The 65,075-nt window shown below is 33.9% G+C and overlaps 9 protein-coding genes and 1 long non-coding RNA gene across 12 annotated transcripts; 3 read left to right on the top strand and 7 right to left on the bottom strand.

Moving 5' to 3' along the window:
* Nucleotides 1–4,334: 4,334 nt before the first annotated feature.
* LOC117692613 (uncharacterized protein MAL13P1.336-like) lies at nt 4,335–5,656 on the bottom strand. Its single transcript, XM_034481120.2, has 4 exons — nt 5,596–5,656; nt 5,233–5,302; nt 4,538–5,128; nt 4,335–4,454 (listed from the first exon to the last, which is right to left on the bottom strand). The coding sequence occupies exons 2-4, from the start codon at nt 5,300–5,302 to the stop codon at nt 4,438–4,440; spliced, it is 678 nt and encodes a 225-aa protein (XP_034337011.2). The 5' UTR covers nt 5,596–5,656; the 3' UTR covers nt 4,335–4,437.
* A 2,677-nt stretch (nt 5,657–8,333) lies between these two features.
* LOC105335588 (uncharacterized protein MAL13P1.336) lies at nt 8,334–9,749 on the bottom strand. The gene is made up of 4 exons (XM_020070342.3): nt 9,622–9,749; nt 9,266–9,335; nt 8,569–9,162; nt 8,334–8,485 (listed from the first exon to the last, which is right to left on the bottom strand). The coding sequence occupies exons 2-4, from the start codon at nt 9,333–9,335 to the stop codon at nt 8,469–8,471; spliced, it is 681 nt and encodes a 226-aa protein (XP_019925901.3). The 5' UTR covers nt 9,622–9,749; the 3' UTR covers nt 8,334–8,468.
* A 1,688-nt stretch (nt 9,750–11,437) lies between these two features.
* LOC105335606 (collagen alpha-5(IV) chain) lies at nt 11,438–15,372 on the top strand. Its single transcript, XM_011439581.4, has 5 exons — nt 11,438–11,501; nt 12,302–12,371; nt 12,616–15,015; nt 15,140–15,154; nt 15,262–15,372. Exons 2-5 carry the CDS (start codon nt 12,302–12,304, stop codon nt 15,267–15,269), a joined length of 2,493 nt encoding a protein of 830 aa, XP_011437883.3. The 5' UTR covers nt 11,438–11,501; the 3' UTR covers nt 15,270–15,372.
* A 930-nt stretch (nt 15,373–16,302) lies between these two features.
* Nucleotides 16,303–18,924, bottom strand: LOC105335585 (uncharacterized). The gene is made up of 4 exons (XM_066078815.1): nt 18,558–18,924; nt 18,326–18,392; nt 16,979–17,593; nt 16,303–16,539 (listed from the first exon to the last, which is right to left on the bottom strand). Exons 2-4 carry the CDS (start codon nt 18,384–18,386, stop codon nt 16,532–16,534), a joined length of 684 nt encoding a protein of 227 aa, XP_065934887.1. The 5' UTR covers nt 18,387–18,392; nt 18,558–18,924; the 3' UTR covers nt 16,303–16,531.
* A 3,259-nt stretch (nt 18,925–22,183) lies between these two features.
* On the bottom strand, nt 22,184–26,512 carry LOC117680326 (hydroxyproline dehydrogenase-like). Its single transcript, XM_011439538.4, has 9 exons — nt 26,123–26,512; nt 24,703–24,893; nt 24,158–24,287; nt 23,981–24,067; nt 23,791–23,871; nt 23,517–23,663; nt 23,145–23,422; nt 22,653–22,744; nt 22,184–22,533 (listed from the first exon to the last, which is right to left on the bottom strand). Exons 1-9 carry the CDS (start codon nt 26,387–26,389, stop codon nt 22,364–22,366), a joined length of 1,443 nt encoding a protein of 480 aa, XP_011437840.3. The 5' UTR covers nt 26,390–26,512; the 3' UTR covers nt 22,184–22,363.
* Nucleotides 26,513–27,182: 670 nt separating this feature from the next.
* On the bottom strand, nt 27,183–33,549 carry LOC105335584 (hydroxyproline dehydrogenase). 2 transcript variants are annotated; one of them, XM_011439539.4, is made up of 9 exons: nt 33,021–33,536; nt 31,874–32,064; nt 29,245–29,374; nt 29,063–29,149; nt 28,855–28,935; nt 28,606–28,752; nt 28,238–28,515; nt 27,708–27,802; nt 27,183–27,566 (listed from the first exon to the last, which is right to left on the bottom strand). In XM_011439539.4, exons 1-9 carry the CDS (start codon nt 33,285–33,287, stop codon nt 27,382–27,384), a joined length of 1,461 nt encoding a protein of 486 aa, XP_011437841.3. In that variant the 5' UTR covers nt 33,288–33,536; the 3' UTR covers nt 27,183–27,381. The 2 variants fall into 2 exon arrangements, 1 of the variants encoding a protein (XP_011437841.3); XR_004603930.2 differs by lacking the exon at nt 27,183–27,566 and adding an exon at nt 28,011–28,146 and having other exon boundaries at nt 27,722–27,802; nt 33,021–33,549.
* A 5,833-nt stretch (nt 33,550–39,382) lies between these two features.
* Nucleotides 39,383–41,966, top strand: LOC105335582 (BTB/POZ domain-containing protein KCTD7). Its single transcript, XM_011439537.4, has 2 exons — nt 39,383–39,528; nt 39,814–41,966. Exons 1-2 carry the CDS (start codon nt 39,493–39,495, stop codon nt 40,600–40,602), a joined length of 825 nt encoding a protein of 274 aa, XP_011437839.2. The 5' UTR covers nt 39,383–39,492; the 3' UTR covers nt 40,603–41,966.
* Nucleotides 41,959–46,724, bottom strand: LOC105335581 (NIF3-like protein 1). Of its 2 annotated transcripts, none has more exons than XM_066078813.1 (7): nt 46,569–46,724; nt 46,179–46,342; nt 45,545–45,791; nt 44,961–45,111; nt 44,014–44,134; nt 43,211–43,331; nt 41,959–42,282 (listed from the first exon to the last, which is right to left on the bottom strand). In XM_066078813.1, exons 1-7 carry the CDS (start codon nt 46,639–46,641, stop codon nt 42,005–42,007), a joined length of 1,155 nt encoding a protein of 384 aa, XP_065934885.1. In that variant the 5' UTR covers nt 46,642–46,724; the 3' UTR covers nt 41,959–42,004. The 2 variants fall into 2 exon arrangements, with proteins under 2 accessions (XP_065934885.1, XP_065934886.1); XM_066078814.1 differs by having other exon boundaries at nt 46,179–46,316; nt 46,569–46,701.
* A 164-nt stretch (nt 46,725–46,888) lies between these two features.
* LOC105335580 (NAD-dependent protein lipoamidase sirtuin-4, mitochondrial) lies at nt 46,889–50,860 on the top strand. Its single transcript, XM_011439535.4, has 3 exons — nt 46,889–47,575; nt 48,034–48,177; nt 50,571–50,860. Exons 1-3 carry the CDS (start codon nt 46,946–46,948, stop codon nt 50,727–50,729), a joined length of 933 nt encoding a protein of 310 aa, XP_011437837.3. The 5' UTR covers nt 46,889–46,945; the 3' UTR covers nt 50,730–50,860.
* Nucleotides 50,861–54,414: 3,554 nt separating this feature from the next.
* On the bottom strand, nt 54,415–57,327 carry LOC136273346 (uncharacterized). Its single transcript, XR_010711534.1, has 2 exons — nt 57,216–57,327; nt 54,415–54,709 (listed from the first exon to the last, which is right to left on the bottom strand). It is a non-coding gene; the product is annotated as an uncharacterized lncRNA (long non-coding RNA).
* Between the last annotated feature and the right edge of the window lie 7,748 nt (nt 57,328–65,075).

Below are 65,075 nucleotides of genomic sequence, written 5' to 3'. Positions count from 1 at the left end.
AAACGAAATATATGAAGTTACATTGTTTGAAAAATTATATTTTTATGAATTTTAGGAGTACATTACGACAGACACATAGGCGATCTAAGCCTAAAACATCAATACATATGCATGTATACGTCATTTTGACATTTAACGAGTAACAAATATTCCAAGACTATCTGAATTTTATCTTTACTCGTAACCTTCTTTTGTTTTTTAATTTATTTCTATTTAACGGTTTTTTTTTCTTTTCCTTTTTCTATAAAAAAGAGGTCGACAAAGAACTCTAAATGTATTTTGTATCGTAATCCAATTCATTTTAACTTAAAGAGAATGAGATTAAAGTGATTGTCACACCACAACAAAGTGCTATTGCAGTGCATATAATTTGATATGAATTATTAATTTTTTTAAAAGTTCCTTTGAATAAGATGACGCATAAAATTGTTTTCAGAACAAATTGAACTGACAAAAATCTATGAGTATTTCAAAGTGTAACGGTTGATTGTGGCCCTTCAACATACTTGTGTCGATGAGAGTCAGGGGGAAATTTAGCATAAAACTGTTGGCCAACAATAACGTTAATCAGCTGTCAAAAACAATTTACATGGTCAAAACTAAGCCCATGAAAATAAGCCAATATTAATTTTATCAAGTCTGTATAGACAAATAAAACTTAAAGATTCGGAGTGAATTGATGTCGAAACTATATACATGTAGCTTCTATATATTCATAGCTTAGACTCTTTGCTTTTTTGTTTGATCGAAGATATTAAAAAATACTGTATACCAACATTTTTTGCGAAAACATTTTCCCGCAATTTATTGGAGGTAATCTGGTTTGCAGCCTATTGTTTTTCGACCATATGTAATCTCAAAAATAAAATACCCAAAACTTTTATGTCTGGTTTGCGGTGCGATATATTAGCAACGACGAGTTTTCACGAACCTTGTGAAAATTTCGTGTGCGCGCATTGATTAAGCTGGTCGCCGGTACTTTTACTTGCCTTGAATATTTTTTTTACCTTAAAAAGACCGATTCCCGGAAAAAATTCGGTGAAAGTTTATAACTTTTAAGAGAATTTGGTATATTTGAACATCTTTGAAATAATCTGATGTTAAAATTTAGATCAATTATTGCCCGCGTCTATCTTATTGTGTAAAACATTAACATGATATTTTAAACCAGACATAGTGGTTACAGAACTCTTTTTATGAGTGTGTAACATTTGTATGGTTGCTATGATAAGTTGTATTAATGGTAGAGGTTTTTAGTAAATAAGATTTTATCTCGGTTTTTACATTCGTTTCCAACACCCGCCGTTTGCAGATGGATGATGTTGTTATACAGAGACCGACATGATCTTTTTAAGCAAGCTCTATAATCGAAAACCTCTTGTAAAGTTTCACGAAAATATATCGTCTGCTTATTTGTAAGGGGTATCTCAAAATACAAGTGAATGAATTCTATGGCGAACCGTACGCGCATAATTTACTCGCACACATGTAACAATTTGTTGTGTAACCCGTTTCCAAGTGTGTTGCTAACGCTGAGGGTAAAAGAACGGATAATCAACTGCGTCTAAACCAATCAGATTTCAGTATTTAATATAAAAGTATAATAAAGTAAATTATCATTTTCCGCACTTTAAAGCAAATTAAACGAATACAACAAGACCGATTTTCCTCAAATTATAATATTTGATTAGTAATATTATTGTCTACTTTATATGTAAAATAAAACCTAAACTATACCGTCTAGTTCTAGTGGGGTCATCTGTAATAAGAAAAAATTCACAGAATGTTGTTGTATATTTGGAGTATTACAAATAAAGATTGGTACCATGAATTCATTTTAAAAAAAATAACCCTGATGATAGCGTTCTTCTGTGTATGCATGGTAGTTCATAGGCATACTTTTAAGTAATTTATTAAAACATACTCCTACAAAGCATTATTTTATCATCACTTCATAAAAGTACATTTGCAAAGCACACCTACTGAAGCATGAATCAAAAATAAATCATAAAAGGTATAAATGCACGGCATTTTACTAGAATGCACAAAACATGCAAAATGAAAACTAAAGCCCCTGTAACGAAGAATAATGACCCCTGTAGAATAATGACCGGGGGTCATTTTTCGATGTAGAATAATGACCCCCCCCCCCCCCCTTGCTGTAGAATAATTGGATTTTTCTTAAGAAAAACGACCTAGTGGTCATTTTTCTTCGTGTTAAACGTGAAGAAAAATGTCCCCCGTAAATAAATGACCCCCGCTGTAAACAAGAATAGAAATTGGTTACCCAGTATCCCGACAAGGTATCTGACTTTGAAATTACTGGAATTTTCACTCTGTTCAGTTGAGTTTTAGTTTTTCATATCCGTAGCAAACACACATACAAACACACTTACATTGCCACAAATTGATTGTTAACAGTTACGTTTCTTCTCTTGTCGACATTTGGCGGTAAATAACGCTGCACTTGTGTAGAAATCTGTTGAACTATACTCGACTCTTTACCATGAATAATTCTTAACAACACATTATATAGCTTTATTATTTAAAGACGATTTTTCGTTTACAAAATGTATGCACAGCTTGCTTAACTTTATATATTTATATATCTTTACCATGAAGAATTCTTAACAACACATTATATAGCTTTATTATTTAAAGACGATTTTTCGTTTACAAAATGTATGCACAGCTTGCTTAACTTTATATATTGCGATTTTACAATTGCATCGGCAACAAATTGCCAGTTCTGCACGTGTGTGTTTAGAAATCTACTGTTGCAAAGCCATTCCGTTATTAAAAAAGAAAACAAATGAAAAACAAATTTATATACATTGAGGAATTAAATTGTGTGATAATTAACGAACAACAATCATGAAAGAATAATTGTTGTAATAATATAATGTAATACATATACATCGATATTCTAAACATTTGTTGTAATGTTGTATTTGTGATCATGAATAGACTTTTTTAGAGCAAATGTATGAAAAGTGCCTGACTATAGTAAGTCTAAAATAGATAATAAACACTGATCGAATATAATAAGTGATTATTTCTAAAAGCGTTGATAAGGGGTTAAGGGCTTAAATTGAAGGTTTATATCCCCCTTGATTTTGATCACACGAACTTTGAAACACACGCGTTAAGTTGAGGACGTTTCTTAATATATATAACAAGGGTCTGAGGGCCTAGGGTCTGAGGGCCTCTATCATATCTAAATGTGTCCATTTAGCTCACTAGCTATTTTTAAAACTCTTTACAACGATATTGTGGTGAATGGTGGGCCGTTATCTCCCTTTTCTTTATAGTGTACATCAAACAAATTACAGGGCAGTGCAGGAGACCTATAGGGCTATTATTTCCTGGTCCCAAATTTGGGCTGTACGGGTACCAACGGGTAATTCCGAAGGGTTTATATCTCTCTTGATCTTGTTCACACGATCTTTAGTGCCTCCGAAGTTATCAATGTTTCTACAAACTAGTAAGGTATGAATCATTTTTATATTAATTAAAGTATTCCGATGAAAAAGTAAAATTTATTGCTGTTCGTTTTTCCTTATTGAATGGCTGCTGTAAGTGGTTGCTAACTTCAGCATGGTTATAATGCCTAACCATGGAGTAAACTCTTCATTGGTTTCATCATTTATTCTGGGTGATGCACTTGCATACCCAGTGGTTTGTAGTAGGGGGAAATCGTCAATGTAAGTATGATTCATGAACAATATCGAGCCTACTCTTTCATAGCCAATAAACAGAATTTTGTTTTATAGTGTCTTGTATCTCAAAATAATTTAAATGTGTTGTCACTCGTTACAATGAGATATATACATGTAAATGTAACTCGTTAAGATGACAACCATACCCCTATACAATACGTCAGTATCTTATTATAACGAAGGATATACCCCTTCTTTCACTTTAAGTTTATTTGAATATGAATTATAATTTTTGTTACTTTCTGTAAACTGCAGTAAAAAGTACAATATTGTAAAGACTATTTCACAAATAATAAAAAATTATCCTGAAAAACTTTAATCTATAAGGGGGTCATCATTCTACAGAGGTCACTTTTCTTCATGTAGAGTGTGCTCATTTTTATGAAAACGACACTTACTCTTCAGGCAAAAGGGTCATTTTGCTACGTACAATAATGACCGGGGGTAATTTTTCTGCGTAGAATAATGACCGGGGGGTCATTATTCTACGACGAAAATAACCCCTGTCATTATTCTACGTTCCATTGGCCTCCTTAAAATTCTGGGTTTTATTCGTAATCAATGCATGCTTTTGATAACTATTAAAAATGAGAAATACAAAATACAATAGACAATGTGTTTTAGCAATGTATTTTATTATTCATGAAGAATGAAAATAAGGAGTATAACAGAGCTCCTCGGGGTCTTTTGTTCAACGGTACAAAATATCTGCAGGTGTTTATCCCACATAGGAGGCTGTAAAATAACTCAACAAGTTAACATCTGAATTTAATTGCGTAAACAATTTCAATGTTGAAATCATATAAACGTCTACTTACATTTCATATTCATGCCAGCGTTGTTATTGGTTCCCATGTTGTTTGGCATCATTGCATTTCCCATAGCTCCATTGTTTCCTCCATTCATCATCATCATGTTTACGGCGTTCATCATATTTGCCATGTTGGCATTTGTGGCCCCATTGTTGTTGTTGCCCATATTAGCTGGCATCATAGCGTTCATTGCTCCTTTGTTGTTGCCAATATTAGCTGGCATCATGTTAATGGCGTTCATCATATTTGCCATATTGGCTCCATTGTTGTTGTTGCCCATATTAGCTGGCATCATGTTCATGGCGTTCATCATATTTGGCATATTGGCTCCATTGTTGTTGCCCATATTAGCTGCCATCATCATGTTTACAGCATTATTCATGTTAGCTGGCATCGTGTTCATGTTGTTGCCCATGTTAACGGTGTTCATCATATTGGCTACATTGGCATTCATGTTGTTGCCCATATTTGCTGGCATCATCATGTTGTTGGCCATGTTAGCTGCCATATTCATATAAGCGGGCATTGCATTCATAGCTCCGTTGTTCATTCCCATATTCGCTGGCATATTCATGTTATTGCCATTGTTAGCACTTCCTACAACAAAGGACATTAATTTGAACAATAAAAAAGGGCATATGTCGAACAATTTTACTATTTTGAGTTATCTATATATATGTATAATTTGCTTTTTTTTTTACCTCCGCCATAAGTTGGGGCGGCGCTTGCTACAGCAATAAGACTGGTAACGGCAATCAAGAAGAAATCCATCTGAAACAACATCGTTGAAGATAATGGATAAAATCTACTATAACACTGTTAATTATTTGCCTAAGTTGTGGATTATCGTAACTCTTTTTTCTTTTTCTTTCTTTATTTTTTGTACATGTACTGTATTTGATTGTAAATTAAGAAACCTTTTGAGCATAGCTAGAATGTTGTAAGAAATTGTTCATAGAACATCCTTTAAAATTTGATCAATTTTACCAAACAAAATATTTCTAATGATAACATTATGAAAATTAAGTAAATCATAAAACGTTCATAGCTATAAGCATACTTACAGTGATCAAAGGAGATGACACACTTGGCAACAAAGAACACTGGAGGTATGAGGAGTGAAGATCTGCAAAGATTTATAAGTCGAACATGCTTTATATATAGTTTGAAAAGTTTGTATTTTTTCCGGTGGCGAAATCTGCTGGGTGTTCAAGTTGTTTGATGTTTTACAATCAGATCATGTACGAATGTACGTTAAGTCTCCGGTGTTCTATTTTTACAGCAGAAAAGCGCTGCTTTTGGTGTGGCATACAAAACCTCTGTAACTCCTTGACACAATTTGACGAGGGTTTGACACAAAGATAAAAGTTCATCTTACTAGTACTTTATCAAAATTTAAAAGTTTTCATATAAGATGTGATTTTGAAACACTAGAGATATTCATAGACACCGCATAGATTATTATTGCATAGCTTTAGAAAAACATGTCGGGGATTATTTGACCGTATGTTCAAGGTAATCATGTAAATGCAAATTGCATTACCAATGTAATATAACTTTTATATATCAATGTTAATAAATTTACAATCGAAAAAGGTTTGAAAAATTGAATCAGATTTAACGGTCAAAACAACAATTCCAAACATTACATGTAAAAAAAAGAAGTGTTAATCAAATAGTACCTATAAGTATAACTTTTATGACTTATTCACATGTTTAGCTCAATATACGGTAGATACCATTCGTGTAATAAATGTTTGATATTACACTGTGTATCAAGACCCAATGTGACGTCATAATTACACATTACGCAGGTTAAGGCGGATGATTGAAGTAAAATGAAAAAGTAAACAAAAAGAATAATTCAGTTGAAAAGTACCGTGTTGTAAAAGTAAAGCTTTTAATGTATATTTTTCATGAATTGTGAATGAAATATGTTCGAAGATGAAATGTTTGTTAATTTTCAAAGAACTTTTTTTCCGTGCTTGTTGTAATAATTTTTTACAGAAAAGATTGAAGTACGACAAAAGGCGACATATTTGCATTTAAAATCTAATATTTTTTGGATTGTTTGTACACCATGTTTTGACTTTTTCAGGAATTAGATTATACGATTGTTTAAAGATTTCATCAATTTTCACAGCTTTTACCAAATATATAATCTCCACTGGCTCTAGGATAACATATTTTAAAATTGACATTCACATCCTACCTGTTTCATAAATAAATATAGCACATCACATTTACCCAAGATTGGCTAATTAAGTGGTTTCAGATAGTTATTTCGAGACAAGACAGTACACGTACAACTACGGTCGAAAGCCCATGGCTCTACGTCATCTGAGTGACTGGTTTTATAAGGACAAGTCCTTGCATATATTTCCTATATGTAACCATTCAACACGTACATTTGTGTATTTCTTCTTGTAAAATTTTATAAATTATACCAAAATGATAAAACAAGAACTCGCATGATACAGTAATTGCGTTCTTCTGAGGAGACCGATTTGGGTTTATTGCGTAAAATCTACAACAGCATTACTCTTTCTTTTCAAACATATATAATTTACACCAACTTTAGTTTTTTGCGAAGTTTCAAGAAAATCAACCTCTTGCTCTTTTTAGGGGCCATCTAAAAATATGGTTACATTCACTACAATGATATTTAATAGTGCCTGTTTGGGAGGGCAACTCTTACCCTCCCAAACAGGCACTTTTATTTTATTATACTAAATGTCTTTTTTCTAAAGAAAACTTAACTGCTTTTATAAAGGAATGACGTGAATTCTATGGCAAACCGTACGCGCATAAATTACTCGCACACATGCAACAATTCGTTGTCTTACCCGTTTCCAAGTGTATTGCTAACGCTGAGGGTAATAGAACAATCGCAACTTCTCGGGCCTTTCCGGCAGGCTCAGAAAAACACCTCGAATGTATTACCTAAGCGTCCATGACAACCCCCCTTTTTATAAAACTTGATATAAATACAACACTTCTTACGATCTGTTTAGATGTGAGCTATACTTTATAAAAGTAAACGATATACCCTAAAATTTATCACAGAAGCGACAAATAAGACTGTCTAGCCGATACTTATTTTAATGGGAAGCGACTCCATTTTGTATAAAATTCAAACATCCGGTGATGTTAATACATTCGAGGTGTTTTTTCGAGCCTGCCGGAAAGGCCCGAGAAGTTGCAATTGGGTAATAGAACGGATAATCAACTGCGTCTAAACCAATCAGATTTCAGTATTTAACATGAAAGTATAATAAAGTTAATTGACATTTTCCGCACTTCGAAGCAGATTAAACGAATACAACAAGACCGATTTTCCTCAAATTGTAATATTTGATTAGTAATATTATTGTCTACTTTATATGTAAAATAAAACCTAAACTATACCGTCTAGTTCTAGTGGGGTCATCTATAATAAGAAAAAAATGCACAGAATTTTGCTGTATATTTGGATTGTTACAAATACAGATTGCATGGTACCATGAATACTGTACATTAAAAAATAACCCTGATGATAGCGTTATTTTGTGTATAGTAGTTCATAGGCATACTTTTAAGTAATTTGTTAAAACATACTCCTACAAAGCATCATTTTATCATCACTTCATAAAAGTACAATTGCAAAGCACACCTACTGAAGCATGAATCAAAATAAATCATAAAAGGTATAAATACACGGCATTTTACTAGAATGCACAAAACATGCAAAATGAAAACAAAAGTCTGCCTCCTTAAAATTCTGGGTTTTATTCGTAATCAATGCATGCTTTTGATAGCAATTATAAATGAGAAATACAAAATACAATAGACAATGTGTTTTAGCAATGTATTTTATTATTCATGAAAAATGAAAATAAGGCGTATAACAGAGCTCCTCTGGGTCTTTTGTTCAACGGTACAAAATATCTGCAGGTGTTTACCCCACATAGGAGGCTGTAAAATAAATCAACAAGTTATCATCTTAATTTTATTGCGTAAACAATTTCAATGTTGAAATCATATAAACGTCTACTTACATTTCATATTCATACCAGCGTTGTTATTAGGTCCCATGTTGTTTGGCATCATTGCATTTCCCATAGCTCCATTGTTTCCTCCATTCATCATCATCATGTTTACGGCGTTCATCATATTTGCCATGTTGGCATTTGTGGCTCCATTGTTATTGTTGCCCATATTAGCTGGCATCATAGCGTTCATTGCTCCTTTGTTGTTACCCATATTAGCTTGCATCATGTTCACGGCGTTCATCATATTTGCCATATTGGCTCCATTGTTGTTGTTGCCCATATTAGCTGGCATCATGTTCATGGCGTTCATCATATTTGCCATATTGGCTCCATTGTTGTTGTTACCCATATTAGCTGCCATCATCATGTTTACAGCATTATTCATGTTAGCTGGCATCGTGTTCATGTTGTTGCCCATGTTAACGGCGTTCATCATATTGGCTACATTGGCATTCATGCTGTTGCCCATATTTGCTGGCATCATCATGTTGTTAGCCATGTTAGTTGCCATATTCATATTAGCGGGCATTGCATTCATAGCTCCGTTGTTCATTCCCAAATTCGCTGGCATATTCATGTTATTGCCATTGTTAGCATTTCCTACAACAAAGGGCATTAATTTGAACAATAAAAAAAGGCATATATCGAACATTTTACTATTTTGAGTTATTTAAATATATGTATAATTTGCTTTTTATTTTACCTCCGCCATAAGTTGGGGCGGCGCTAGCTACAGCAATAAGACTGGTAACGGCAATCAAGAAGAAACCCATCTGAAACAACAACGTTGAAGATAATGGATAAAATCTATTATAACACTGTTAATTAATTGCCTAAGTTGTGGATTATCGTAACTCTTATTCTTTCTTTATTTTTTTGTACATGTACGGTATTTGATTATAAATCAAGAAACCTTTTGAGCATAGCTAGAATGTTGTAAGAAATTGTTCATAGAACATCCTTTAAAATTTGATTAATTTTACCAAACAAAATATTCTTATGATAACATTATGAAAATTAAGTAAATCATAAAACGTTCATAGCTATAAGCATACTTACAGTGATCAAAGGAGATGACACGCTTGGCAACAAAGAACACTGGAGGTATGAGGAGTGAAGATCTGCAAAGATTTATAAGTCGAACATGCTTTATATAGAGTTTGAAAAGTTTGTATTTTTTCCGGTGGCGAAATCTGCTGGGTGTTCAAGTTGTTTGATGTTTTACAATCAGATCATGTACGAATGTACGTTAAGTCTCCGGTGTTCTATTTTTACAGCAGAAAAGCGCTGCTTTTGGTGTGACATACAAAACCTCTGTAACTCCTTGACACAATTTGACGAGGGTTTGACACAAAGATAAAAGTTCATCTTACTAGTACTTTATCAAAATTTGAAAGTTTTCATATAAGATGTGATTTTGAAACACTAGAGATATTCATAGACACCGCATAGATTATTATTGCATAGCTTTAGAAAAAACATGTCGGGGATTATTTGACCGTATGCTCAAGGTAATCATGTAAATGCAAATGGCATTACCAATGTAATATAACTTTTATATATCAATGTTAATAAATTTACAATCGAATAAAATTTGAAAAATTGAATCAGATTTAACGGTCAAAACAACAATTCCAAACATTACATGTAGGAAAAAAAGAATTGTTAATCAAAAAGTACCTATAAGTATAACTTATATGACTTATTCATATGTTTAGCTCAATATACGGTATATACCATTCGTGTAATAAATGTTTGATATTACACTGTGTATCAAGACCAAATGTGACGTCATAATTACACATTACGCAGGTTAAGGCTGATGATTGACGTAGAATGAAAAAGTAAAAAAAAAGTACCGTGTTGTAAAAGTAAAGCTTTTAATGTATATTTTTCATGAATTGTGAATGAAATATGTTCGAAGATGAAATGTTTGTTAACTTTCAAAGAACTTTTTTTTCTGTGCTTGTTGTTATAATTTTTTACAGAAAAGATTGAAGTACAACAAAAGGCGAGGTAAAACGTGATAAAAAGAATATCTCATGATTTGCGATGGTATATGATTTTTATCCAACTCGTTAAAAATACTAGGTGTATACCCTAGCAGATCATGAGAAATCCTATATATTTATATTAGGCATTCAATATTGAATGGTTCATAAATGTATATTAATCCGGGTTTTTTTTTAACTTAATTTGCATATAACGCTGTGTACAAGACGCGCATGTCAATATCAGCGCTTTATTTCAAAATGATGAAAAGCGGCGTTTTATGATTTATGTGTGGAATCAATACTTAATTTCCCTGAATAAAAGTGCAATTCCTAGCCCCTTGTATCATAAAATTAGTCAATTCATCTCATTAATACTTAAAACAAAATCTCTTTAGAATACTGTAGGATTTTTTTTTAAAAAAAGGACTATACAATGTATAAAATTTGCACAGCAAGGTGTAAGTCATTCTTCAAACATCAAATTTCTGTACTGATAAAAAATGGTAAATATGTCTGAGTAATTTCAATACTCTTACTCTAAACGTTTGTTTTTAAATCGTCATAGGACAAACGCCTCCCATTAATTATCTAAGTTTGTTGTTTGTTTGAGTTGTACACGTATAAACCGATTCGCAAAGGACACAGTGCACTGCCAACATTTCCCTCTTTTTTCATCTTTTCCAAATAGGAGCTCAAAATTATCAGATTTTCGTGATAATCCTACCACAGAACACATGTTGGTCTCCCCCATTTTATGGCTGAATTGTGTAAGATTTTTAAGTCTCCGTGTTGCAGCTCGTGTTGGAAGTTGTAAATCAGTGCCCAAACCCTTGCGGCGCGAGAGCTGGCGGAAATAGAATATTGGAGGTATAAAAACAAAAATCTTACACAAGTTGGGGTCTTCTTATCGAAAAGATTTCAATAGACCACTACCACAAATTTAAGGTAAGGCAATAATACATAGAAGTAATTCTTTTTATACCACCTATATGTATGCCTTTATAAAGCAGAATGGGGCATACAACTTATATAACAATAAATCTTACCTGAATTTTGATTAACAAATAATTGTTTATCGGTTATTGATTTTTTTCATAGTACTGATTATTAAGAATATCTATATTGCAAAGTGCAAAAATAAACAAAAAAAATGATTTGTCTTTAATTTTTTAAGTTGTTGTTTGTTTTCATTATTATGCCTATTCCTGATCCATCATTTCCCCCAGCATCATATATGGTTAAACATATTAAATAATATATATAGCTTGAATAGTCAGAGCTGTTCATATTTAAGCTCAGTAAAATCTTGGATTGTAAAACTTAATACGCACCCAGTCTTAAAGACACACGAGAGGTTCCTTATTTTAGATAAATTTTCATGCATATCAAAATATGTAAAATATATCGTATGAAATTAAATATCATTACGGAATTACGCAGTGGAAATCCTCCAATTGTGGAGATAGAAAAAAATTGTACAATAATGAAATATACGTCTCGTGTGTCCTTGATATTAGTTTTACATATTATATCCTACACATTTTGAGACTGTTCAACTTACTGAGTTTGAAATATTTTATTATCGTCAACTAGTTATGAACTGAATGAATTAGGATAGACAACAGATGAACCAAATAAAACAAATGAATTGCCATTTTAAAGAAAATGAATAAATGTTCCACTTTCAATCCATACAAATAGGTAGAGAGAGTTATAAAGTGATTTTTGGTATTTACTCTTTACAGATGGTGTCGCATACCATGTCTTTCATTGTCATTCTACTCGCTGTTTCCGGTGCCCAGGCTGGAGTGTATGGTACTTAGCTTTTGTTTGTCTTTAGTTCTTATCATGTGTATGTAAATAAACCAGAGTATCAGTTATATAAAAAAAGTATATGCTTAAAATGATGATCAAATCTCATATGTATATATTTTTATATATTTTTTCGAATATAAAGGATCAGGTGAAACACTGTATACTTTTGATACTTTTTGAAGAAATTCTAAAAATTCTCAAAAATTTATTATCAAATGAATTAAACTTTATTTCATTGTCACAGGACGCAGGAGAAGCAACAATATGCCTGGCGGTATGCCTGGTAGTGGTATGCCAGGCAATGGAATGCCCAACATGGGTATGTCTGGAAATGGAATGCCTAACATGGGTATGTCTGGAAATGGAATGCCAAATATGGGTATGCCTGCTAATGGAATGCCTAATATGGGTATGTCTGGTAGCGGAATGACTAATATGGGTATGTCTGGTATTGGTATGTCTAATATGGGTATGTCCAGTAATGGAATGCCTAATATGGGTATGCCCGGTAATATGATGAACAGACCAGGTAATATGCCTGCACCAGAACCATCTTCACCAGCAATGCCAGGAATTATGCAAGGTATAATTAATGCAATGTCATCTGGTATGAACCAGGGTTCCATGATGCCAGCCCCTGAACCAGGAATGATGCCCGGATCAATGATGCCAGGTTCCTCACCAAATGGAATGATGCCCGGAAAAATGATGAACTCTCAGTCTCCAAATGGTATGAATCAGGGACCCATGATGCCATATCCCGAACCAGCCCCAGAAATGATGCCCAGATCAATGATGCCAGGTTCCTCAACAAATGGAATGATGCCCGGAAACATGATGAACTCACAGTCTCCAAATGGTATGAATCAGGGACCCATGATGCCAGCCCCTGAACCAGGAATGATGCCCGGATCAATGATGCCAGGTTCCTCACCAAATGGAATGATGCCCGGAAACATGATGAACTCGCAGTCTCCAAATGGTATGAATCAGGGACCCATGATGCCAGCCCCTGAACCAGGAATGATGCCTGGATCAATGATGCCAGGTTCCTCACCAAATGGAATGATGCCTGGAAACATGATGAACTCACAATCTTCAAATGGAATGAATCAGGGACCCATGATGCCAGCCCCTGAACCAGGAATGATGCCCGGATCAATGATGCCAGGTTCCTCACCAAATGGAATGATGCCTGGAAACATGATGAACTCACAATCTTCAAATGGAATGAATCAGGGACCCATGATGCCAGCCCCTGAACCAGGAATGATGCCCGGATCAATGATGCCAGGTTCCTCACCAAATGGAATGATGCCCGGAAACATGATGAACTCACAGTCTCCAAATGGTATTAACCAGGGACCCATGATGCCAGCCCCTGAACCAGGAATGATGCCCGGATCAATGATGCCAGGTTCCTCACCAAATGGAATGATGCCCGGAAACATGATGAACTCGCAGTCTCCAAATGGTATGAATCAGGGACCCATGATGCCAGCCCCTGAACCAGGAATGATGCCCGGATCAATGATGCCAGGTTCCTCACCAAATGGAATGATGACTGGAAACATGATGCCAGCCCCTGAGCCAGCTCAAGGAATGATGCCAAACGCAATGAACTCGGCAACGTCAAGTATGATGCCCGGATCAATGATGCAAGGCCCTTCAAATGGAATGATGCCCGGTGCAATGATGAATAACCCACCCGGTATGAACCAGGGTCAAATGATGCCAGCTCCTGAACCAGCTTCTGGTATGATGCCAGGTTCCTCGTCAAATGGAATGATGCCAGGCTCAATGATGAACGGTCAATCCTCTGGAATGAATCAGGGTCCTATGATGTCAGCCCCTGAACCTGCCTCTGGTATGATGTCAGGAGCAATGATGCCAGGGGGTATGATGGCAGGTGGTATGCAAGGACAAATGATGGCTGGGGGAGAAATGATGCCAATGGGAAACGGTGGTCAAATGGGACAAGGCATGGGTGCAGGTGGTATGGGTGCAGGAGGCGAGGCAGCAATGCCAGCACCACCCCAACCAGCAGAGCCAGCGCAGCCCGCTGAAGTTGAAGGAGGAGAGTTTGAAGGTGGCGCTGCTGGTGGAGGCGCTAATGCTGGCTCTAAAATGATGATTATGGTAGGCGGAGCCAATGGAGGTGGTACACTGGTGTCATCTGGCGGTGCTGGTGCCGGTGATATGATGGTCATGACACCTGGTATGGGAAGTGGAATGGGAGGAAACATGGGAATGAATGGAATGGGAGGAATCCCAATGTCACCTATAAATATGGGTATGATGATGGCTGCTGCCTCAATGATGAATGGAATGAACTCGGGAATGAAAGGATCAATGATGGCAGGACCAAACATGATGATGCCACCCATGATGATGGGAGGTCCTCAAATTATGATTCCTTCTCCAAAAATGGTCCCAATGCAAATGATGCCTGCAATGACTAATATGCCTAACGCAATGGGAAGCATGATGACACCTGGAATGAACGGTATGATGGGAAATGCAATGATACCTGCTATGGGAAATTCTATGGGACCAGGAATGATGGGAAATAAAATGGGACCAGGAATGATGGGAAATATATTGGGACCAGGATATCCATCAGGAATGGTCAATAATGGAAAAGGTAAAGAAAATTTTAATATTTATAAATTTTCACTTTTAAAATATAAACAGGAGCTCCTTAATCATTAACGGACAAATGTCTTATTGGTGATATTGTCCTGATACAATTTGTACTTTTTTATCAGGTTCCATGATGAGACGTAAGTTCTTTTTCTTTTCCTTTTATATCATTTAAAATGTAATCATTATTTCATCAACTTTAGAAAATTGCAATTGTCTTCTAATATTTTCTTTTGAATTTTTGTAGTATGGTAGAAAGAGCTGCTCTTGCTTATCCAAGAAGACAATGAAAACTGTATTTTGTTATTTTCGATTTAAAATATTATGTATACAATACCAAATACTGTTTTACTTATTGCGTTTCTGGTTCATATTATAAAGTTTCATTTTATGAAGTATCAAAAACACTAAGGTGTTTTTCTACGCTTAAGTAGCGTGTGCTAGTAAACAAAGTGCTGAAAATATGACAGCATTTCAGAAACTTATATTCTTACAACCATTATTTGATGTAAAAAGGAGCCGACACCCTTCAGTATTTATTCTGAGGTTGTCATGCGGAAAACGCATGATTAAAAATGCCTATAACATAATAAAAGGCCTTATATATTAATTTTTTAAAGAAATTTAAGATTAGCACAAGAAATGACAATGTTAGTTGATAAATTTTACCTCTTTCATTTGCAATTATAGGCCAAATTCATGTTTTGCTATTAATAAAGTAAATGCACTTTTCGTTATTAAAATATATTCTTATTCCTGTTGTTAAGGAATGAATTCGATGTTCTGATCTGAAATTCAGCTTTTTGGTTTCCTTCTAAAAATAAAATAATAGGCAATAATAATAATAAATTGATACGAATTTAAAAATTACATATTTACTCATAGTTTATACTGACCATTGTCTGTGAAAAAAATAAGATTAAGTAAAATATCTTTCGGAAATAAAAATATTCGGAAAAATCATTTCATGAAAGCTTCTTCACACTTATTTTTGTCCGTCAAATAACCCTAACTGTTTTCTTTAAAATGCTTTTGGGCATCTTTTATATCAGTCTGCAAATTATGAACATAAATATACATAATAAACAAATATAGATTGCATGGAATTATGATATGCAAGAAATAAAAAGGATTTTGGTGATATTTTCTCAGAAAACTAGTGTTCTTATTATAATAATGTAATAGTGAATCGCTGTACAAATCAAATGAAATAAAAAAAAACAGGCTGCGTACACAAATGAATATTTATTTAATTATTTCAAGATGTAAATATATATACAATCACGGAGATAGTCTTTCTTCTTTTTGATTCCCATCATCCCCTTCAAATGAAAATTTTAAAATCATACCTGTCCTTTAAATAGGAAATCTTTGCGATCAGGACAATGCATTTGTGCAAAATTTGATTAAGATCTGTTTCAATAATAATTGAATTCATTTTTCATTGCTTAATTTTCCCCAAAAGATTTTAGACAATAAGAAATGTTGAGAGTTTTACCTGCAGGATTTTCGTCGTCTTAATATCCTAAAAAAAAGATAAAAACCTGAATTTTTGATTTCTTTCAATAGAACAGTCGTATCAGGTGATTAATTCTGATTGATGAAATAAAAATGAGACTAAAATTGATGATTTCATTTCTTTCTTTTTTTCTATCATTTACAAATCTAACAAAAATATTAATAAAACATTAATAGCTAACAAATTGTAATATAACACACCATGCCTTTTTTTAAGATGACAATCTCATACAACGTTCCTTTTTAGGAGTTTTTTTTTGTTTTATTAATAATGCTTTTTTTTAGATTTTGAAATGTATATTCCTGGTTTAGACATTTTTTAGTCACATGGTCATGGCCCTCGAAATGGTGACTACAGACAAATGATGGTTTTAAGGCTTAAAAAACTAAACAGCTAAATATCCACAAAAATATATTAGTTTTATACAAACTTGTAGAGAACTTACGCCTTGGACTAATATTAATGTAACTATTTGAGGGTCCTTGAGATTCTGTGGGGATAAAGTTGGATCCTGAACCTATAGCTGGCATCATATTGGTACCCGTCATCATATTGGCACCAGACGGTATGTTAGCATTCATCATTGATGGCACTATGTATCCCAAATTTTCTATCGAAGGCAATGTTTTAGTTGGTGACTGCATATTGGGTCTTCTTGGTTGATTCATGTTGGCTTTCAGTTTTGACATTACTTCAGTGGCCGACGATAAGGCATTTATCATGTCTGCTTTTGCAGTGTTGTCGGCCATCACGTCAGCCATATTTGGCTCGTTACTCATCATGTTCATCATCATGGCCACCATATCTGACATGTTAACATTAGACGCTTCCTGTGCCATATTGTTCGAACCTGGAGAAGCTATAATTCTATTCTTGTTTGGCATCATGGCGTTCGCTGAAACTATCACTGGGCTAGCTCTGTTTCTTCTAGCATCAAGGATGGTTGGGTCCCTCATAAAGCGGTTCTGGTTCTGAGTTGACTGGTCCGGACTGCCAATTGGTGGCCCAGAATTCATCACGGTCTCTCCATTCAATGCTTTAACCACAGTTGTCGGTCTTTCTTGGTTAAAAAAAAAGTTAAACAATTCACCGTAATGACATTAAACTAATTAAACATTTCTTGAAATTGAAATGATGAGATGTAACGTTAAGTTTTTAGATAACTTGAAACCCTTGATTCAACATATTTTATATGTAGTGTTCTGATTTTTTTTCCTGAACTAATCAAAACTCATTTTACTGTTTGAAATTGAATAAAGTTTCTGTCCCAAGATATTCATGCGGCACATTTGAACGATTTTTTCATAGAAACATACATACCTGTGAAAGAATGCAATTGAAATATCGATGAAAGGGAAAATATTAAAGATATCTGAATTGGCACATTATCTTTTTTTCACTCGGAAAAATTCACAGGAACGAAAAAAAATTCTCACGGAAATTTATAATGGGAAATGTTTACATCTCTTCTCCACTTCAATCGGTCAATCGGAATACCTCGTACAATTAATTTTTCAAAGTTTTCATATGGGTACTTTCATCTCGCTTGTAATGAAAATCCCCGTAGACTTTTTATTTTAAACCGTGTATTAAAACCTAAGGAGTGTTTCAAATGTAAAATCTTGGGGTTTTTTTTCATACTATTGAATGGATATAATTTCAACCCAGAGGTATCAATATTAAAGTATAGAATAATTTAAGAAAATGTCCAGCGTAAATATTTTGACAGACTATAGAAACAATGAGGAAACCCAAAGGATGCTGCTGAACTCAAAAATGAACTTCTACTTACGAAGAACAAATCCATGAGCTCCAACAAAAAGCAGAAAAGTGAATATACCAAAGTAGTGCATGGTCAACTAAAATAAAACATATGAGTCATATTACTACAAGCTTAACATTGCAAAAGGTGGCAAACTTGAAAAACATCTTATAATACATATTGAGATTTAAAATAAAGTAATGTAAACCAATTCCTTTGAGGAATACTTCACTGATAATAGAGGCTACTGCATTTTACTCACTCTCTTTCTGTTCTCTGTGGTTGAAGAGAAAGGAAAAACACCAGCAGGGGACGGAGTAAGGTTTTATCGTATGTCTCTCAATTTTTATACGATTGCACTTCCGATGCTCTTTCCGGTTTTAGTTGAAACCTGGCATGTTCAGGCATTGTTCAGACAACGTTTACAAAAATCAAAAGTTGTAATGTGCAAGATATGCATGTCTCGTCTGAGTGACGAATCGACGGTAACCGTCATGACCCCTGCTTCAGGTGTAATGGAGAAAGGGAACGAGTGGCCACATGAAAGTGACAGCTACGCGTGTTTTCTTCTCTTTGGGACAGGTGTGTGTCAATTTGTCTGAAAATGTTATCATCAATTCTTCGAAACAATCTATGAACCGTGAATAATTCAAAGTGCCAATGTGTTAGTTGGTAAGGATAGTTACTTTCATAAATATTTTTAGGTTGATATAAATAGAAATTAAATCCTTTATATGTATATAAAAATTATTAAATAAGAAAAGTGCATCTGATTTGGTTTTATTTTTTTTTCATGATATTCCCAAACTGTGTTTTTTTTTCACGAAAAGAATATTTTTTAATTTGTCGAACAACATTTTTATTAGAACATGTTATATGATATATCACGGGGCTGAAGTTTAAGGTTTGTTAAAGATTTTTTCTGAAACTACGGACATTCAACTAATCATTTTTTACTCTTTAACACTGCTTGTAACATCGTAAAAGTGCTTGATTAAGATGGTTTTGTTTGCAAAATTCATAATGTATAATGTATTCTTTATCATGTAGATTTCAAATGTCTGAAACATGAATTGTTCATCATGGTTAATAAAAGCACTTGGTAAAACATTTACAGAAATAAAATTAAATATCCACTGTTGTTCGATGAGGATTTTAGTTTCTCAAACATATACTAGTAGGGACAATGCTTCCTAATTTAGAAATATTTTTTTCTTGGACTAAATAACACAAAATAAGCACAAAGCAAGGGACAACATTAAAGATATAAATTGGTTTAAATAAATCAGATGTTTCTTTTTAAAATCGATTTTTAAAAACTTAAAGACAAGGATATATTAGCAATATATCGGATTCTTTTGAAAATTGCAAGTTTTGCATTGGATGTAAACTGCGTTTGTAATTGGCAAAGTGTCAATATTTCCTTTGTAAATGTCAGTCAAATGACTTACCAATTTATATTCATTGTAATAAAAATAATAGATATTGCATCTTTTTAACGATCGGCACATGGCTCATGTACTCAAGGTGCCGATTTAAAAAATAACATGTGCATTTTGTGTATTTTTACAACTACCTTCTGTGTTTCACAACACATTTAAAGATGCAATATCATGGTGATAAAGGTGATAACGGCGATAAAGATCTAAAGAAACATGAATCAATGACTGAAAAAAGCCCTAGGTAATCTACTAGAAGCCGTGAAACTGAACATATTTAAAGAATATATAATCTTTTATTGAGTATAAGGAGGTGGTCTCCTGATAATATTCAAAGAATGGTTTCTTATTTTGTACATTTATGTAATTTTCAACAATTATGCGATTAAAAGTTAAATAGTTACTGATAAAACATGTTGGACAATACATTAAAAATCGATTTGTAGTGTTATCATTGACAAATACACTAGAAAATGTAAAAATTCTATTATAACAAAACATTCCCTTACTAGTATTCCATATTATTTTTGTAAACAGAGACGGGTTAGTTCTCAAGTAGAAATTTGAAATATACTTTATTGCTGAACAATTTTCAAACATTAATTTCTTGCTATGTGCATATTAAATCCCAGCATGTCAATTCACAAATAATAAAGGATGACATATTTAGCAAGGTACATGTATCTTATTTAGATTAAATTGCAGATCTGCCTCGGTTTTAGTTTCTTTTGTGTTCTGGTTTCCTTTTTTTTTTAGTTTTCAAGCTGAATATCATTATGTAATGTGTATCTATGCTTATTTTTGTAGACACATAATGTACCTGCTGTTTTTAAAATAATATTTCATTGAAAAATTTTACCTGTCTCAAGGTTAAGATTAAAAAGTGAAAATATCAATTCATGGCCCATTTAGCTCTTGTTGTATTGCGCATATATATATAAAAGCGAATGATTTTAAAATATGAAATTTTAATCAAATTAATTTGAATTAAAAATTGTTTAAGCAATAAACGCTCTAAAGTGTCGAATGCATTTTGTCAATTTTTTTTTTGTACGTTATTAGTGTTCATAATGTGAACTGAGATCGACATTTAATCTTCTTATTGTCAGTTTATAAATACTTTTCTTAATTTTTAGCTTTTTTGTCAAAACTTTGAAGACTTTGTGTTCAATGCAAACATCTTCCTAAGTATTTCTTACAAATCAGAATTGCCATCTCGGCGTAAAAAAAAATACCACTCTTTTTTGTGAAATGATATTGATTTCATTCCTCGCAACGCAAGTTAAAATTAACTATGCTATTAATAAAGCATAATTAAAAAAAAAAAAAAAAAAAAAACTATGCTTTTTAAATTCGTCGTTCGTGGTAGAAAAACAATGTTTTGCGAATTAGAGCTTGAAAAAAGTTTTGTTTTGAACATATTTTATTGATTAAACAAAAAGATCAGAAACAAGTTCTAACAACTTACAAGTTCCTCTCATTAAATATAACAATAGTTGTCATGCATATGAATATAGAACAAAAGAAATTATAATACAGATATACACAAAGAAATATTGTTTAAATCTCAAAGATTCGTCTAGAAACTTTTGTACAGAAGCAAAAAAAGCTTTTGTTGATATGTAAAGGTAGGTTGTTGTTGCCATATAAAAGTAAATTAGTATCAATATTGACTAAATCTAACATAAACATGTTGTTTCTCGCTCTAGAATATATTTTACAAGAAAAAAAGAAATGATACACATCTTCTGTTTGACCACATATTTATAATATTACGTTTACAAAGATCATAGGTTAATACACAGTTATGTCTCAGCTTTGTATGAATAATGTTGGTACAGCGTTTGCCTAAAGAAAAATAAATAGGGGGTTTCGTAACTTTAGGCATATGTTTGCAAAACAAATTGATTGAGGTGGCTGTTCTGGCTTCTATATTTAGTAAATTCCATTGATTGACAGTATTGGGTACAAATGATTTTTTAAGTAAATCTAAACTGCACTTAGGAACATTAATAATGATCCTTGTTTCGTGTGTTGTATCGCGATATATTTTCCCGCTTGTTAGGAATAATATCAAATAAATAATCCGGCAGACTCCCCATGTTAAATTTGAACATAGTTTTCATCTTAGCTAAAAAAGTCGCATGTCGTGTCACCATGCAGTCGTTTTACAAAGTTTAAACACAAATAGCCGTGAGTTAACACAGAAAATAAGGTGCATTATTGTCTTAATTATTTTATTCACAACATTAATAGAGTACCAGTGTTTAACATATTTTTAGATAACCATAAACCGTTAAAAAAAAAAAGTACAAATATTTTTGTATATTGAATAATTGTAAATACAATAACAATACAATAAAATAACCAAATAAATCTTTTTTAAAAATGTATAAATGCGTTACAAATAATCACAAAATGGTGTTGTGAATACAAAACATCTCATATGGATTTTTAAAATACATGTATATAATTATATATTTCGGTCAAAATCAAATATACATAATTTGATAAATTACCTAGATGCAGGTAACACATTGAAAATTGTCATTCTTTTTCAGAATATTCCCACTTATTATTATTATTGATTTTTTTTTGCCTTGTGTGTTGACTTTTATCGCTTTGTTAATTAGTTGAATGAGAACAAACGACGACCGAGGGCCGCGCGGATGATTTTACGTTCTCGTCTGACTCCGCCCAGTATGGAACTATTTTCATTAAGTCTTCGAGAAAGGTATGGAAGAGCCTCATCAATAGTGCCATAGGGAATGGATTTGTACGTCATGTAGCCCGCTTGGCCTATAATACATCATATTGTAAAATTAAAATTATTCAGAAAAGGATAAATTCAAAAATTGAAAAACTACTAAGTATATAAAATGTGATGCCTTAGAATTAAAGATTTTATTAATATTTACCCAAAGACAAGGAAATGAAGTCGGACATTCCATATGATTGTGCAAAGATAACTCTCTGGTCTGAACTTCTTGGTATTCCCAATTCAGCCATCCTTAAATTGCAATAAGCCAAAAACCATGATTTGAATATATTTTTTTATATTTGGAGATTTACATGATTTATTTCATGCTAAAAAATGATAAAGGTTGTTTGATCAACTGTCAACATCACAAACGCTTTCAACAATTCACTTCAAGTTACATGACAGAACTAATAGGAAATATAAAGAAACTTTAATAAAATCGTTTTCATTCTGCTTTGCCGTTCTTTATAATACTAAATATCCATTGCGTGCTCACGTCACCTTCTCTGTTGGTTTACTAAACGAACACTCTACAGGCCGAATGATGTCTCTATACGTCTATGAAAAGGAAAAGTTAAGTTAACAGAGTATATTGTTAACAAGATGATTATCTAACTATTCCTGTGAAGGCAAAATACTTAGTACTCACTTGTTCGTCCCTCTTTTGACCGTGTCCTCGTTGTGAGATGCAATAGTTACGCAGAATTTCCCAGGATGCTTTGCGACTTTCTCCATCATGATGTCCATTGAACGGTTGTAGTTTTTGGTCGTTTTCTCGAAAGTTTCACAGACGGGGTCTGGGTATCCTTTCTCACTGGCTAAAGCTCTTTCTTTGTAGATGTAGGCCCCACGCACGAGTTTTGCACCAAACGTAACGCCATGCGTCTGCGCAAGCTCGATGTCTTTCAGGAGAATGTTTGGAGTTTCCTGGGGGAGGGAAACAAAAGAGAAATGTTTTTCTCGTGTCCTGGAATGCATTGAAATTAAATTAAGTGAAAATAAGAATGAAAACAAACCTGACCTTGAGATAATTTTGATAAGTATTTGTCACGAGAGGCTCTGAACCATTACAGTGAAGCATCATGGCCAGGGCTAATAAGTTAAGACAAGGATTCAGATAAGTGTACTCGGCATCCACCAGAATCATCAGCTTTCTCTCCATGGCAACCTGTTAATGATATTCATTGTTTTGTTCTGAATATACTAACGATACTAGAATAGGGCAAAATATGCAAAATGTATTGCCCGTATAATACCCTAGTTTCCACTTGTTTCGTGTTCATATTACATCTTACCTTACAAATTTGTTTTATTCTGTTTAAAGCTTTGTTGAGCTGTGCAATTTCTATCGTTGAGAGATTACCCAATTTCGTCACCTTTTATGGAAAAAAATGTTTATAAAAGATTATACCCTCGCAAATAAAAATTGTTGATCCTTTTGAGAGATTAAAATTTGGGGGTAGTTTATTGTTAGTATTAGTTTACCTCTTTGGATGTTTCCATCGAGTTTGCTATTTTCTCCACAACTTCTGGTTCAGAACTTGGAAATGGAATTTCAGCAGACACAGATTTCTATGAAATTTTTTTTAAAGATTTATAAAGCCGTATTAAAATAATAGTTGTTAATATCAGCAGAATTTTGAACATAATTTGAATACAAACACATAAGGCAAGAGGGAAAAGTCCAGACGGTTTGATTTGCATCATGGGGTTCTGGCTTCCGAGTGCGGCTGTCATTTCCATGCAATCTTTCATGATTTTAAGGTTTCTATCAAAAAGCTGGTCAGCGTCACTGTAAAACAAAACAGTTGTTACTCAATCATGACACGTTTAAATGAATTTATAAATATTGGGATAATGTCGATGTAGTTAAGAATATTATGGAACCTCGTAGGCCTCGTAGTTTAAGATAGCGTCCACGCAAAAACACCAAACTGAAGTAGTTCAAAGCATAGAATTGTTCTTCCTGATGTATAACTTTCTTTCGCACAATAAAAACATATTTGTGCGCTGCTGATCCTTTTAGAAACCAACCTACACATGAAGTTTGTGTAGCTACTATATTAAGTTTACATCTTGGGCAAATTACAAACCTTAGACGGGGTAAATTTTAACCTTGTAAGAGTACCATGATATCAATTACCAAGTTATTCTACTCTCTCTCTCTCTCTCTCTCTCTCTCTCTCTCTCTCTCTCTCTCTCCTTACGGTCCGTCATCTTTGACGTCTTCTTCCAAGGTCACCATGACGAGGGGTCTCACCCCTACGGTTTGCAGACGACTGACTGTTTCTTGGAATGACGTGAAGTCGTCTCCCCCTACGAACTGTTTGTAGACCGTGGGGCGCATCATGGCGTTGAAAACCGACCTCCCCATCAATCGGCGAGTCCATGACAAAATCTGGAGAATTTTGAAAGGAATAGCTAATAATAACACTGTATATGTACTATAAGTATGAATGTATCAGTTCAATGAAGGAAATCGTGCTGACACAATGTTTGTTGATTTCATGTAACTCATTCCCCTCTTTGTGAATTTACAATATTTTTCCATCGGTTTATATGAATCACAATATTATCTAATTTATTATACCAAAAAATCCATGAAAATCCCCATGATTTGTTAAATTTGATAATCCACGAAAATTAAACCCCTCGAAAAGTAACATTTATGATTCCACAGTATACGTTTTCCTTCTGAAAGAACTGAGTAAGACTATGCAATTCGAGACTGTGTTCAAAAACTATATGATTCTTTTAAACTTTGACTTAGATATTACTTTTATAGTCACTACATGTCTTCAACTAATAGTTCAAACAATATATATTTGGTTTCTTCAAATAATCAATTTCCATGCCAAAAAGTTAGCAAAAAATTCAGAAAAATTATTATCATTTCTGTTTGGGGCCCTTTATTTCCCAAAAATGCATGTGATATGGGTCACATATAGAAAGAACATTTTAGGTCCCTATTTTTATATCCAAGTGGTTTTTGGGTGATTGACATTACTGGTATTTCAGGTTCCAACCTCCTAAGTGAAGAGAAGCAGTCAGTTGTTGTAGAGTAAACATTTATTTTAGCTCAAGATTATGTTACACGTACAGAACCTAAATACAGTGTCAGTTTTAGTTTCAGGGTCGTTCAACTATATTTTGACTCTGACAGTTTTGATGCAAATAGAATTGCTTTATATTAAGACCTGAAGTAAGTTTATAATTTGTCAATAATTAATTTAAAAAGCGTCTGCAATAGAGTTATCCAACGACGGTTATTCACCTTAAAATTGTTTGTTGTGGTGTATGTATGTCGCGTTGATTCAGATGTACATTTTCAAATACTAAATAGATATCATATGTACTATGCTTACACCAATTTTTCGAAATTTTAATATATAAAGCAGCCCGGAAATAATTCTTCTTTTTTCGGAAGGGGGTGGGTGTGTGGGGTATACATGTACATGTAGGCTTACTATTTTGTGATTTCAAAATGACAAAATATTCCAGAATTACTTTGACAATATGATTATCATTTAATCAAATTAGATTGTTTACATTTCGAAATTTGATAAGCAAAACATGTACATTGTACCTTTCCTTCAACGGATTTTGTTTAAAATCTAAAATACTTACCTTGTAATTATGTTTTACAAATGTTTCTACCGAGCAAGCATTTAGAATCAGAGAGGATCTCAAAAGCTCCAAAGTTGTTTTCGATTGGCAAGCTTTTTCTGCATCATCAAAATTGATGGTTTCGTTCTGAGTGAAACGATGCCCAGGAATCGCGAAACTGTGTCTTCCACCACTGGCTATAGTGTTTTGCTGTCGGTAAAATGGTAAATTCCATGTTCTTTGTTGCAATCCATCCAAGAGTTTCTGATACGAAACTCCGCGCTGCATCTCTTGTTTTGGTTTTTTTCAGCAGTTATTTTATTCCGTCTGTCATATTGAAATTTGTTTAAATAGGTTCAGTAATTTAAGGAATGAAAAACGATATAGGAGGCATACAATACAATTTCATGTTGACAAAGGAACGCTTCAGTAGATATTTGTAACGCTCGGTATACATTCTTGGCTGGCAACTGAAATATATCAAAACAACGTACATGTATTCATTTCAAAACTGATTATTGTTGGATGTCTACACGCTTGCATTAAATATTTTAAAAAAAAAAAAAAGGTCTGGTTGGTTTATACCTTTTCCAAATCAATTCACTAGAGCAACCAGCTTCAATTACTGTATGCTGGGAAATATTAGCCTCCATTTTATTTTCATCTCTCCCGCCCTCGTTGTCTTTGGGCGAATTTAGACTAAGAAAATTCCAATGTCTCAAATTGTCACTCTTAAAACACAACTGTGTCTAGGCGAATTCAAGAGAAGTTTAAACTCTTTGCAAGTGTAGAATGGCGAAAATTACGCAGGGCAAAAATAACCCTGTATACAGTATAGGACCATCAGTTGTCCGTTTATTATCCTGTACGTTAACTAACATGTGGTACACGAACATTTAACACATAGACGTGTTTTTGATGTGAAAAAGAGAAGAAAAAAAATAAAGTAAATTATTGTAATCATTTTATTTACAATTTTGACTTAATAGAATGTACAATTTTTATTATGACCATCAACCGTATAAAACATATAATTACAGTATATTTTTGTTTAATATTTGTAAATACAATTATATCAATTTTAACATTTCAACAATAAAATAAATAGAAGCCATGGTATTATTCATAATAAATGAGGAAAAGTATCAAATAATAATTATCATAGAATTGTTGTTATTCATATGGAAAAAAAGTAAGATTTTTACGAAAAACAACACAACAACATTTTGATCAATAAAAATGAATATAAAAATATAAAAAAGGAAACGTATGAATATCGGTCATCGCTTCATTAAGTTGGTGGGTGAAAACAAACGACGACCGAGGGCCGCGCGGATGATTTCGCGTTCTCTTCTGACTCCGCCCAGTATGGAACTATTTTCATTCAGTCTTCGAGAAAGGTATGGAAGAGCCTCATCAATAGTGCCATAGGGAATGGATTTGTACGTCATGTAGCCTGCCTGGCCTGAAATAAATTGTATTGTAAAATTATTAGACGCCAGGAAAGTCCTACTTTCCAACAAAATAAGAATTTGGTTGGAATTTTGAAAAACTACAAGAAATATATCTACGTCTGGAGATTACAGAATTCTTTAATATTTTATACCTAAAGACATCGAAATGAAGTCGGACATTCCATACAATTGTGCAAAGAACACTTTCTGGTCTAAACTTCTTCCTGATATGCCCAGTTCAGCCATCCTGAAATGCCAATTACAGAAAACCAATACCGTAATATCATGAACTTATTCTTTATTATTAAAGCTGCATGTTCACAAGATTCGTCTATTTCAAACTAAAATATATAGGTGTTCGATCAATTGCCTCTTAAACAACAAAACAAACTATATACGATTAAAACAGTTTACTTCAATCTATATAGGAAGACTTGTTAGAAAATTCAAAAAACCTAATTAGTTTCCATTGAGGTCATCTTAATAAAATGTTAAGGAGATATTAAAATGAGTTCCTCTCCTTGCACACGTCACCTTCTCTGCTGGGTTACTATACGAACACTCTACAGGCCAAATGATGTCTTTATATGTCTATGAAAAGGAAAGGTCAAGTTAACAGAATATAGTGTTAACAAGATGATTATTTTACTATTCCTGTGACGGCCAAATACTAAGTACTCACTTGTTCGTCCCTCTTTTGACCGTGTCCTCGTTGTGAGATGCAATAGTTACGCAGAATTTCCCAGGATGCTCTACGACTTTCTCCATCATGATGTCCATTGAACGGTTGTAGTTTTCGGTCGTTTTCTCGAAAGTTTCACAAACGGGATCTGGGTATCCTTTCTCCTTGGCTAAAGCTCTCTCTTTGTAGATGTAGGCCCCACGCACGAGCTTTGCACCAAACGTAACGCCATGTGTCCTTGCAAGCTCGATGTCCTTCAAGAGAATGTTTGGGGTTTCCTGGCGGAAAAAAAGATAAAAAAAAAAATGCCGTGTCATGGAAAGCAATCAAATGAAATCTATTCGAATATGCAATATGACGATTCTAACCTTAAGATAATTTTGGTAAGTGTAGGCTACGAGTGGTTCGGAGCGATTACTGTGAAGCATCATAGCCAGGGTTAACAAGTTCAGACAAGGATTCAAATAAGTGTACTCGGCATCTACCATAATCATTAGCTTTCTCTTCATGGCAACCTGAAACAATATTATTAGTATAAAATTACATACAATTCATCAAAAATACTAGAATGTCGCAAAATACATGTACGCTCGTATGCAAAATACATTCTAGCTTACCTCACAAATTTGATTTATTCTGTTTAAAGCTTTGTTAAGTTCTCCAATTTCCGTCGTTGAAAGTTTTCCCAATTCCGTTACCTATTCATTTGTAAAAAGTATTTTATTCAAAATATTATTTTACTTTGTCAAAAAACATATAGTTGTTATGGTAACGAAAGATAAAAGTCTCACAAATTGATTGTTGTTAAAAGAACGCCCGTCTTACCTCTTTGGATGTTTCTATCGAATTTGCTATTTTCTCCACCATTTCCGGTTGAGAACTTGGAAATGGAACTTCAGTGGAAATAGATTTCTATTAACAAATTTATTATATGATTTATATAAAGTCGTAAAATAGTGGTTTATATCAGGAGAATTTTGGATATACAATGTAATTTCAATACAAACACATAAGGCAAGAGGGAAAAGTCCAGACGGTTTGATTTGCATCATCGGGTTCTGGCTTCCGAGTGATGCTGTCATTTCCATGCAGTCTATCATGGTTTTAAGGTTTCTATCAAAAAGCTCGTCAGCGTCACTGTAAAATAATTGATACACAAAGGTTATTATACAATAATCTCAGTAATACGAAAAGAAAGTGCAGCTTATCTTAGTGATGAAATATAAAATATTAAATGAACTATATCGTCAATTTTTAATTATGAAATAATATTTCTTGGCAAATAAAAATCTACAAAATGTTACCATGGTAACTGAAAATCATTTTTAAAACATGATTTTTCGTATTTTTAAAAACAAAATAGATGTTATTATTAAACCAAACTCATAAATTTATAGCTGTATTTTAAATATACTAGTAAATTTGAAAATTTGACACATGTCTGTTGCTATGGTAATGCAGTTAAGAATAAGAAAAAATTGTGAAAATCATAGTTTTTCTTTTAAGCAAAACTCCTTGTTTTAAAGGTCATATGAAACGATATCCTGACCATATTGAGTTATATACGGGAATGAGTTCATAAGTGCCTATTTAATAAGACTGACATTGTTTTTTGGATATTTCATGCAAAATGTGAGCGCCACAGTCGATCAAAATTACTTAATCGGGAAAAGGAACATTGACTTACGCGGCTTACCTCCCTTGCTTATGACGTCAGTAAGACCCAATCGCCTTATAAAGCTATGTTGTGAATACAAATATCCATGTCATTTTGCAGCATTTTAAAAGAAAAAAAATACTATTTTATATAAAAACTTGTATAATTATACAATAATCAACCACGTCAGTATTTTTTCTCTCAAGAAATGAAATCGTGTGCGTTTTTATTTACATGTAATAGCGTGTACGTACATAATGATATTCAGTTTCGAGACTGCAGGGAGAATAAATGATTTTCTTCATAGATCCACATGCAAGTATAATATAATTTTAATATAAGCATATTTATATGTTTTATTTTGATCTTTTTAATGAAATTGACAAATTCAAAAATAAATCTGATCGTTTTTTCCCATTTGCACGTTCATGCAATTCATTAAGATTTTTTTTCTAAACAACTTGTAGGCCTCATTGTGCCTCATTCGCTTCACGATTATATTGTTTGTTTCACTTTCAAATTCACAAATATGTTACCATTTAATTATTATTAGTCTAAGAGAAATTTCTTCAAATGTTTTGTTTTTGAAACGTACGCGTGTACTTGAATGTGCGGTGTTTTGATTTTAAAACGTGTATGTGCGGTGTTTACTCACCGATCCCTTTTATCTCACTTTCTTTCGCAATGTTTTCTTTCGTTTTTTTTATCATTATTGATGCTTGTTCTTAATAAAATCTGTTGATTATCTTCACATTCGTTCACAAATATTTTTATCAAACAACCGATTTATTTTACCGATACATTTCTAAATCCTTAAATGCCATATTTCCGCGATCTAATTTAATAAAACGTTAATACACATGTACACAAAGTATTAACTAAAGATATTGCTACATATATATATCAATAAGTCAGAAATTTATATTATTTCGAAATAAAATTTAAGAATAATTTTGCGGCATTTTATAGCAACTCTTAAATACAAACTATGTACACAATGCCTCAAACATTGTCATTGGCCTGCCTTATACTTTTTTATGTGACAAAATAAATCAAACAATTTAAATGCTTTAATTCCCTTTAAATGTAGCTCCATCATCATACGTACCGAAGAAGAAAATGATGTTTCTATTTCAAAAGGATAAGGATAATTCATTAATCATCTGTTAATGATGGAGCATTTTTTCGTTAAATTTCCACTCCAGTACGGGATCTTCATCATGATTTTACTTTTGTGAGAAGCTGATATTAGATTTATTCATTAACGACCAATTAAAACTAAGTCATCTGTAGGCTACTACGAAATCAAATGATCTCATTTGAAAAGAAAGACACGTTCATATATGCAAAAATTACTAAAATTTAATCGATAAAATACTGTAAAATTACACTAGTTTTAATGCATTGTTTACATCGGTGGGTCTTTGTGACGTCATAAATCCACAAAATCAAGAACGATAAGCGGGCAAGAATTTTTTCAGGTGCTCAGTTTTCACGGTTATTTCTCAGTCATGCAAAGGCAAAAAAATCTTCCATCATGTATTTTAACATTTGTTTATACCGAGCTTTATATTCATGAAAGAAAATCATAGTGTTAAAAATCGTTTCATATGACCTTTAAACAAAACTTAGAACCATTCTTTGTTGTTATCTGTAGGATAAATGCCAAACTGTTATATCAAATATATCTAAACTTTACTCAACATCTTGAAACTGCCGTTGCTAAGGAAATATGGGGTCTTGAAGAAAATCGGAGACTATGCGTGGTCACAGAATGTTGATATTTACAAAGAATTTAAGTGTGTATAGTAGCCTATATGGGTGCTGAAAATATACGTACAGCCCAGGTAAGTTGTTGCAAAGCTAGAATGGGGTATCTTGTGATGTAACAATCTCATAAACCGGTATACATGTATGATCTCCTTCATCCATCCGTGACCTCTCTCTCTCTCTCTCTCTCTCTCTCTCTCTCTGCTTACGGTCCGTCATCTTTGACGTCTTCTTCCAAGGTCACCATGACGAGGGGTCTCACCCCTGCGGTTTGCAGACGACTGACTGTTACTTGGAATGACGGAAAGTCGTCTCCCCCTACGAACTGTTTGTAGACCGTGGGGCGCATCATGGCGTTGAAAACGGACCTCCCCATCAATCTGCGAGTCCATGACAAAATCTGGAGAATTTTGAAAGGATGATATGAAAGCATTACGGTTTATATACCATTGGTGTGCTTTCTTACAGTATCAAGTCATTTTTTTCATGCCAAAAAAATTGTATAAGATTGGTGCAATCATCTATGGATTGTATGATAACCAAAGAAAATATCATTTTTACAGTTTAAAACGGGCATTGAATACTATCTAGCGAAAAAGACGTGTAGTGAACATAAGCATGAGATTTAGTTACATATAAAGTACGCAAGGTTGGTAATGCTACGCTTGTGTATAACTCTTCTCATCGGACTTGGGCATCTTTTCCAATGTAAACATTACTGTGGTGTCGCTTGATTTGTCATCAATGTCTCTTCCCCAGTTAAAGCATTTTTTTTCCAGAAAGTGGGGTGAAAACTAAATAGGTTAGAACTTGGTATAATGCTTTCAAGCATTTTAAATAATCAGCCCATCTGTAAATCATGAGATGTAAAAGCATAATTACTCTGAATTTACATAAAGAAAGTAGAACTGTATTAATGATTGAAAGTTAATTTAAACCGCTTTCGCAACAGCGTTCGCAATATTTATAAACGTGACAACGCTTGAACTTCTGGCGATTGTTCACCTTAAGGCGAATAACCGCCATAGGATGGGTTAGAGAAGTTGTATCCTATATAGTACGTACATTATAAATGTCATGCGACAACTTGAGATGTACATTTATTACAATAGATGGTCTAAAATGATAACAATTACTACATCTAATCAAGATTTTGGAAATTATATATCTAAAGCAGCACATATATTTTCTATTCTTGTTGGGGGGGGGGGGGGTTAATAATTGCATTTACAAGAAATTACAAGGTATCTTAAAATTACTTTGACATTGAAATTTTATAGATAACTTTTCAAAGTTTGACGAGCAAATATATGCAGCCTTTCAACCGAATTTTTAAAGAAAATCTAAAATACTTACCTGGTAATTATGTTTCGCGAACGTTTCCACCGAGCAAGCATTCAGAATCAGAGAGGATCTCAGGAGATCCCAAGTGGTTTTCGATTGGCAAGCTTTTTCTGCATCATCAAAATTAATGCTTCCGTTCGGAGTGAAACGATGCCCAGGAATGGCAAAACTGTCTCTTTCGGCACTGGCTATAGTGTTTTGCTGTCGTTGTAATTTTAAATTCCAGGTTCTTTGTTGCAGTCTATCCAAGTGTTTCTGAAACGAAACTCCACGGTGCATCTCTTGTTTTGATTTTTTTTCAGCAGTTATTTCCTCTGCTTGTCATATTGAAATCGGTTTAAAGCGACCCAAGCAGTAATTTAAGGAATGAAAAACGAAATACGAGTCTTTACAATCGTATGTTGACAAAGGAACGCTTCAGTAGATATTTGTAACGCGCGGTATACATCCTTTGCCAGCAACTGAAATAGATGAAAACAAGATAGGTACATTCATGTATCCATATCGCAAATGGGTTATTCGTACATATGATCACGAAAGCATTAAATAGATTTTTTAAAAGTTCTATTAAGTTTACGCCTTCTTAATTTCGATTTACTAGAGCAACCATGCAGATTAACTTATGCGACGCATCTGGTGTCTTTAATTATCCTGTACGGTAACTTGGTGCAACGGTACACGTATAAATCGACATTTTCTATTCGATTTCCTATATCAAGTTTATATAGATTCTTTTCTATAGCAAAATGCACGGTGATTATTTATCTTACATTATGGGAGAACTTTTTATTCGGTCTAATTCAGTAATTACTGAATTAGAATAAGTGTTCAACATGAACATGTGCTCAAAATTCTGAGTAACTATTATTTTCCATCCTAAATACATTAAATGAAAATTCTGAGTAACTTAAGATGAATATATTCTTTTCCATCCTAGATACATTAAATAAACTGTCTGTACCGTATTCGCTTGGTAGCAAATACTGTTTTTGAAACGTGTTTTGTAGAGAATTGCTAGAGGAGATCAGTGTACGTCTACCATACAAATTGCGAAGCCCGAGGAAGAATGGTTAATTTGATGGTTGTTTTGGTGGTTCATTCAAACTATAAAATACTTGTTTTGTGTTTTATGCGATTTATATGAAAGGAGCGAACATTGCAAAACAAAACAAGAGGCCCATGGGCCACATCGCTCACCTGAACAGCAGTTCCTTGTAAAATTACATTTCGTAGCATATGCTTTTTCTATTTTAAACATTGAACCCCTTTCTGGGGACCCAGTAATGGTCCGAGGTTTTTGGTTGGCTTGAACAACATAAATAGTAACATAGGAATGAAAATGTGTAGCACTGCGGTGGGACCGCACGTACACAACCTGAAAAACTGAACGTAGAAGAGTTCCACTTCATGAGGAATAACTCTCAGACTGTACAGAACATTAGAGTTTACACAATTTGAGGATCCTTGCATAGTAATCTCACAAACTGTAGCATTATAGTTCTCGAGAAGAACTTTTTAAAAACATTTTCAATATATCTTTCTATGTTAAACTTTGAACCCCTTTTGGGGCCACAGTATTAGTCCAGTGCTAAAGTTTTAATTATTTGGAATCTACATTATTTAAGGATGCTTGCATAGTTATCTCACAAGCTGAAGCATTATAGTTCCCTAGAAAAAGATTTTTCAACATTTTCCCTCTATATTTCTATGCTAAACTTTGAACACCTCTTGGGGCCCCAGTATTAGATTGAGGTCACGGCTTTTATAATTTCGAATCTACACTATTTGAGGGTGCTTACGTAGTTATCTGACAAATTGATGCATTGTAGTTCTCGAAAAGAAGATTTTTAAACATTTTCCATATATACCGGTACTTCTACATTTAACTTTAAACCCATCTTGGGTCCCTAGTATTAGTCCAGGTGTCACTATTTCAAAACTGTCGAACCTTCATTATCCAAGGTTGTATGCATGATAGTAATCTCACAAATTGAAGCATTGTAGTTCTCGAGAAGAAGATTTTTTAACCTGTTACCTTTATATTTCTATAATAAACTTTGACCCCATCTTGGGGCCCCATTATTGGTCCGGGGGTCACGATTTTACGAATTAGGAATCTACATAAGCGAAGGATGCATGCATAGATATTCCACTAACTAAAACATTGTAGTTCTTGAGAAGAAAATTTTTAAACTTTTCCTTTGTTTTTTAAAATGTTTAAATTTTGAACCCCTCTTGGTGCCCATCAATTGTCCGGGAGTTACAATTTTTTGAATCTACATTATTTAAGGATGTACATGTATGCATAGTAATATCCCAAACAGTTGCACGATGGTCCTTGAGAAGATTTTAAAACATTTTCCTATATATGTTAAAATCTAAACCCCTCCTGGGGCCCCACTTTTGTTCGGGGGTCACGATTTTTACAATCTTCACTATATATACAACCTTTTGTGTATGTATTGGCATTTTTGGTGAAGTGGTCCTTGAGAAGAAAATTTTTAAACATTTTTCATATGTAGTTCTATGTTAAATTTTGATCCCCGCCTGGGGCCCCAGTTTTGGTCCGAGGGTCACGATTTTTACAATTTAGAATCTTCATTATACATACAAGCTTTTGTGTAAATATTGGCATTTCTGGTGCAGTGGTTCTTGAGAAGAAGATTTTTTAAACATTTTCCTATGTATTTCTATGTTAAACTTTGAACCCCGCCTGGGGCCCCAGTTTTGGTCCGAGGGTCACGATTTTTACAATTAAGAATATTCACTATGTATACAAGCTTTTGTGTAAATATTGGCATTTCTGGTGCAGTGGTTCTTGAGAAGAAGATTTTTTAAACATTTTCCTATGTATTTCTATATATGTTAAACTTTGAACCCCGCCTGGGGCCCCAGTTTTGGTCCGAGGGTCACGATTTTTACAATTTAGAATCTTCACTATATATACAAGCTTTTGTGTATGTATTGGCATTTCTGGTGCAGTGGTTCTTGAGAAGAAGATTTTTTAAACATTTTCCTATGTATTTCTATGTTAAACTTTGAACCCCACCTGGGGCCCAAGTTTTGGTCCGAGGGTCACGATTTTTACAATTTAGAATCTTCACTATATATACAAGCTTTTGTGTAAATATTAGCATTTCTGGTGCAGTGGTTCTTGAGAAGAAGATTTTTTAAACATTTTCCTATGTATTTCTATGTTAAACTTTAAACCCCGCCTGGGGCCCCAGTTTTGGTCCGAGGGTCACGGTTTTTACAATTTAGAATTTTCACTTTGTATATAAGCTTTTGTGTAAATATTGGCATTCCTGGTGCAGTGGTTCTTGAGAAGAAGATTTTTTAAACATTTTCCTATGTATTTCTATGTTAAACTTTGAACCCCGCCTGGGGCCCCAGTTTTGGTCCGAGGGTCACGATTTTTACAATTTAGAATATTCACTATGTATACAAGCTTTTGTGTAAATATTGGCATTTCTGGTGCAGTGGTTCTTGAGAAGAAGATTTTTTAAACATTTTCCTATGTATTTCTATATATATTAAACTTTGAACCCCGCCTGGGGCCCCAGTTTTGGTCCGAGGGTCACGATTTTTACAATTTAGAATCTTCACTATATATACAAGCTTTTGTGTAAATATTGGCATTTCTGGTGCAGTGGTTCTTGAGAAGAAGATTTTTTAAACATTTTCCTATGTATTTCTATGTTAAACTTTGAACCCCGCCTGGGGCCCCAGTTTTGGTCCGAGGGTCACGGTTTTTACAATTTAGAATCTTCACTATATATACAAGCTTTTGTGTAAATATTGGCATTTCTGGTGCTGTGGTTCTTGAGAAGAAGATTTTTAAAGACATGCACCCTATACTCACTGTTTCGCAATTATCTCCCTTTTGAAAAGGGCTGTGCCCTTTATTTTAACAATTTATAATCCCCTTTCCATAAGGATGCTTTGTACCAAATTTGGTTAAATTTGGCCCAGTGGTTTTTGAGAAGAAGTTGAAAATGTGAAAAGTTTACAGACGGACGGACAGACAGACGGACGGACGGACGGACGGACGACGGACAACGGGTGATCAGAAAAGCTCACTTGAACCTTCGGTTCAGGTGAGCTAAAAAACATAAGAAACAGAAAACGCCTTAATATGGAGGATCAAATACCACACTACGGCAAATCCATACCGCATGCACAGACGGAATCAGCCGAGCTTTGCCGAATAAAGAAAGTTAACTCTTCGGAAGTCTTGCGTTGGTCCGTAGAGTCCGTGCAACCTGTGCTTTCTTTGTAGCTTCATGATCACAACATAGATCTAATCCATAGATACTCAGCGAGAAGTACATAAGTTAAGCTATATAGCTTAGTTAAATTTTCTCTTTGTTTTACAAACACAGCACAGAACAGATGACGTTTGCCTGCTTTGATGTACATCATTAATATTAAAAAGAGAATGTTCTGCACAAATGGGTTTTTCAGTATCCAAAACAAGTCTCTATGTACACATCGTTAACTTAAGAGTGAAACATAATACATTATTTAAAAGAGAATGATCTGCACAAATGGATTTTTCAGTATCCAACGCAAGCCAATTCATATATATATTTATATCTCTTTGCTCCTCTTTTTCTTAACAAAATCGATTGTGATGTGAGTAAAATTATATATTTACCACTACCAGTTATGATTCCTTCTAATTCTTACGGAAATGTATAGTTAATTCATAGCTCTATATAGATCGATTGGTCGAACTTAATAACTGACTGCGACCTAAGAAAATCACGAACTGCACGAAATAATCATAATGATGTCAGACTCAAATTCTAATAGGAGACTACCTGTTTCTATTTTGCTAACGTACTTGTGTACGTTAAGAGTAATTTTGTGAATTTTACTTACTTTTTACAATTCATTTATTAATTTGTAAAAACAAGGATGCAATTTAAAACAAAACAAACATGCTTTCATTGATGATTCATGCGGGTTATGAAGGTAGCGATCATTGCAGCATTTTTTTTTTTACATATTTTGCTGACGCGGGTTATGTATTATTTTTGCAATGTCGTCACCTTCATATCCCGCATGAATCACCAAAGAAAGCATTTTATTATTTAAATAAATCATCATTATTGTCAATAGAAACTTCAAAGAGAAGAAACAGCCAATTTTCCCTTTATATGTCAAATTTGCCATGGTAGCTATACATCCTACTATCAATATGTCATGTTGTAGGTAACTTTTGAATTTACGAGGTGGGTGTAAATACAAAATTTACAAGATGTCATGTTGTAAATTTTGTACTGAGGTCAGTCCGTGTAAGTCCGTAGCGTTAGTGCTACTAGAATCAATGTAGTCGTAGTTTCGTTCGATCAAATAATGTACGCATGCAAAGTACATGTAAGCAGCAACCGTATATAATGAACACATTAATGATGTTCAGTGAAGTAAAATATTAAACTATATAGCTATTTGAATTAAAGTTCATGTTTAAAAGGCTAAAAATTGTATCTAAAACAGTTTTGAAAAGTTCAAAAATACGTGTAAATTCTCAAGTCGAAAGCTAGGTCGTTTCGTTGGATCCACATAGCACGGATTAGGAACCTCCATTATACAATCAAGATGCAGAGATTCATTCCCTGTAAACTGAAATGAAAGAAGCAATACTGTAATTTTTTTCAGAGCACAGTTTGGATAAATAGGACGGCCAAAGAACTTTGAAGTTTAAAACAGGTAATAAATATGTTTGCATCATATGGTAACCATAAATTACGCAACTTTTATTCCCGTATTATACACGTAGATAAATACGAGGTTTGAAATTGATTTAGAAGTACTGCAGCTATAGTCTTTAAAAACCTAATTTAAAAACTTTGTTTTTAAAAGAATTTTTTTATATGTATTTTCTTGATCAGTGTTAAAATCAGTGGTGCGTGTGTTTTGTTTTTCAATTCCTTTGATTTTTTGTTCCAAGATATTTGATTTTACATAGACACACACACAAAAATTAAAGAAGAAAAAAACCCACACTCACACGAAAAAAAAACCCCGCTGGGTTTGGTTCTATATCTAATCATGCTATTACAGAGCTCACATGTTCTATAGGTACATTTACAATATCATGGCTGAGACCAAACTTTAGAAACATTGAAATAAATATAAATGACGGCATACGTATAGGGCCTACATGCCGATTATAAAAAAGTAATTCAAAAAGACATGTTTTTTTCTTCAATGACTTGCATCGAAATTTATGATTCTCTGTTGTTGTTAATATCTTTAAACATTTCAATTGCATGCCTTACAATAATTTTATAAGACCTGTTTCATATATATACGAGTGCATAATGACAATGTACATGTATTTCCACGTAAACATATTTCTCGTCGGGATTGGGATTCCGTTAATTCTAAATACAAAAATCAAGATTGATGAAATTGTAAGCAAAATATAGGAAATGTAGTATTAATCTTGAAACTAATCAAAATATAAGGATTAGACATGGATCCTTACCGTATGACCGACAATAATAATTCAGTGAGTAAATGCTATTTTAAAAATTTTTTCCGGATTACTTGATTATGCGTGCTATAAATACATTTTCCATCGACAAATATATTTATTGTCCAGCTTGATTTATATACAATGTACAGTGCTGTACCAGCATTGCTATGCATCGAGATTTGTACTAAAGGATGTTGTGATTTTGCTTATGAAAACTATGCAAATCTACTGCATGTAGCCTAATGCAATTTTTTTTCATCAGTTAATATGAATATTTGAAAATGCTGATAATTTTCAAAACATCTGTTATAATTGCAGTTTCCATCCGTCATCACCTTAAATGTAGGTGGAAGGATCTTTGCCACTCGACTCTCAACACTGCTGAAGTATCCTGATTCTATGTTGGCTGTGATGTTTAGTGGACGACATGTCATTGACAAAGACAGTGATGGCAACTACTTCATTGATAGGGATGGTACTCATTTTAACCACATTTTAAATTTCTTGAGAAATGATCAGGACCTACCACCAGTTGCACTTGCTGAAGAAGTACTAAAGGAGGCAATGTTCTATGGAATTGCACCTTTAATTGATGCCATGAAGAATTCGCCCCCACTGTTTGCCGAGTATGTCGTGAGGCAAAATATCCGAGATAAAATCGAGGATTATAGTGCTGTTAAACAGAAATTAATAGACCTCGCCAGAGAGCAGGTGGTAGAAAGTGGTGCCATAATTTCAGTGGTGAGAGTCGCCACCACTAAGAATCAACCAATCCCAGGAGATCTGCAGTTTTCTAAACAAGTGTACAAGCAATTCTACAGAAAGTTTCGAACATACAAGTCTTTCGAATCATGCTTTGGCAAATACCATCTCCATATTCCCTGTGAAAATATCAAGGGGCTGCCCAATGTTGTTATGGACGTGCTTGCCAACTGTTTAACATGTGATCTGAATAAAGAGGGCTACCATTGCTCTTATTCTGTTGAGGGAATACACGACGAGGAACATAAACTGAAGACCATCACATGGTCCGATGATGAATTTCATGTCTGCACTAGCTGCCACGTTTTTCGTTTCGATTGGCTGGATACATCACTTCAATTTTAAGGAATTTTTACGCATTGTTTAGTTGATGTGGTCAATAAAAGCATTTTATGATGTGCTTTATTTCCTATGTATCAGTTTTATTAGGATACATGGATTCTGCTTTATTCTTTTGCACAATCAGTGAAAAACGGTTAATTTATTTGAAAAGAGTGATATTTTTCTTAAGTTTTAACCTAAATGGTAGTAATGTTCATATTGTTATTGTCATTTTAACAAGATCATGGACTTTAATGGTTTGACGTAACTATCAAGTTCAGTTCAGGATCATCAGTATCGGTAGTTGGAATTGCTCTAGCCCTAAGTGAAATATCCACTGGTGTCGTAGGAATAGTTTAGAGTGGACAAATGTTGTTGATTTCTGTTTTAAAATCTGAATCACTGACACTGAAATGAACAGGCATACATTAAATGGCTGTTGAACTACTCAAAGTCCATGGTCTCATTAAAATGACCCGATCTAAAATACTTCCTAATGTATGCATAAATATTACAATCAACCATTTGTAATCTTGAAAGATTTTCAGCTCATCATGGTTGTGTTGATTAGTATTATTTTTAGCTATATTGATTATTAAATTATAATTACAATCATATGCAATTTATTTTAAAGTAAACAAATTATGTTTGTAAATAAGATTGATGGTCTGAACAAAATATTATGTAAATTATCATAATTTTTTAAACTTTTTTATGTATACTTTCATCTTTTATGAAATATAAGTTCACATTTAGTTTACCTATTTTTGTGAAGATATGCAACATACATACATATACATGTACAATTTTTGCTTCACAAACTCTTATTTTATTATTTAATATAGTATATTTCAAGAAAACCCTGGGGAATGTTTTAATTTCATGGCATCTAAAAAATGTCAGTTGTTTTTTTTTTCCTTCTAGTCAAGCTTTTATCATGGTTATGATATACATTACAAGCATATGGCATATATACATTTTTACGAATATGTACCTTACATTGAAGAAAAGAATTTTTAAACACACCTCATCCATATGTTTGATGTTTCCCATTTAAAATCATTTATTAAAACGCATGAATTTTGGATATATGCCTCATGCTGCACTATATGATAAACGATGCCAGTTCTGAGGCCAGTTTGGACCTAAAACTACATATGGCTTATATGTTTGTGTGAAATTGCTTTTTTTAAATTATCTATGGCTTTAGTTTATGTAAAATCTATTAAAATTTCATATGTACTAGTATACCTAGAATTTGCTTTTATTTGCTGTACATCTATTGCATAATGTACGAGCACATGCAGTCAATAGTACAAAGTTAATAAAATATGATCTCATATTTTGAATTGTAAAGATTAATAAAATAAAATTGTGCAATTACTTTGTTTAATATTTATTCTGCAATCACTGGATATAATAGGTGTCACACTACATCTAAGGGGTCTTTATCAGACTTTGAAACTTGAATGTCAACTTGATTCTGGAAGACTTTAGTCAGTGATTCTTGCAGCACTTTGAGAAATCCCCTCTCTGTGTTGCTATGGTCACACAAAATGACAGACACACCTGACTGGGCAGCATGTAGGACGTCGTGGTGACTCATTTCTCCGGTGACGTACAAAGAAACGTTCAGGTTCTTCAACAGCCCCCCACCGGATCCAGCACAGACTGCCACTGATGAGATGCTATCGCAGCCTATTCCTGATATTGTGGGAAAACAAAATAAACATTTTTTCAAAATAAATCCTGACATTATTACAAAAGAATCTTAAGTTTGTAAAACAGGCAGATGATCGATCAAGAAACTTTTCCAGAGGAAGCACTTTCCATTTGTATATATTTCAATTGATGTACATTTCTGCATGCTATCATAAATATATATCATCAACCAAAGTAAAAGAGCTAGGGTCAGTGTTTTTAAGAGGACTTGCATTAAATGTATAGGGACACAGGAAATTGTTTTTTCACTTGTGGAGGCGAAAAGTGAAAAATCATTAAGGTCAGACAACATGTTCCTCAATTTTAAATAACATTTTCCAGGAATTTGTTAATGGTTTACTACTACTCTGACAAGCTTTCTTGCAAAAAATTAGGATACCTTACCAGGCATTTCTGCAAAACACTAGAGAATGCAATTTCCCATATAATCTTCTTGAAAATACATTTGAATTGCTGATATAAAAATAAACAAATAATACAGCACAGTGAAATTCACTATGTTGGGCCGGGCTTTGAACTCGCAACTCTAGAACCTACGCTCCTGGCAGAGAGCGGCCACGGCTCTAACCACTCGGCCATCTAGGCATATATCCATATACAAGTAAATTTTTATCATTTTAAAAATCATTATAAAAATAATTATTTTTATTGGAACTCTTTATTACGAGGAGATACAAAAAAGATGCTCGAGGAACGTGTCGTCTGACCTTAAATGAAATTCACTTGATTTTTTTGATACACTGTATTTGCAACAATAGTATTACAGTGAGTGGTTTCCCATTGTCACCTTATGCACAGTCTGACTAAAACCATCCCCCTTATTATCAGACTGCCTTGACCAAGCCTTGAACAAGCCTCACATTTACCTTGAATAAACCTTATATTTACCTTATGCAAGCCTTATGTTTACCTTTAGCAAGCCTTATATGTGCTAGTCCAAGATGCTTCTTTACCCTCTCCACAGCTTCACTGACAGAGATAGGTGATGTCAACTTCCCAATTCTGCCCATCCCATATCCAGATTTAGGTATCTACAAATTATATAAATTATATAGTTTATATACAATTTTACATGCGTCATAAAAATGTAATATTTTCATTCATAGAATGATATTCATGGATTTTTAAAATTGTTTGTACATAGTGACTTGTGTTTTATAATTTAAGAAATTCAGAATTTTCATTATTTCATCAGAACCTAAAATTCATGGAAATTTTATATTTAAATATATATTCATAGGAATTATAAAATGAAATTGTCACATGTGCACCTTCAAAAATATGATAACAATTAGAAACAGTAAACGTACCTCATTATTACACATTCAGTGGGACAGAGAAATTTAAAAGATACCAGTATACAAGAATTCCAGATACGTTAAAACAAAGAAACAACATTTAGGACTTTTATCTTTCTTCCTTGGTATGGCATATCCATATTTTTGGAGATACATTTAAATTTAAAGTTTTTATTTCCTCATTACACTCTCATACAACATGTTGTTTCAGTGACTTGAAATTTGAAAATCTCATCAGAAGGCAAACTTTAACCAAAATCATTTTTAATTTGATAGTTATGAAAATGTCTGTATTATATGAGTGGCAATAAAATTGGATACACTGACTTTAACTTTGCAAGATATATATGTACACGCAGCAAACAAATAATCTTAATAACAGTTAGCCATATCTTTTACTACATGCAGTTCTTACTTTTTGTATATCAAATAACGCTGTGCTTTGAATTTTGTCACAGAAGCACTGTGTGCTCTCCAATATGGCAGGTATAGTTCCACTGCCACATAGTATGTTAATCTCGCAAAATTCCTTATTTCTGGAAAGAAAGGAATATCTGTAAATATTCATGTAAATACTGATTCATACAATACATATCAAAAGAGTTTGTACTTGTGCAATGTCAAAAATAGAATTAGGTTGTTTTCATCATGCGTGTAAATTTGAATAGTTATCCTGAAGTTTGTCTATGAATTAAGTATTAATTCATAAAATGAGCTGCTATAAAACAAGTTTTATTCACAATTACTTGATTTCATGATTTACCAAATGAATGATGAAATACATGTAGTTAGCTGCAGCTAATTTTGTGATCAAGATGAAGATTAATTATCTAGAGACTAATACTGTGGAATCATTAAAATTCGTGGGGGGCAATTTTCGTGGATTGCTTAAATTTTATAGGTTAGAGGGGACGTTATTTCATGTATTTTCGTATACATACTGTGATACAAAAGGATTATGACTTTATAGCCCTAGTTTATTAGTTCGGGGGAGTGTATTTTTCGTGGATGAGTGGTAGCCACGAATTCCACAAAAAATTGAGCCAACATGAAATCTAAAGATTCCACAGTATGCCAGAGATATAGTTTTCACTATTAAGATGTAGATCAGAGATTAATATGCCAGAGACATTACATGCCAGGTTTATATTATATTTATGATAACAAGGCTCTTGTGAACCTCGCGTAAATTATTCCCATGGGAATAAAATTTGATTTATGGTATATGGGTAGATTAATAATATAATATAAACAAATTCCGATAAAGAGTGAAAACAGGAAATAATCAACCCTTTTTAAATTTTTTAGCTCTGTTATTTGGATGGGAAAAACATTTGAGTTCCAACGATTTATGCAACTTACAATTCATTTACAGTTGTGAAGGTGTTTTCTATCCCACTAACACATTTAAGTATTGATTCCCTGTCAGTGCTGGAAATAGTGAGTTGTAGCTTTTTGTTGTAGGGGCCTGCAGATGTCACTGACTGGGTAACTGGTTTTGAACTGCTTATATCTGTAATCAGAAACACCAACCACATTCCAAAAAAGATTCTTAAGTTGTATGCCAAAAATATATATGTCATCTCCACAAGCCACAGAATTTTCATCCTCTGCTTGCCTATATATAATAAAGTGGGGAAAAAAACTTTGGGCTATATTGCAGAGACTAATCATATGGAAATGATTCCTCTGTCACATTGCAAAGATGAAAATGATACAACAAAATTTAATACATAATTTACCGTAATTATTCTATTTCCATTAATTGTTTGATATGTATCATGTATAAAGAAAATCACATGACAATAATGCCTTTGTCAATAGTTTCATGCAATAATAATTGAATGTTTCTCTAATTCTGAATCAATTTCCAAACATTTGACAGTACTAGTCATGAGATATCCTAAATAAAATACAATGTACTCATATCAACCAGGAAAACTCACCAAAAGCTTGTAGTAGCCAGTCATTTACTCCACCAGCCAGGGCATCATAGCTGGTATGCGGAGAATAAATAGCGATCCTGTTCTCTATACAACCTGTTATGATCCTGTCCTTCCAGTTACTTTGCACAAGCTTCTTCATAGGGGCAAAGATAGGTGGATGGTAGGAAATAATAAGGTTTGCATTCCAGTCACATGCCTCCCTATATACAGCCTCTGTCAGATCATTTGTCAACATCACCTTTTTTACCTTTAATGAGAAAAAAGTTCATTCTTTTATGCTCTTTACTTGGGAGAGGCGGCCTGAGTAAATAACTCTGCGATAAAAATTCTACTTTTCTTCAGAAAGAAATATGTCAGAGTTTTTCTTTTCTTTAATAAGAACTTATTTTTTATTTTTTGGGTGGGTGGGGAGGTTACAAATTTTATAAGTACACTTACTCTTATTTTTTGTTAAGATGTCCAGAACTCAAGTATACCTTGTATACCCAGTCATTATTCAAGATATATATATATTTCAGAACTGTTGCAAGTCTCTTAGTTAGTCAATAGCGTAAACAGTTCCTGATTAAACTTCCATATATTTCATTCATTAAATTGTTAGATAAATGCCAAGACAACCAGACATAGGATATACCTCATGTGGAGGGGTTGGTTCCACCAGAAGACCAACATTATCCCAGGATTCAGCTAAACTAGGGTCTGCAAACTGTTGTAATTTCTTCACCACAGATTTCAAGTCCATATCGGAACACTCACTGGTACAAAAGGTTTTCTTTTGGTGAATTGAGGATAATATGCCTGAAAGATATTAGATACGCATATTCAAGTTTGCACAGTATTCAATAGTTTACAAAATGTATGTCAATACTCAAAAATATTCAAAAAAAGTAATTTGAAGACAGCTGTTATGTTAAAAATGGTCGCTAAGGACCATTAATCATTCTGAAGAGAAGTCTGTCAAAAATTTTAGTCTCCACAATTCTACATAAACTTTTAAAAGATACAGTTGTGTACTATGAATTACCTCTTAATCTTAAGTGGGATGCGATTCTTGGTTGCAAAATACTGTAGACAGAAGGAGTTATTCTTGAAAGCATGTGAAATTGTGAATCAAATCCATCAAAGTGAAAAAGAAAGTAGAAATTGCAAATGCTGGTTGGAATATCAATCCCGATTGCTAATTGTAAGCATGGCGTGAAATGCTGAATAAAGTTCAAGATAATTTTTATCAGTTTCATTTTTTAAAATTGACTTACTTTAATTTTTTATCATTAAATATCAATGATTATAGAACAAATGAGAGCAAGACAATACCATTTATAAGAATCGGGTTCGGACTACAAATCACATTTCATAACTGTCAATTTTTTTTTCAGCTGTAGCTGCTGTCAGATTTTAATCATGGTAAATGTCCATGTTACGGGCAGAACTATTATATTTTCGGTGATCAGAAGATGTTCAACTTCCACTCATAAATTTGTTCCTACGGCCAGAGGTGTATCGCGTGCTCAAATCGAAGGATTCTGCGAGTTTGTGGACAGAGGGAGAAATATTTTAGTTCTTACAGGTGCAGGCATTTCAACAGAAAGTGGAATCCCAGACTATAGATCTCAGGGAGTAGGACTCTATGCCACGAGCAAAAGCAGGCCTGTCATTTACCAGGACTTTGTGAAAAGTGACAGAATCAGACAGAGATACTGGGCAAGAAATTTCATTGGATGGCCAAGGTTTTCCTCTGTTCAACCAAATATTTCTCACTCTTTTCTCAAGAAACTTGAAGATTTTGGTAAAGTTTGTTGGTTAGTGACTCAGAATGTTGATGCATTACATTTTAAAGCTGGAAGCTCAAAGGTGACGGAGCTTCACGGGAGTACACATAGAGTTGCCTGTTTGAGGTGTGATTATAAAACAACCAGACATGATCTACAAATTGTGATAGAAAATCTCAATCCATCATGGAGGGCCTTTTCAAATGTGTTAGCTCCTGATGGGGACATTCAGTTATCTCAGGAAGAAATAGAGGGATTTCAGGTGAGCAATCCCTAAATTAAGTTGACTTTTAAAATTTAGATTTCAGTAATTTATTTTTATACATGTACTTATTAATAATCATCTCACTTATATAGACAAGGGTTTTCAGTTCACTTCTCTCACCATAAACTGTTAATGTGAAGCTGAGAACCAAAAACCCTTGGCTTACCAAGACGAACCATGCATGACTAGCAACTTTTCTATATATTGCTATTTTTAAAGGAAATCACAGGATATGACCAGTATTTGGTAACCATTAGCTGCAGTAATGTAGGTCTTCTGTGATTTTTTTATCTGATTTTTTCCCTTCAAAAAAAAAAGGGGGGGTGTTACATAATTGCAGCTAGGTACAAATAAGAAGTTGTAATATATTCACCACATACATAACAATTTATATGATCATTGCAGGTTCAATGTGTACATAACCAAATGATGATTTTTTCTTTCTCCCTCGCCAGACTCCACATTGTCCAAAATGCTCAGGGCCCCTGAAACCAGAGATTATCTTTTTTGGAGATAATGTTCCAAAGTCTACAGTTGAATTTGTTTTCCAAAAAGTGCAAGAATGCGACCAAGTGTTAGTTGTTGGCTCCTCATTAGAGGTAAGTGTTCAAAACATAAAGGAAATTTGATATTAATTTTGAGATGCTTTAATTTATTTTAAGAAATATTTTATTCAAAAATATACATATAAGTATATAAATGAATCTGGATTGAACAGCAGGCAATACTAGCATATATTAGTTCTCTCCATCTGAGATCAAGGTATAAATATTTATAATACTAATAGTATATACTTTCCAAAGATTTACATGGACATTTACTAACTTCTTAAAAATATAGTAATAAAGGATTTAGATAAATAACAATATAATGTTAGACAAAAGAACAAAAGAGAAAATAGAGATATATATATACACATATATGGTACTAGTTATAGTATAATAGGCTCAGTAATAAGTATATGTAAAGTACATTTAGCACAGTGTTACGCATTGTTAATTTACATTTAAAATCTTTTGATGTTTTTTATAAATTGATGAACTTGGTCAAAAAACTATATATTTTCCGCTAGAGATAAGCAATCATAACCATGTAGTAAAATATTAATATCTTTTGGTATGTCATGATCACTCATGTATCTAAACAGAGAGTTTCTCTGAGTATTATAAAATTGACAATGAAAGTAAAAATGAAATGAATCTTCATAGGAGTACCCACATCTTAAACATTTGGGTGACTCAACTAAATTATGATTATACAAATCTGCATTAAGGTTACTTGAAAAACTTCTTAACTGGCAATGAAGTATATTTAAATTTCTTTGTCCATGGTTGTATAATTTAAATTTTATTTTATCTACAGGGTTATTGTTTTGCAAGCCTTGCTTAAATTTGGCTATACTTGTTGCAGATTTAAACTGTTCGGCAAAGTGTTCCATAATTTAAAAGTTGAGGGTAAAAAACTATTATAATATGCAACAGTTCTGGTAATTGGAATGTGAAACGAGTTATTATTACATAATGAATAATTGTGTGATACAAGAGACACTGTTCAACCATATCATACAAATATTTGGGTGTATAATTATTAAGTATTTTATACATGAGTGTAACTTTGTGTTTTTTCCTTCTATCGCTTAACATTTCCCACCCTAATTCATTATATAAGTTTTGTCTTGAGGAAGTGCGCCTCAGTCCTGTAATGATGCGCCCAGCCTCTATTTGTACACTTTCTAAAAGATTGCTCTGTTCTTGTGTAGAATTATCCCATACTACATCACCATATTCTAAAATAGGACAAATAAAGGAAATGTAAATTTTAGTTAAAGACTCCCTGTTTAATTTATATTTTGAGATGCTTTATTTAAAGGGACTTAGACACGACGATTTGAGCCCAAATTTTTCAAAATTTATTTATCCATTTTTAACGTCTAGAATGCATGGCCAATATGAATGTTCTTAATGTTTTGCCAAAATTTGAAAGTCAAATATTGAGATACAAGCGAGCTACAAAGGTTAAAATTTTTGTTTGGTAAACAAAGCTTGAGTCCTGTTATTGTTTACAGATGTGCTATATTGGTATAAGTTTCAATGTAATGTTGCTTTTTGTTGTTGATAAAATAGTTTATGAGCACATTGAATTAGTTTATCTTGTTTGCCACAAATTATTTAGTCAAAGAAATTGAACTTTCTTTCCCTAATTACATTATTTGTAAACAAATATGAGACTCCAGCTTTGTTTACATAACAATGACTTCTTTCTTTGTATCTTGCTTGTAACTTAAATTCTAACACTCATACTTTGGTCAATCATTCAAAATGCCTATAAAGATAACCATTTTATAAATAGAAATTAAAAATAAAAGTTTCATCTCAAATCGTGTCTAGATCCCTTTAATTTTGGAATCTCTTGTTTACCTGCAAGTATCACCTGAACTTATTAGTTATTTTAAATTCCTAATTATATGCGGGGAATTAATATCCAACTAAAAGCTAACCCTTAAAAAATCCCATTTTTATTTTTCTAGCAGTTGAAAACAGTAAGGCCTAAAAAAAAAAGTTGTGTGTTTAGGGTAACCAGACCTAACCTACAAAAATGCCCCTATCCTACTATTTTTTTTACTGTTTTTATCTGATTGGGAATTTTGTATTATTTCTATTAAAAAATCCATTTTTAAATATGACACAAACAAACATTCTTAGGATTCATGCAGAAAAAAATATGATAAAATAAAAAAAAATCCCTACCTACCTATATATAACCTAATTTTTTCATCAGTGTTACCCTAAACACACAATTTTTTTTTATAGGCCTATACCAATTTACAACAAATGTTTGGGGCTTACGATTTTATATTCCTGCAGTTGATAATGGGTGATGGAATGCAGAACTACATATAAGTACACATGTAAAATAAGGAAACTACAGTAATTTACCTGAGAGACTAGCTGTAAGTGTATAATATAATAATAACTTTTCATTTCCTTTGTAGGTATATTCCGGGTACCGATTTGTTTTACGGGCATCAGAAATGAAGAAACCCATTACTCTTTTAAACATTGGTCCAACTCGGGCAGACAAACTAGCTGATCTCAAAATAGATGCCAAATGTAGTGATGTTCTGAAACAAGTGTCTTTTATATATTCTTGATAATCATTATGTATATTCACAGAGTATTTGAATTTACACTTTTAAATGCATTTGATAATTATTTGTTTATGTTGTAAGTAAACACAGAAGACTGGCTCTGTATCTGTGATTTTAATAAATTTTTAAGAAGATGAACATTTTTGAATTAGATATTTTGGAGGACGTTTGACAAATGGTAGAATTGATCTGCACAGTTTGCTTCTAAAAGCAAATGTTAATCTTTACAATTGTCACACCTTGACCATTAGTACAATGATGATATAGTTTAGCAACCAGTTTCTGGAGCTCAGTTTTTCTTCTACAAAAGAAATATATAATGGAAAAGTGAGACTGATATCAAAAGTTAGCTTGACCAAGTAATGCACTTACAGAAATGCAGTATTACATATATTATGATGTATCAAAAACCCAATATTACGGTAAGATATGCCTATGAACAGTTTCTATATATATTTATACATCTCTGACATCTCCTTGTCAAAGTTTACCATATAGATGTATAATTTGTTACTTATGGAATGTCAATTACATGTTTCTGTAAAAAAAAAAATACATATTATGGATAAGAGATCTTTTTAAGTGATTAAAATATCTTTCTCACTATACAATTTGATTCAACCTTATGAAATCCATGAGCGAACTTGAGGATGTGGGTGGGGTGTACTATATAGTTACATACAGTTATCTTCATGTACTGACTAGAGAGGACCATTCCAGTCTTTAAAGGTCCAGTTACATGTATGTGACAACTTATTAGAATTCATATTTATAAGTTACATGTAAACATCAGTACGTACTTGGACTTGGAGGGGGGGGGGGGACTTCAATAATCGGGGGTTCGAGATATCCGCAGTGGCTTTCCAATTTTAATTGTGGGAATGCGTTCTGTGTATTGTGTCTGTAAGAAGGAAAATACGTGTACTTTGGTGAAAAGGCGTTGATTCTTCGATTATATGGATTGAAAGAAGATAGGTGAATAAGGCATGTAAAATGCCCAAATGAGGAATGATTAGATACTGCAAAATTAAAATATCATTAAATCTGATAATTTTTCTTAAATAATTAAAAACAGCGTATATTTAACGTAACATCGGTTTGTAACCCTTAAATATTTTAAATACCTGTTATAGGTTGATTTCAACTGGCGCATGCGTGTCAAAACCTCCAAATAGTGTCATTTTTATAACTTCAATGTCATTTCTTGTATAGAGTGGGTTCAAGCTCCATTTTTTTTGTCATAGTCTAAATGGGGTTAAATGGAATTTAAACCGATTTTAATCAACAAATATATGTGGAGAGAAGACCCACTATACTTTGAAAATGTCATTTTGTTGCCCAACAATTTAACGTGTTTGAAAAAAAATACAAGTCCGTAAAGAAGATGGGTGGATAAGGCGTGTAAAATGCCCATACACGGTCGGACAAGCTACTGAAAAATTAAAATATCAATAAATCTGATATTTAAAAAAAAGAACTCATTTAAACATTTTATATTATTTTCACTTCGGTGTGCTATTTTTTTTTTACTCATTCCAATGTAAAATATATATGATCCGAGGGTTAACAATAAGACTTCATTAAAAATAATACACGTCTGGCTTGCTTGCATGGCTTACTTCCGGTTTGTTTTCAAAATTTCTGCATTGTGCCGAGCATCTATGTTAATTTACAACTTAGAATCTCTTCGTTCTTCAGAGATATATATATATATATATATATATATATATATATATATATATATATATATATATATATATATATATATATATATATATTAAATGTTGTTCCCTTGGTTCTGGAAAGGAAGTCAAACTACATGTAGTCAAAGTTAACAGATAGAATTCTTCCCTTGCCATCAAATCTTTATCAGATAAAATTAGTTACTTTTATATATTTACATCTACTAGTATATACCAAGTATGTTTCCCTCTACTTCTTACGGAAACTTATAGTCATTTCGATTGGTCTACACGCCCCGTTTATCGATTGGTAGAAATCTATACAGCGACTGCAACTGACAGGACTGAAATCGACACGCCTTGTTTATCGATTGGTCCTATCCTACAGCGACCAAGGAAAAATTACGGACTGCACGAAATAATCATGATGATGTCAAACTCAGATTTTCACATGATACGATTTCTGTTTCTTTTAGCTAACATACTCCTGTACATTAACAGTAATTTAGTGAATTTTACTTACTTTTCATAATAAATTTATTAATTGGTTCAAAGACAGGCGTAAATATAACAATAAAATGCTTCCTTTGATGATTCGTGCGGGTTATGAAGGTAGCGATCACTGCAGGAAAACATTACATAACCCACTATAACGCAGGTTAAATTATGTATTTTTTCTGGAACGTCGCCACCTTCATATCCCGAATGAATCACCAAAGAAAGCATTTTATTGTTTAAATGACTACATGAAGTCTAAAAATTGTAATGAAATAAACAATGTTAACACAGAAGTTTTAGGTCCTACGTTACGTGCCTGCACAGATCATAATTATGCGCTCTCCATTAAAGTAGGGTTTGTATTTTTTTAAAATAGCAGTCTGGCTAAAGCCAGTCCTTACTTCTGTAAACGTATTAAATTTGGCTGTGTATTCTATCTAGCGTTTTGGCGCTAAATCAAGTACATCGCAAAATGTAAAATATATAAGCAGATACATCCAGAATGCGCTAAATCAAATCCACGCTAACTTGTTGAAAAACCATTTCCCGCTAAATATCGTACACGCTAAATATAATACGTTTACAGTATTTCCCCAAGAAGTGAAATAGTTTTTGTAGTTGGAACTTTACATTGAGGCAGTCAAAGCCGATTTTTTTTCACCGGCAATTTCATAAGAATTATAAAATAGAAGAGAAATCGAGAAAATAATTGAACACCCTATAACTTCCGAGTTTCAAAAACAGCAATTGATTTTAAACTTGCTTCAGAACTATAAAGATACTTAAAAAGTAATATCAGTAAATATGCGATAAAATTTCCGTGCAAAAGGTTAATCAAAAAGAATAAATATTTCTCTTTTGAAAAGAAACTCGTGTATGTCCCAAAATTGTGGAAACATAGGCATCGAATTTGACAATCTTTATCTTTGTTTGTTACATGTGTGATAATTTGCCTCTCTGCAGCTTAAATAACTTTGATGCATATAAAGGTTAGGGAGAAGTTGATATTTGTTTTCTTTAAATATCTATTTATCTTATTTTCGGGAGGGGGGGTTGCATGTGGATTTATCTGAAGTGTATCTAGATTAGCTGCAGAACTTTACCTATATCTGGATATTCAAAATGTTTTGCTCTCTTTTGTTAAAATCGTAAGAAGTCTAGAATTATAGAAAATTTTTAATTAATTCTACCTCAAACAATTAAAGACGATGTGAAAGGAAGTATGCCTATAGAAGAAAAAAATTAATACAAAACAAAATTTGACGTTCGTGACGTTGTGACGTTTTCGACGAGCTACGTCAAAGTCGTGTTAACATCGCTGACTCAAATTGTCATAAAATGCTTAAAACACACAAAATCATGAATATCTTTGTATACTTGTATTCAGAAAGAGTTAACTAATCGAAATTAACAAAAAAGTAAGTTTGTGAAAGTTTGACCTTTAGGGCCCTTTTCTCATGACGGCAGTCATATATTAACATTGAAGACTACAAGCATGAATGAATAGCAAAAATATATAAATTATTTATTTCTCGGACTGCACTGCAGTATTAAACTAATTCAGATACTCCTTCGTTAGAAAACGTTTCTTTTGATTATACACATCCCTTAAGGCCTGGTTCACATAGTCTCCCCTCAAGCGTCGATCGTTAAAAAAGGGAACGAGCCGGCGAAGATGCCCACTTCTCTGGATTTCATTGCAGGCAGTTGAAACCGGATAAAATGCGCAATTCTCAGATCTAGAGGTGAAGGCGTGTGCAATCGAAACCAAAATGGTGCACATGCAAAAGCAGACGACCAAAACTGAAAGGAGAGCAAATCTGTACAGTGTCATTATACTTGCATCATGCTTGAATTTGTCCGAAAACCCTTTAGTTAATAAATCTTTTAATTTTCCAAGGTGGGGGGGGATAAATGGGGTTCTTAAAAATGAAATTACAGTCTGAAATATTTAAATTATCGAAACAATATACTCAATGCAGTGCTTTTAAAATCACGACATTTCGATGTCATTTTGACCTTAAGGAACCATGTCCAGCAAGCGAACATAGAACCATTTTAACAAGAGCTTGGACTTTAAGTAGTTGAGTCAAGCGGCAATTTGACGTAGGCCTGTCTATTTCATTGTAGGCCACTCGGTCATGGCTCTTTGAAATCAACATGATTTGTCTGGCTTTTGAGCGAAGACTACACAATCGGAGCGTCATTTTAACTTGTTTTTTTGCAATAAATGGATCGTTACATCCTACTGAAAGTCCAATGTCTTGTTAAAATGGTGTTTATGCAAGGAACCGAGTTTCTTGTCATTACAGCCCTTTTTTCTAAAAAAAAAAAAAAAAGTTATTGTCGATTTGGTAGAGCATATTTTATCTGCAAAGTATGTTTTCCTCTATTTCTCACGGAAACTTATAGTTAATTCATAGCTCTATAGAAACAGCTAGACTGAAATCTACACGCGCCGTTTCTCGATTGGTCAAAATCTACAACGGCTGAAACTGACAAGAAATAGACAGGAATAAAATTGACACGCCCTGTTTATCGATTGGTCGATGCCAACAGCGACCTAAGAAAAATCACGGACTGCACGAAATAATAATGATGATGTCAACCTCAAAGTCTCACAGGAGACGATTTGGCTGTTTCTTTTAGCTAACGTACTTATGTTCATTAACAGTAATTTAGTGAATTTTACTAACTTTTCATAATCAATTTATTAATTAGTTAAAAGACAGATGTTATAATAATTAATAAAATGCTTTCTTTGATGATTCATGCGGGTCATGAAGGTAGCGATCATTGCAGAAAAAAATTACATACGGGTTATATATTTTTTCTGCAATGTCGCTACCTTCATATCCCGAATAAATCCCCAAAGAAAGCATTTACTTGTTTCAATATTTACACCTACCGAGTCTGATTCCCTTTAATTCTTACGAAAACTTTAGTTAATTCAAAGCTCTATGAAAACTAACAGGACTGATATCGATAATCCCCGTTTATAGATTGGTCGAAACCTACAACGACTGAAACTGACAGGACTAAAATTTATACGCCCCTTTTATCGAAACCTACAGTGACCTAAGATAAAATTACGGACGGACTGCACGAAGTAATCGTGATGATGTCAGACTCAAACTCCAATGGGAAACGATTTTTGACTGTTTCTTACATCCAACGGACTGATGTACACTAACAGTAATTTAGTTGACTTAATTAACTTAGTTAATTTAACTTACCCGTGCTAATTGACCACGCAAGTAGTTCCATTCTAAAAATGTATGTATTATTTCCAAAATTCCCAGGGATACTCAGTAGTTGAATTCGGTTCCTTTTATAGCATGGATGGAAAGAAGAAGGTTTGAAAAAAATACCGGCAGGAAAAATTTAAAAATCTTATCTTTATAGGCGCCATAGAAAGGGTGTAAAGAGGCCAATGTTAACACGAATTCCAAAGTGAAAGTTAATTTTTCATGGTAGGGGTTATTTTAGGGCCAATATCTTAGTCCCCTCTCGATTGAATTTCCTGTAGTTTGGATATGTTGTTGGACTAGTGTCATTCTATAGGTATGCTGTATTTGAAATCATTTGAGCCGGTGGAATTTTTTATGATTTATTGTTGTATAAAGGAATAAGAGGGGAAAATAATTGTGGTCTGTGTCCTATCAATGAATATAAACTATAAGATGCTTTCTTGGTGATTCATGCGGGTTTTGAAGGTATAGCGATCATTGAATTTTTTTTTTACATAACCCGCTTAGGTATTTTTTCTGTAATGTAGCCACCTTCATATCCCGCATGAATCACCAAAGAAAGCAATTATTGTTTGAATATATAAACATAGAGTGGGTTTGAACACAAGTTCTAACAACTTACTAGTATATATTCTCGCGGTTTTGTTTTTCTTAATTGTCTATTTTATTTCTGGTTTCCCTTTCAATCATACTTGCAGGATGAAACCATTGAAACTAGAGCTTCTATGCGAGGACATAAATTTGTTGAGATCACTAAAATAATTACGGAGGTAAAAATATAAAGCAATAAAATTAAAATCGAATGCGTAAAAGTATGTTTCTATGTTAATTATTCATAATCAAGTACTAATAGTAAGCGATTTATATGACGTATAGGCAGCTACATGTCAATTCATACAGGCAATAGAGTCATAAGTTAGAGAGAGCTGAGAAGGCAAAGTCAATCTACGTACAAGTAGATATGAATACAAAATTATATTCAGAAACGGTATGAGTGAACTTATAATATGATATACCATTTGCCAGGAAATCAACCAAAGTTTTGCCCAATAACTCACCTTTAAAATTCATTTTCTTCCTCCTTTCGCTATGAAATCTTGCTCACAAACGACAAATGGTTCATGTATGGATAAACACTGTGTAGTGCATGTCGTTATATACCTATATCGGATCGTGTGAGGTGATCGAAGAAAATCGCCTTAATTACAAATAATTTACATGTTCGGTTTTGTTTTTTGAAATCATTTCTTTTGATTATAGGTTGTTTGCATGTAAAGTCATTGAAATTTTCAGGTGCGTTACATCATTACGCCATCCTATAATTCAAAGTCTGTATTTTCTTGTTTGCGAATAGACTACATAATTATATTTTACGTTATTATCAAGATAAAAACTATTCGAGTTAGAATTGTTTGTTCTTGGACTCAGCACGGACGGAAGGAAAAAATACTCCTTCCCATCTCTCTCTCTCTCTCTCTCTCTCTCTCTCTCTCAGTTAAATTCTCAGTAGAATGGTATCAAGGAGGCTTTATAGAGGTCAACAAACCACTGTAACATATTTAAACATCAGATTTGCATTAAACTTTTGTGTGTGTGTGTGTGAGAGAGAGAGAGAGAGAGAGAGAGAGAGAGAGTATGATATCATATATCATCACACAAAGCTCTTTGTCTAAAGGAGATTAACATGGTATAAAATGGTTACGACTAACCAGCTCTCTTAATCTGGTTAACATTCGGCAGAAAGAATTTAAACTAAATTAAATTAAGGGAAACAAACGCCTAACGTTAAACTATGGAAAGCCATAGTGTACCCCCACATTATCATTATATTTTACTATATGATATGGTTACAATAAAAATGTCCTACCAAAAATAATAATCATTTCCATTTCCATACATTTTTATGTTCACACCTGTGATCTTTTTAAATACCAAATAAATATTGATACATTTGAATGTTAACTTTATCCACATGCAGTGAGTATAAAAGTTTGGTTATATTGGAGTGGGAGTTTTAGCACAATAGCTTAATGCTTTTATCTTTATATATTGTACTCATTTAGACAATACTTTCTTTAATGCTTTATAATTATTTCCTCTCTTATTTTTTTTTCCAGAACTTGATTGTATTGATACATCTAGGGAAAAAAAATGATTACGATCTACTCAGTTTTAATCAGTGTGTCAGGGTATTCCTGTACGTGTTATAAAGAGAGATCCGGGGGGGGGGACTTCAGTATAGCTCGGTCCGTCTTGATCTCTATGAAATCATTAACAAGCTTATCTTTTAAAAAGATTGGTGAGCTAGCGCTGTAGCCATCATTAAACACAGAAACAGATTTCTAAAACAATAGTTTAAATTTCTGAATCGATTCATTAACAGTAGGAAGGCACAGTGGTGTACCGGAATTATGCTGAAGTGGGATCTCAATTTAGAATTATAGTGAATCTAGAGTGGGCTTCATATCGGCAATGGCATATATCATTGACTGTGCCTTAATCACTATATATCTACTGTAATTTTAATTTCGAGGTGAAAATTTTAAAGAACCATTGGTATTGTTTTTGTAGCAACCGTATCTTCTCGGGCCTTTCCGGCAAGCTCGGAACACATATCCGAGGTTGTTTTTCGAGCTTGAAGGTAGTTAAGATAAAGCTAGCTATTTATTTTAATATTTTAATATTTAGAATAACTATGCATTATAAGACCTAAGCTACTGTTACTTTTTTACATTTACAATAAAACACAAAACTTCTTCATGTAAAGATGATAAAACGAAATTCACAGGGTACAGTATATCTACAAAGTACAGTATCCCAAGAATCCCCTACTATGGAGTCGAGCATGTGTAATCCAGTGAAAAAGAGTAATGTAGTTGCTAGCGCTCGAGAGCGCTGGCAATGAATGTTTTAAATCATTATATTAAACTTAATACAGACACACTTGCAAGCAACACAGACTTGTAATTGGAATCCTCATGCGCAGGCTTTTTTAATTTATTGGGGTAGTGTACTCGTAATTGGTCTATTGTACTTTCCAACTAGCTGGAATTTAAGCCACAGGTGCTTGAGGACAGGATCAACCCCCCTTCCACCCCCACCCCCAAGTATATAGAACTTCATCTTCGCTAGCCAAGGGTTTACGATCGACTCTGCTCCTCTTCGCTAGCCAAGGGTTTACGATCCACTCTGCTCCTAGAGGAGCAGAGTGGATCGTAAACCCTTGGCTAGCGAAGATGATAGCCCTCTGGAACTTTATTATTTTTTTTATTAAATTATCCTTTTATGACATATTTGGCTACTGTACTTTCTAACTAGCTGGAATTTACGCTAGCTAGCTTTCTCCAACAACTTACTCTTGAGCTGTTTGTGTGAACAAAGTGAAACACTGTTGAACGACATCGATTTTAAACACCATTGAGAAAATGCGGATCAAAGATATCAGGAAGCGATAAATCCCAAAATTCAGAAGTCATTGTACTGAATTTTTGTGTGTATTTGCGTGCGCGTGTGTGTGATTTTTTAAAATATTTTTGTTGTTTTTTTTAAAGAAGTTAATAGTGACGGAGGTGTAGATTTCAATCATGTAGCACTTGTGGTTTTTTTCTTGTTTCAAGAATATCGAATGCGCGAACCGTGCATCCTTTTTTTTAAAGTTCGTTGTTTTAATTGATATATACGCATTTTGTAAATATTTTTTTTTTCACAGCCCATACATAGACCTGTCGATAAATCTCATATATATGCATTTAATTAAGCTTCATATGGTTATGACCACCTTCTATCTCTACCTGAAACCTTGCAACAAGGACTATGAAAGCTGTAATTTTGCTGAAATACTTTAAGATAATAACAGTGCATAACCGGATATTGAAAAGGAGCAAGATGATAGGAAGTAATTTTCCCATAATTTAATCACTGTCAAGATTGCTTTAACGTGTATATGTTTTCATTAATAAACTAAAGGAGGCAAGTATACATGTTTTACTTGTCACCCCCAATCCCCTGGGGTCTGACAGAAATTCTTTCCCAAGGGCATTAAAAAAAAATGGTAGAGTACTGTAATAACCATTAAAGTGATTTTATATGATTGGGATTTTACTATTTCAAGAATTAACCATTAATCATGGTCATTGATGTCAACGTTTGTCATTGTTTATTGTTTATATTACACTCTGTTGGTCCCATGTTTGTTATCTCTATTTTTATACATGCATATTCTTATTTCCTAAGGCATTATTATTTAACAAGGTTTCATGAAGAACTCTTCATGTTTAAAGATTATTATAAGAGAAAATTATAGATAGACTTCCTTTCCTAAAAAGGCTGGATTACCAGTAAAGCAAGAACCATACAGTTGATCTGAGGACTGGGAGGAGTGCATAAGCCATTTCACTCTGTGTTCCGAGGTGGGGAAATGGTCAGAACAAGAGAGAGTGCTGGTTTTAGCTGCAAGTCTGAGGGGACCACCAAGGACATTTTATATCAGTCTTTCCAAAGAAGAAAAGCACAATTATACCACATTGGTGAAAGACTTAAGCCAGCGGTTCGGCAGTTCCCGTCAACAAAGCAGGTGGCTGTCAAGGCTGGAGGGCAGGAAACGCAAACAAGACGAATCGATTGCACCATTGGGAGATGACCTCAGACAGATGTCCCAAAGACCCCCCCCCCCCCCCCAACTTAGATGCTAGAGCACAAGAAGCATTGGCCTTAAACCAGTTATACAAGTCTATTTCTTTGGAAATGAAGTGCCGCTGTATTGAATTGTTCCACCATAGCCCAAGCTGTAGACATTATAGAGAGATAGAGTCGATACTGGGAGATGGGGCTGAGAGGAAGAGAGCAGTAAGAATGGTAGGCGCAGATTCCAAAGAGCCAGAAGATGACATATTGAAAACCTTGAATAATATAATGACTCGTCTGGAGTAATTAGAACGGAGACCAATTCCGAGATACAACTAAACGAGAAGAAATGGACAAGAGAACAACCAATGTTTTGGTTGTGGCAGCTCAACACATTCTATTAAGCATTGTCCTGTAGCTAGAACTAAACCAGCAAAACAGGGAGGTGCAATTGGTCTGGCAGGCCAGAAGTCGGGAAACCTCTGCTCACCATCTCACTAGGCCAGGGGGTGACGGGAAATAAAAGGCCAATTGACATAGCAGACGGATATGGTGTGTGTGGGGAGAAACAGGAGAAATGGGACAATGGTGTTTATATGTCCGGATTTCTGAATGGGCTTTCGATAGATTTCTTGATTGACAGTGGTTCTACGTCTAACATAATTTCATCAAAAACGTATGAGCTTTTACCAGAGAACTCAAAACCTGAATTAGCAAGATCAGATCTGGTGCTGCAGGGAGTTCAACTGCAGACCTTAGGCATAGCCGCATTTGAAATTACCTTTAAAGACCAAAAAGAACAACAGACGGCAATAATCTGCGATATTGAACTGCCTGCAATTCTTGGACAAGATTTTCTGATAAGAAATGTGGATAGAATTGATTACAGAAAAATGGAGATGAAAGTTGGGAACAGTTTACTCCCGTGCTGGGTCAATGGAGAAGCTGAAGCTGTGTGTGCAGTTCATGTAACAGAATTCACGACTATACCTCCTCTGACCGGAAAGCTTGTTTCAGTGTCTATACCTAATTCAGACCATCTAAGTCCTATTGGACTGATTGACAGAAACGGGATTCTTCGCAGCCAGATTATGGTGACTCCTGGACTTAGAAATGTATGCAAGAAAAATCCAGTGATCCAGATACTGACTATTTCCAGTGAGGAAGTCAAGATACAGCCAAACCCTAGGTTAACCACCTGTGAATCTGTTTACCTGAACTCTTATCAGACATCACAATGCTATGCTGTGACAACGAAGGATGAACCGGATCTACTACCACCATATCTCCATGAACTTTACACCAAAAGCTCAGTAAACCTGTCCTGAGATGAAAAATCAAAATTAGCAGAGCTGCTTATACAATTTCAAGACATATTTTCAAAATCATCAGATGATTTAGGTAGGACCGATCAAGTTCTTCACAGGATTAATACCGGGACAGCTCATCCCATCAGACAACCAATTGGGAAGAGGGAGGCAGAACGTGAAGAGGTAGAGAAGATGTTAGAGCGTGGAGTAATAGAATCATCTTGCAGTCCATGGTGTTCCAATGTTGTACTCGTAAGAAAGAAAGACCACACATACAGATTTTGTGTAGATTATAGATCACTGAATGAAGTCACTGTACAAGATGCATAACCCCTACCCAGGATTGACGAGTGTCTGGACAGTCTCTGTGGAATACAGTGGTTTAGCTGCCTCGACCTTAATTCAGGATTCTGGCAAATCGGTATGGCTCCCGATGATAAAGAAAAGACAGCATTTACGACAAGTCTTGGCCTGTATCAGTTCACTGTGATGCCTTTTCGACTCACCAACTCCCCCTCCACTTTTGAGAGATTGATGGAGGATGTTCTTCAAGGATTGCAGTGGGAAGAATGCCTTCTGTATTTGGATGATATAATTGTACCTGGATCAACTTTCGATCAAACCCTTGAGAGACTTAAGCATGTTTTCACACGACTTAGGGAGGCAAATTTAAAATTGAAACCAGTAAATGCATTTTATTCCAGACCAGTGCTAAGTTTCTAGGACACATTGTATCTGAGAATGGAATACAGACCGATCCTGACAAAATTTCAGCTATCAAGAACTGGGGCACACCAACAAAGCCAAGGGAGGTAAAGAGTTTCTTAGGTCTCGCATTGTATTACACACAGTTTGTTCGGGGGTTTGCAAACATTGCCAGGCCTCTACACCGCATCTGTGACAAAAGAGCAAAATTCAGCTGGTCTACCGAACGGGAAGAAACCTTCCAAACTCTGAAGGAAGCACTCATGTCATCCCCAATTCTTGCGTTCCCTCAAGCCAATCTTCCATTTATTTTGGACAAAGATGCCAGCCATTACGCTGTAGGAGCTGTCCTGTCCCAGATAATCAATGACAAAGAGCATGTAATAGCCTACATAAGCAAAGCCTTGAACAAACACGAAATGTAATACTGTGTGACCAGAAAGGAGTTGTTAGCTGTGGTGAGGGGATTAAAGAATGTCCATTCTTATCTGTATGGGCAAGAAGTGATCCTAAGAACTTATAATACAACTGTTAGTTGGATGAAGAGCTTGAAAAACCCAACAGGCCAGGTTGCAAGATGGTTGCTGTTCCTAGAAGCATACAATCTGAAGGTTACTCATCGCCCAGGTAATCAGCATAGGAATGCAGACGCTCTAAGCAGAAGCCCATGCAAACCATGTAAGAGACAAGAAGAAATTAACCAGACAAATGATGACTCCAATGATGAAAGAATGCATCCTACTGATTCAGACGATGATGTAAGTCCTATTTGCAATTTCCCAGAAATCGAAGTATCGAGAGCAATCACAAGACAGCATCTCCAATCTAAAGGGTTTAAAGAAAACCAGCTGACATTGCTTGGTTGGTCCTTAGAGGAAATACCAGTTCAGCAGTTAGCAGATCCTGATAAATGCCTTTTACTGTCGAAATTGGAAGAAAACAGCCCACGCCAAGCTTAGGAGGAAGTATCACTAGGTAGCTCTCATCTGAAGACCCTATGGACTCAGTGGAATCGCCTCCGTGTACTTGGTGGAGTATTGTATAGGACATGGGAAAAAGAGGATGTTGACGATCAATGTATCCAACTTATAGTTCCAGCGACTAAGAAAATAGAACTTTTGAAGTACATGCATGACCTTCCATCATCGCCACACTTAGGCGTTGCTAAGACCTTTGAAAGATTAAAGAAATACTTGTGGCCAGGGTTGAAAGAATATGTTAAGAATTACTGCAAGTCCTGTCATCATTGCTCAGCCAGAAAACCATCCAGAAAGCAAAACAAAGCACCAATGGGAAATTATATTGTCGGGGAACCTTTTGAGCGAATAGAAATTGCCATTTTTGGACCCCTACCAATCACAAACTCTGGTAATCGATTTGTATTGACCCTCACCAAGTGGACGGAAGCCATCCCACGCAGCAATGTTAAGGCGTCCCGATGCTAAAATACGGCTGGAAAACTATTATTTGAATCATCGCAAAAATACTTTGACCGGGAGTATTTCTTAAAAACTATGTTACATTTATTGACACCGATGTTAAACATTATAGTTGATGCATTTTTGTGACGTCATATGTTCTTTGTTAACACGTGACGGGCGAATCCTAATATTGCAAATGATCTAATTAAATCGCATCGGCGCAGGTGATTTATAACATTAAATCATACATATTTTTAAGAAAAATCCTTTGTTAGGTCCTATACTTTGAAGTTCTTGCTTGGGAAAGAAATGGATATTTCGTTTGTGGAAGATATTGTTGAAACATTCCACAAAATCATCAAAATAATGCACATTTTTACTAATCAAAAGCGATTTACAAAAAATTGGGGTAAATCCGTAGGTTTCCCAAGCACGATTCACATTGGTACTTATATTCTCAACCAATTTTACGTAAATTATTCTAAAATTGTGTTGATCTTTCACCTGCGCCAAGCTGCTTTTACATGCATTAAAATTTCTTCATTCAGTTGTTTACACGTAGCAGGGAGAGTCTCCAAACCACTAGTTTATAAACAGTCTTTTACTTAAAACGAAGCTTTAAAACTGCCGATTATTTGATACTGGTTTTTAATATGAATGAATTCTGTACGTTTAGCATTAACGGCAGCATCTATGTAAAGGAAACATGCGGTTTTATAGTGGTTTGATATAATTCACGTTTAACATTAAGATACATTCCCTGAGAACTATCGACAGAATTGCAGATCGTGACGTCAATGTTAATTATGACGTCATATCGTATGAAGTACAGACAAGTGACTTTCTAAAAATCGCTGTA

The sequence above is a fragment of the Magallana gigas genome, chromosome 3 (assembly GCF_963853765.1).
Source record: "Magallana gigas chromosome 3, xbMagGiga1.1, whole genome shotgun sequence".
NCBI lineage: Eukaryota > Metazoa > Mollusca > Bivalvia > Ostreida > Ostreidae > Magallana > Magallana gigas.
This window is presented reverse-complemented; position numbering and strand designations above follow the sequence as displayed.

Excerpts from the sequence above, each read along its gene's own strand:
- LOC117692613 (XM_034481120.2), bottom strand. The coding sequence starts at position 5,302 with ATGGATTTCTTCTTGATTGCCGTTACCAGTCTTATTGCTGTAGCAAGC. Across the intron at positions 5,129-5,232 it reads CGCCCCAACTTATGGCGGAG|GAAGTGCTAACAATGGCAAT; the intron begins GTAAAAAAAAAA and ends CCTTTGTTGTAG.
- LOC105335588 (XM_020070342.3), bottom strand. The coding sequence starts at position 9,335 with ATGGGTTTCTTCTTGATTGCCGTTACCAGTCTTATTGCTGTAGCTAGC. Across the intron at positions 9,163-9,265 it reads CGCCCCAACTTATGGCGGAG|GAAATGCTAACAATGGCAAT; the intron begins GTAAAATAAAAA and ends CCTTTGTTGTAG.
- LOC105335606 (XM_011439581.4), top strand. The coding sequence starts at position 12,302 with ATGGTGTCGCATACCATGTCTTTCATTGTCATTCTACTCGCTGTTTCC. Across the intron at positions 12,372-12,615 it reads TGCCCAGGCTGGAGTGTATG|GACGCAGGAGAAGCAACAAT; the intron begins GTACTTAGCTTT and ends TCATTGTCACAG.
- LOC105335585 (XM_066078815.1), bottom strand. The coding sequence starts at position 18,386 with ATGCACTACTTTGGTATATTCACTTTTCTGCTTTTTGTTGGAGCTCAT. Across the intron at positions 17,594-18,325 it reads AGCTCATGGATTTGTTCTTC|AAAGACCGACAACTGTGGTT; the intron begins GTAAGTAGAAGT and ends TTTTTAACCAAG.
- LOC117680326 (XM_011439538.4), bottom strand. The coding sequence starts at position 26,389 with ATGCAGCGCGGAGTTTCGTATCAGAAACTCTTGGATGGATTGCAACAA. Across the intron at positions 24,068-24,157 it reads TTTTCCCTCTTGCCTTATGT|AAATCTGTGTCTGCTGAAAT; the intron begins GTTTGTATTCAA and ends AAAATTTCATAG. Across the intron at positions 23,423-23,516 it reads CTTATCAAAATTATCTCAAG|GAAACTCCAAACATTCTCCT; the intron begins GTCAGGTTTGTT and ends TCCCTCCCCCAG.
- LOC105335584 (XM_011439539.4), bottom strand. The coding sequence starts at position 33,287 with ATGCACCGTGGAGTTTCGTTTCAGAAACACTTGGATAGACTGCAACAA. Across the intron at positions 32,065-33,020 it reads TCGCGAAACATAATTACCAG|ATTTTGTCATGGACTCGCAG; the intron begins GTAAGTATTTTA and ends AAAATTCTCCAG. Across the intron at positions 29,375-31,873 it reads GACGTCAAAGATGACGGACC|TGACGCTGACGAGCTTTTTG; the intron begins GTAAGCAGAGAG and ends ATTATTTTACAG.
- LOC105335582 (XM_011439537.4), top strand. The coding sequence starts at position 39,493 with ATGGATCCTTACCGTATGACCGACAATAATAATTCA. Across the intron at positions 39,529-39,813 it reads TGACCGACAATAATAATTCA|TTTCCATCCGTCATCACCTT; the intron begins GTGAGTAAATGC and ends TTATAATTGCAG.
- LOC105335581 (XM_066078813.1), bottom strand. The coding sequence starts at position 46,641 with ATGCTTTCAAGAATAACTCCTTCTGTCTACAGTATTTTGCAACCAAGA. Across the intron at positions 46,343-46,568 it reads ATCCCACTTAAGATTAAGAG|GCATATTATCCTCAATTCAC; the intron begins GTAATTCATAGT and ends AATATCTTTCAG. Across the intron at positions 42,283-43,210 it reads ACATATAAGGCTTGCTAAAG|GAATAGGCTGCGATAGCATC; the intron begins GTAAACATAAGG and ends CCACAATATCAG.
- LOC105335580 (XM_011439535.4), top strand. The coding sequence starts at position 46,946 with ATGGTAAATGTCCATGTTACGGGCAGAACTATTATATTTTCGGTGATC. Across the intron at positions 47,576-48,033 it reads AAGAAATAGAGGGATTTCAG|ACTCCACATTGTCCAAAATG; the intron begins GTGAGCAATCCC and ends CTCCCTCGCCAG. Across the intron at positions 48,178-50,570 it reads TTGTTGGCTCCTCATTAGAG|GTATATTCCGGGTACCGATT; the intron begins GTAAGTGTTCAA and ends TTTCCTTTGTAG.